Source organism: Chenopodium album, chromosome 27 (genome assembly GCF_948465745.1).
Source record: "Chenopodium album chromosome 27, dcCheAlbu1.1, whole genome shotgun sequence".
Taxonomy (NCBI): domain Eukaryota; kingdom Viridiplantae; phylum Streptophyta; class Magnoliopsida; order Caryophyllales; family Amaranthaceae; genus Chenopodium; species Chenopodium album.
In genome coordinates this window covers 7,989,750-8,054,912 of record NC_137860.1, presented here as the reverse complement: position 1 = coordinate 8,054,912, position 65,163 = coordinate 7,989,750, and the positions used below count along the sequence as shown (strand labels likewise).

The 65,163-nt window shown below is 38.9% G+C and overlaps 1 protein-coding gene across 1 annotated transcript; it reads right to left on the bottom strand.

The window, feature by feature from the left end:
• Positions 1-40,366: 40,366 nt before the first annotated feature.
• On the bottom strand, positions 40,367-64,952 carry LOC145621087 (zinc finger CCCH domain-containing protein 13-like). The gene is made up of 12 exons (XM_081675824.1): positions 64,679-64,952; positions 64,145-64,414; positions 60,668-60,778; positions 60,466-60,496; positions 55,927-56,062; positions 55,764-55,820; positions 50,975-51,072; positions 50,790-50,861; positions 45,845-46,032; positions 42,451-42,605; positions 40,898-41,080; positions 40,367-40,676 (listed from the first exon to the last, which is right to left on the bottom strand). Exons 2-12 carry the CDS (start codon positions 64,269-64,271, stop codon positions 40,608-40,610), a joined length of 1,227 nt encoding a protein of 408 aa, XP_081531950.1. The 5' UTR covers positions 64,272-64,414; positions 64,679-64,952; the 3' UTR covers positions 40,367-40,607.
• Positions 64,953-65,163: the final 211 nt, after the last annotated feature.

The following is a 65,163-nucleotide window of genomic DNA, read 5'->3' as shown; positions in this document are numbered from 1 at the left end:
AAAATAATTATGAATTAATGGGATCACTAGGTTGATGACCTTTTGAATGAAACCCCACAGGTGAACTAAATTCATATATTATTTAAGTTCCTAGTTCGGAATCATTAAACTAGACATAAATGATTTCTTAAATTGGACTAGCATGTTAAGATTGATTGGATAGCGCAGTTTCATAGGCTATAGGAGCGTAGTGATGCTCGGTCAATCACATGGATATGAATGAATGATGCATGATCGAACTATAGACCTACTTTGAAGTTCAAGTATAGAGCTTCCGGATATATTAGTGGATTCCTTTGACATGAGTGGAACACTGATTCTATTCAATGATTGTTTTAACTGTGGTACATTAAAACGTCTAGCCGTAACTGGAGATTATAAAGGATGTTTCCCGGTTACTTCATGAGTTGAGTGGGAGCTTTGGTTGCCACAAGATTGGATAGAGTCTACCTATTTAACTAGGAATGTGTCTTGGCCCCTTCAAGAGGGAGAGTTTAGTAAATGCATGGCCGTGCTCAAATGGATTACATAATAACCATTTGTTTTGTAATTCTAACTCAGATTTCAAGAAGGATTTGTAGATTAATATGATCACGACATGAGATGCAATCATATCATCAAATCGACACACATTGACTTAAGGAATTTGAATGTTGCGCACTTGTCTCAGACAAGTGGGAGATTGAAGGAGTTATGTCTTCGATAAGTGCAATTACTAGATATATCAAGGATCACTATTATGGAGATAATAAGTTCATTCTATAGGGTCGTCAATATCTGTTGCTAGATATGCTAATTGATCTTTGGGTTAATTAAATAGCTCAAAGCCTTATAGAATGGATCCTATGAGGTCACACACAGGGGTATTGGGTTAAGCAAGTAAGAGGCCCATTAATGGGCCTCATGAGCAATTAGCTAATCATGAATTGGATTGGGCTAGCATAGTTGGATTGGAATTAGGTTTTGGGCTATTGACATGGGCTTTTATTTAGAGATGAGATCTATAAATAAGATCCATGCCTAGGGTTGGAAGTAAGCAGTCATAATTCACACACAGTGTATTTTGACATCAAGGCAACCAATCCCAAAACCCTAATCCTCTCTCTAACTCACGGCCCTCATCCCCCCCTCGTCCTCATGGCCGGCCACCCCCTTGGTGGCGCGTGTGGTGGTTCGTGGTGGTTCTTGGTTAGTATGTCGCTCTTCTCCGTAGAAGGTCAATTGAAGGGTTCAATTGCAACTAACTAGCATTAGTGGAGGTTTTAATCTATGCCCGTGGACAAAGTAGAGGAATCACACTTGAGGTTCTTTATCTCCCCTTGTTCTTGTTCGATCGCACGTGGAATCACGCTTCAAAGGTACAATTATGTGTTCTTTATGTGTTATGCAATGATCCTTGGTTTAGGTGCTTTATGAATATGATTCATGTTATTTCCGTTGCGTAGTACCAATAAACTCTTACAGTGGTATGGTCACAAGGCTTGTGACCAACCTTGGGCTTACTCGATATTTGCTTTTTGTACTCCGGTGGGGGATGCCGATTCCGTCTACCTTGACGTCAAGCAACTAAAACAAATTCAATTTTTGGCAAAGCATGACGATGATGAGGTTCTTGAGTGGCTTAGGGAAAACAAGCATCGGTGCTATCTCCCTAACTCTTCCTTGACTTCCCTCCACCGTGAGAATGTGCTCAACATTTGGTTTGTCTCCATGAGTCATCGTCTCCCCTAATTTGATGATGACGAAGATATGGGAGAAGAAGAAGCGCCACAACAACAACAATTTAAACAACAACAACAAGAACCGCAACAACAACAACAAGATCAACAACACCAATATGCCAACTCCGACTTGGATGCTCTTAGTGCCCAAATGAGGGGCATGCAAATCCGTTTGGAGGGCATGTAAGATCAAGACTTTGAGGCCCTCTACACTCAAATGAAGGGCATCTCGGAGATGCAACAAGGTATGTTTCTCCAACAACAACAAATCTATGATGCGGGTGTTAACCGGGGAGACATCACTCCCCCGATTAACTACCCATATTTTCCACCCCCACAAAGTCCAATACCTTCTTATGGGGATGATGGGATACCTACGTACCCATATTGGCAAGGACCTCCGGGGTCCATTACCGAGCCTCGCTCATACCCAGATGAGCATGGTAACTACGATTACCGTGCTCCTGGCGGGAGCGATTATAGGGGTGATCCTAACTACCCCTATGGTAAGGAATATTTCAAGCATTATCCCAAACTTGAACCCCACAATGATCATACACTTAAGTATTGTGGCGTCCAAAGGGAAGGAAGCTAGAGCAAAAGAGTCGCCAACAAGTTTTAGGAACTTGTAAATTCTTCACAGGGTGAAGGTTACACCCTTAATGATCCATGAGATCGTCAACTCCAATAGAGCTGGAACCATGACTGGTGTTCGGTTTTGGGGAGACACATTTGGGTGTCTACAGAAGCCCCCACTTTGACTGAGTTTAGAGAAACTTAGGTTTCGAAAACCAAAGTCAAAGTATCGATAGGGACGGAGAATGATTCCGAACGTTCTGCGATCCTAAATCATTTTTGTAACGTCGATACCTGCAAACTAGCGTTAGTTAAACAAATAAAGAGAGTTAAGAAACGCGTATCTTGCACCATCGAGCACACGTCTCTAGAGGTAACCGATTTTTGTTGCATTATTGTTGTGACGATCTTCCTTAAGCTAGGGGATACTGCCTCCAATTTTTGATGTGATAATCTTCCGCAAGCCAGGAAACACTATCGAAGATTGTTTTTCTTGATACGACCTTCTACCGTTTTGTGACCATCTTCTGCAAGCTAGAAAACATGATCAAAGATATCTTTGCTTGAAGCCACCCTCAGTTTTTTGTGACAACTCTCCACAATCTAGGGAACGCCGTCTATCATTGCTGCTACATCTCGAGCTTTTTCTTGAGTCATGGTGAGAACCTTCCCAATCATAGAGAAAGTCGTTGAATATCGCCTCATCACGAACCGCTCTTCTCAAATCTAGATGACAACCTCCACAATCTTAGCGAATGCTGTCGAAGACCGCCCATATTGTGCCATCTTCTCAAATCTTGGTGACAACCTCCACAATTTTAGCGAACGCTGTCGAAGACCGCCCATCTCGTGCCATCTTCTCAAATCAAGTGATAACTTCCTCAATCATAGGAAAGCTATCAGAGACCGGTTCATCTTGAATCGTTCTTCTCAAATCTAATAATAACCTCCCCAATCATAATGAAAGCTATTGAAGCTTGCTTCATCTCAAACCATCCTTCTCAAATCCAAGCGAGAGACTCTTTTTAATCTTAAAGCCCCCCTTTGAAATCTTCGTCATCTTGAATCTTCAAATCTTTTTGTCCTTACTCCTTAGGAAAAATTGACCTTTCCATCTTTGGAAAATTCTTCTTAAGAACTATATCTATCCAGTGGTCACTTCAAGCTTTTCTCCATTTGGCGTGGTAATCTTCATTGTTTTACGCCATCCCTTTAAAACATCATCAGCTGGGATAATTAACTCAGAGGGGTTGAAATCTTTGCTTGACACGATAGCTTGAATAAGTGTAGAGTTATCATTGTCGATATGCCTACGTTTATTCTTTTCCAGCCCGAACAGAAGATTAATTTCATATCATTAGATACTAGACTAATTGGTTCTTCAGTAGTTGATAAGACATCACTTTTTTCGATGAAATCACAATCCATGAACATCTCGAACCCTGGTTCACGCTTCCCCTTGTAGATGAAAGGCTCGGGAAGTTCATAACATGGGACGTTCTCCCCTTCCTTGACAAATTGGCCATAAAGAGTGAAAGGATAAGGATTCATGGCCATTTCTTTGTTCTCATTGCGAGCTTTATTTCGAGCAACCATCTTAATCACAGCTTCCTTCATGTCTTCTTTTGTTGGATTGAATCCCAAGCCAAAAGTGTCCTTCTTAGGTGCACCTAGGTGGGCCCAAAGTTCAACCATCTTTTTGTTGATATCAAGGTTCATTCTAGGGAAATGCCCTTGCTTCTTCATGATTGCATTAATATTTGAGGTGACATTTCTCCTCTTCTTCAATCATGAGGACATCGTCCAGATAAAACCTTTAGAGATTTTCATCTTCTTCATCATGTTCGACATGGACAATGGGAGTGTCAATAACTTGAATACGCATAGTTGAGGCATCAATGGTGATTGGAACCCCTCCAAATATGGCTTTGACTTTCTGGTGCAACGATGATGAAATCGTCTTTAGCTCATGAAGCCAAGGGCGACCAACAGATTGAAAGAAGCCTTAATGTCCACCGTATGAAATTTGGTGCGACGTTCAATGACTCCAGTAGTGATGTTCAACATGATAGTTCCCACGACTTGACGGCGGGTATTATCATAAGCACGAATCCCTTGACTAGAGGGGATCAATTCTTCATTTTTTATGCCCAACTTCTTTGCAGTGCGCAACGGACATACATTGATTGCTGAGCCATTATCCACTAGGCTGATAGGAACATTCATCTGCCTACTCATCACAGTAAGGTGTAAGGCCTTGTTATGTTGATCCCCTTCCGGGGGAAAATCCTTATCAGAAAAGGAAATCAAGTTGCTGGGATTTGGTAATTCAATATAAACTGACTAGTTTTTGAGGAGTTATATCACTATCAACTCCTATCTTCACAAGAGCGTTCATCACAGCCTTTCGATGTTCGTGGGAAGTAGCCAAAAGCTTCCAAACATTCATTTCCACCTTAGTTTTTTGCAATTGCTTGATCACATCGTTGCTCACAGGGTCGATGGGATCAACTATTGGTTGTGCTTGCGGTGGAGGTGGAGGTGGACTAGGTTGATGTAACCTTCCATTCCTAGTGAGAACCTTGACCTCAAGGTCCCCCAAAACATCTTTGCTATCTTTAAGGTTGACAGCGCCAAGAGATGAACAAACTATATCCTTGAGAGGTTCATCCACAGATTGGATGAGTAATGACGGATCGAAGGAGACTTCATCTCCCGTGATAGCCACAACATCAGAAAGACGACCTGTTTGAATATTAGGCTTCTAGCCTCCTAGAGGAACAGGAAGCTGATTAGAATCAATCAAGTCCATCGCTAGCATGTTACGGTGCTGACTATCGTGACACGGCGCTTTATACCGCAAGACAGTACAAAACGACGAGTCACGGCACTGCACACCGTGGCTTTATTATGTTGTGATTATATAGTGAACTCTAGCGCATCATCAAGCAACATAATAAAATCTAACACGCATAATCTACTAATGCATAAATAAAACATGACATAGTATTACCCCTTAATCCTAAGAAAATTAACAAAGCAAAAAGCTCCCACTTGAACCTTCATAAATCTTTTCCACCTTGCTCCTTTAGGCCTTCACTCCATTGACATCTTGGATCAACTACAACCTGTAATACTATTCTATTCTATCTACTAATTAAATAAAATAAAATAAATTGCAAAAATACTTAACGGTACGCAGACCGTATTTATATTACAAAAATACGTCATGATAAGCAGATTGTATTTATAATCTATGGGCCATACTAGTCTATATATATAGCAATAAAAAATAAAGTGCCATATAATAAATCACTCATCATGCTTTCCTAAACTCCAACATCAAATGTTCACAATTAAGAAAATATGGCTCCTAAATATCACATATTTTAATTAAAAACTGCAATTAGAGAATATCATATATTATTCATGACCAATCATAAAATATCATATATTCTAATTTAGGTATGAGATAGAATTAAATCATATTTTAATTATGGAAGATAAATTATATATATTTCCCTTGATTATCCTAACTAATTTAGGAGATTCTATCCTAATTGCCTATCCAATTACAATATTTTAAATCAAAAAATATCTTAAAATAATTATGGCGTAATCATATTATTTAATTAATTATTATCCAAATAGAATCTTTTGCTCCATAATTATCCAAACTTAACAAAATTAACAACTTTAATTTTGGTAATTATATTTTCAAAATCAAAACTAATCCTTTTAAATTTTGAAATCTGATTTTATCCAAAATAAAAGTACATAATTTTTTTTTTTGAAAAACAATGTGCCAACCACCGTGGTGTGGCCAGCCGAAGCCAGCCACGGTGGCCATACACCATGCGATGTACGCAGCACAGCAGCAACGCAAGGTGAGCAGCAGCACACCAACACTTGCGCGGCACAACTGTGGCTGCTCCTGCTGTTTGACTACCTTGCCCAGCCCCGCCCTTCCTCCTGGACCACCTGGTGCAGCAGTTGCCTTGGCAGCGCCACCCAGCCGCGACTGCCGTAAGCTAAACACCCCTTTTCTTCCTTTTTTTATTTATTTTTAATTAAAACAAAACATTTTGTTAAAATTAAATTAATTTAATGTGGTCCTTTTAATTTTAAAATTAAATCATATTTAATTTCAAAATTAGGGTTCTTCATGAAGTTTAATCCCCAATTAAATTTAAATCTTAAATTAAATAATTTGATCATGAAAAATTCATAATTTATCATGAAATTAAATAGATTAAAATCATTAATTACATAGTAAACGAATTAAATCAAACCAAAAAACAAAATTCATAATTTAGGGTTAGGGTTTAAAAATTAGAGTTTAGGGGGTCGAATTTTCGAGTAAATTAGGGCAAAATTCGAATCTATTTATGGCTAATTTGGAGCAAATTAAACAACTTTTAATGATTCTATATTGTTAAATCATATTTAATATAATAATTGACCCATAATTAAATTATTCTCCCTCCTAATTGAATTAAAATTCTAGATTATCAAAAAATTATTACTCAATATATGTACATGCAAGAGGCTAACTGATACCACTGTAGAAGTTTGTAGGTACTAATTGCGGAATAAACATGAATCATATTCATAAAGCACCTAAACCAAGGATCTCATGCATAACACAAAAAGAATAAGAACTATACCTTTGAAGCGTGATTCCACGTATGATCGAGCAAGAACAAGGGAGACAAAGAACCTCAAATGTGATTCCTCTACTTGGTCAGGGTCACGAATTAAGACCTTCACTAATGCTAGTTAGTTGCAACTGAACCCTTCAATTGACCTTCTACGGAGAAGAGCTAGCAACGAACCAACCACAAACCACCACGAACCACCACACGCGCCACTAGGGATGGCTGGCTGTGAGTCTAAAGGGGGGAGGAGAGAGAGCCGTGAGTTTGAGAGAGAATTAGGGTTTTGGGATTATATTGCATTGTTTCACAATCCACCGTGAGTTGATTGTGACTTCTTACTTGCAACCCTAGGCATGGATATTATTTATATATCTCATCTCTAAATAAGAGCCCATGTCAAAAGCCCAAAACCTAATTCTAATCTATTTATGCTAGCCTAATCCATTTCATGATTAGTTAATTGCTCATGAGGCCCATTAATGGGCCTCTTACTTGCTTAACCCAATACCCTTGTGTGTGACCTCATAAGATCTATTCTAGCTGGCTTTGGACTATTTGACTAGTCCAAGGATCATTGCTCATAGTCTGGCAACAGATAATGATGACCCAAAAGAACGTACTTATTATCTCCATTATAGTGATCCTTCATATATCTAGTAATTGCACTTATCAAAGACACAATTCCTTCAGATAGATTTTAAATCCCCCGGGGCTAAAACGCATGTAGAACACAGACGTTTTTTCTGAAAAATCAAAGGAAGCTGACTGTGAGAAGAGAAATAAAGCCACTGGAAAGATTTCAAAATTGTCGCGACACGACAGAGTGTACCGTGTCACGGTGCTGAACACCGCGTAAAGGTGCTCGTCGTCGTGAAACGACAGTACCTGCCGTGGCGCGACAGTCAGGAATTCTAACTAGTGCCTCTATTTTTTCTTCGTTCGCGATCAGGTTATACAATTTTTCCTACTGGACAGACCATGATAGCGGCGTTAAAATGTCTTATGCAAAATAATTCCAAATTAATCACAGGAATACAATTTAAGAATCTTTCAATTCTCATCCATTTATCTTAGTTAAATATCAAACACTCAAATCGATAAATAACCAAGAATCCTCCCTAGTGGAGTCGCCAAATTGTAGGTGTCGTTTGAAGTACGCCTACGTTAAGCATAGTGGTGAATATGCTTGGCACTCATACGAAGTGGGAATTGACAGTACAATTAGGGACAACGATTAGAGACAAAGTAAAGTAGGGATCCGCTAACATGTTTTTTAGGAACTTGTAAACCGTTCACGGATCATAAAAGGCAACCACGAATAAGGGACAACAATAGGCAATAACGATTGACCCGTGAAGGTTACACCCCATTCATAATCCATGAGATTACTAACTCCATATGGTTCAAAACCACGAAAGGAGGATCGGGGATGATGATACAAAGTGAGTCATTGAGTCACATTCACCCGTATTGGCCTCTACTCGATTCTTATAGTGAAAATTATTCCTGCGATCTCAAAGCCATACAAACAAAATATTCAATTCGCTCCAAACTATTATTAAGATAAATTGGTTCAATATTAATGCACATACAATTCTAAAATATCGTGATCACTTTGATTAAACAATAAGATTAAAGGAACCTAAACTGGTTATCCGAATTATCTTATTAGGCGTGATTTTCAATTACATATTCCCTTTAAACATGCAATATGGTGATCATAATAACAATAGAATGAACATCAATATTGGAAGCAATTCAACAATAATAACGTTAGTCCAACAATTAATATATGACAAACATGATAAAAATCATTAGAAAGATAATAGCAATAAAAGAAACATGATTCCTTACTTTGATTTTGTTTGCTTGCAACTAAAAAATAATACACACGTCAGTAACTTCAAGGAAATTAATAAAAATAATATAATTAAATTAAATAAAGTTGATTTAAGGCCAAACCCTCAAACAGTTCTACCTTTCACGCCGTGGTTTAATAACAGAACCTCGGGTAAAGTATGGACTCCTAGGAGTGCTTAAAGGAGGAATTTTGGAGAGAATAGGGTAGGCTAGCATTTAGGCTAGAGCATAGAAGAGAGAATAGAGTGTTAATTGATGCCCCAAACTGCAAAAATGAGGGGATTATTTATAGGGAAAATAAGCTGAGCGAACACGCGGAACCCTAAAATAATAAAACCCTAATTTTAGGGCACCGTGACACGTCAGCAATTGCCACGATACGGCAATGGGCGCCATGACACAGTAGAAAATGCCATGGTGCGGCAAATAATTCAAACCTTAATTTCTAGAAAATGATAAAACGCGTGAAGTCTGACACACGGGAAAACGCGGAAACTTCCAGTGTCACAGTACGTTTACCGTATCACGACAAAAGCTGACGTGGTGCGGCAAAGGTTACCGTGTCACTGTGCACTGCTTTTCCTAAAATACATCCAAATTCACTTTTAACCTAATTAAACTCGGAATTTTAAAGAGTCGTTTCATAATTTCGAGCTATTTAAGTTTGTTATTTATTAATCGGGCTCAATTAATAAATAATACGAAATGAATAAAAAAGGTTCGGGCCAAAATACAAATTGGATTATGCTTTGACTAAACATTAAGACTGACTTGTTGACTATTTTGTGAGCTGAGTTTGATTGAACATGGGTTTTAAGCACTCCCGGATTAAATACTCGACCTGACCAATAATAGCGGTGAAAAGTTGTTCATCATCGGGTTTGGTTTTGGGGAGACATTTTTAGGTGTCTACAACACCCAAGTTCTATGATATAGTTATGAAGTCAATCATATATTTGACTATGTTTTATTTTTGGATTTGGACTTTATGCTTTCATATGGGGGTTCAGGTTTTATAAATCTATGTGATTTATTTATAAGAAATTTATGTTATCAAAGACCTCATATGAAATTTGGAAGGAGGTTTTATGTCCAAATATTTCGTTCATTGAGAATGTGGGTTCTAGGCGTATTGCTAAGGGCCTTTTATCGGCCGACTTTGTTGTCCAATGTGGGGGAAGTAATAAATAATTAGTGTTGGACTCAAAATCTTGGCTCGGTTTTGCTTAGTAATTCCATTTAGTTCATGACTTTGTTGGCGAATCTCGAAGTAATTTTTTCCTGCGCTTGATTGATCTTTTATATGGATAATTTGTCTTTGAGCATATATGTGTGTTAGCATTATGTATCAAGTGATTAGATATGCACATTGGAATGTCAGGTCTTTATTGGAATGCTAGTTCTTTTTTTCTTCTTTTGTGATGGTGGATTTTTGAATATGGTAAGAATGAGAGGCACTTATATTATTAGATTTTCCCATTGTTTAATGCGAAGCATCAAAATAACTAATTGTGCCAAAGTCGATTTTTAAAGTCATGAGTGATTATTTTCATAGAAGAAGTCTTTGATTATAAATTAAAATATGTCTAACTATGTGTAGAATTTTACAATCTTTTTCTTGGGATTGTAATAGTTGATATTTCATATATAGATTTATTTGTTGCTATTTCACTTATTTTTGTAGGAAGTCCTTAAGGCTAAACTTTTCATTTGGATGAGTCATTGCTATCAGATAAATTTTTTGAATTTATTGATTATGTGGGAGCAATTGATGTCCATTTGGTAGTGTTATGTTTCTTGAGAACTATGCTTAATCTAATATTGCTTATTATATAAATAGATTAAGCAGGTATACTCTTAACTCGAGCAATGATCATTAGATCGTTCTAAAGAGGTTGCATAGGTACTTGAAAAGTACAAAAGATTAAAGTGTGCACTATTGCAAATTTCCATGAATTCTTGAATTTTGACAATGAGTTCAAACTCAAGCGGTTAGGTTTGCACCACTAAGGGGTAGAGCTATGTTTTGGAAATTGTGCAAAGCAACCTTGTATTGCTATATATGTTTTGAAATAATCTAAATTTATTGCTCTTGGCTTGACAGGTTAATTATGAGGCATGATGGTTGAGAGTATATGGCTCTTATTAGAAAATATGCTTGCAAATCTTTCATTGTGGGGAATTTATTATATTGTGATTTGCAAGCCGGGCTACCTATGATCAAACCATGCCTATAATGGTTGTCGTCAAAGATGGTTTGTCGAATGGGGTGATATCACTAGACTACACAAAGTCTATAAGAAATGTTACGGATCCGTTAACTAAAGGCCTTGTACAAAACTAGTTTTGGTAACATCGGAGGGGATGGGACTAATAGCCGAAAATGTGAATCACAAGTAATCAACTCCTACTCATTATGAGTTCAAATAGGAACATTATAAAACAATTCGAAAGCACAAAAATTTTATTTATGTCCATCCCTAGATGTTTGATATATGCTTGCTACAAACTGAAAGAGGATGAGCAAAATGGCTCTTAATGAACCCATATCCATATTTTTGGTGGTGTGATGTAGCTCACACTTGATGGGATTCACCTACTTAGGTGTGGAAGTGTGGCCTCTTTCTATGAGTATTGTGAGGGCTAATACTTTAGAGCACCTATGAGGATCCAGGCTGGACGTATGGCCAGTATAATGTGTCACCTTTATTCTTGGAATTTCAGAATATTATACATGATCAATTGTGTGGCTCAAAATGACGGGTCTCTAACTCCCTATTAAGTTCAAGACAAAGGTCACTTGGTAGGTGAGGGATCATAACTTGATGTCCACTATGTATTAATTCAAGTCGCGAGACATTGACACTTATGCAATTGTTTTGTTTTGCCCAAAACCAATTTTCTCTCTTTCTTTCTTTTCACATCTTCGAACTTGTGAGGGATTGTTGGAAATTCTTGAGTGAAACACAAAGAAAGGAGAGGGAAAATAAATGTGATACAGTCTCACATTGATATCTATCTTTCAGTTATATTTTTCTCTTCTTCGGCTTGATCTTGTATTGAAAAGTTGTGATCAATTATAATAATTATTGATTGTTGTGTTGATTCCCTAATTGTTAGCTATATATATACATATACATATATATATATACATACTTTTTTTTAAAAGGAAAGGGAGATATATTAATACTTAATTAGTCACCAAAAGTTTGTGTAAACCTGCTGTAGCAGTTACACACCACAAGACCAAGAAACAAAGTTGATCCAAATACAAGTCATGGCTCCAAAATAACAAAATAAGCAATAAATATGGGAGCAAGAACATGGTCCCTTTGGTAGAAGATCCAACTGCTGTCATTGCTATCCACCAAATTCTTCTTGTAAGCTAGCCTTGCACAAGGAGGAACAGATTCATGTGTCATGATGTTCCCTTCCAAATGCTGAGCCGATTTTGCCAAGTGATGAGCTACCTCGTTTGCCTCTCTGCGAATGTAGTTAATAGCTATCAGCATACCCCCTTTGATTGCTAGTAGTTCAGCTTCAGCAGAGGTTCTGGCTGTGACTTTCCACGAACATCCACCCAGCCAACCTCCATCACTAGCACGAATAGCAGCTCCAGCACCTGCCACATTGCTGCTGCTCCAAGTTCCATCTACATTCACCTTGACAGAGCCCTTGATGGCGTTGCTGCCAACATTGCCCTGAAAAACATTTATAGTAGCCACCAAGTCGACCATATATTTGTTAAACACAGTGACAGGGTGAATCATAGCAAGCCGAAACACCACTTGATTTCTAATTTTCCAGATATGCCAGATAGCAACTGAAAAAATAGTCTTCCAATTGTTGCTTAGGCTAAGATTGTAGCTAATCCAATCAGTCCAGTTTGTATTATAAAACGAGTGAAAATTGAAGTTATTATCAAGCCTATTACCACCCAAAATTCATGACCAAAGGACCTTGGAGTTAACACAATCCTGAAAAAGATGAATATGAGATTCACTATCAAGTTCACACCTAGTATAGATTGGATTAAAATGGGGGATACACCTTTGAAGAATAGAAGCAGTAGAAAGGATTTGGTGGGAGGCATTCCAAAGAAGCATTTTATATTTAAATGGTTCACCAATATGCCAAAGTTTATTCCAATTTAGAGAAGAAAACGAGGGATGAGAACTGAACTGAGAACAAAGTCTATAAGCACTTTTGATTGTGAACTGACCATTAGCTTCAGGAGCCCAACAAATTGAGTCCTCGACATTGGCAATGGTAGGTAAAGGAATTGACTCGATAAGTTTGCAAATGTGACCAGGAATAATGTGCCTTACTCTCCTTAAATCCCATCCCCCATTTCTAATGATATCACTAATTCTCCAATGGGCTAACCTATCCGAAATAGGAGTATCAATGACCATGTAAAGAGGTTTCTCACCCACCCAATGATGAAACCAAAGACAAATGTCCTCACCATTTCCCACCCTATAAGCAATTCCTTTCAAGAGAAGGTCCTTACCCTTAAGAATGTCCCTCCAAAGAGGTGAATCGGACGGGTTAGGAAGACTATTAAGAAAAGAGGAATTTTTAAAATATCGAGCTTTAAGAATCTTGACCCAAAGTTTATTAGGATTGTTAATAATCCTCCAACCCAATTTAGCCATGAAAGCAAGTTTCCAATTTCTTAATTTACGGATGCCCAAACCTCCCAAACTAATAGGGAGACAAATCTTCTCCCAACTAGTTCTAGCAAGATAGTGAGACCTATCCACCTTATTCCAAAGAAAGCGTCTACAACTCTTTTCGAGATCATAAAGAATAGCACAAGGAATCAAGGTGGTTTGCATGGCATATAACGGATAAGAATTAAGAACCGATTTGATCAACGTAGTTCTACCCGCCATATTGAAAAGTTTAGCTTGCCAACCTTTAATTCTATCTTTTGTTTTAACCAAAAGATCATTGTAATCCGCTTTTCTTAACTTGTTGTGGCTAATAATAATCCCTAAATATTTACCAAAGGTAGGAGCACCTTTAATATTAGAAGCCTCAAGGATAGCAATTTTGAGAGTAAGACACATTTTAGGTGGGAAAATAACTTTGGATTTGGTCGGAGTAATGAAAAGACCCGATTTATTCCCAAAGTCTAAGAGAGTATTCTTGATAATATTCACATTGTCAACCGAGGCTCTCCTGAAAAGAAAGATATCATCCGCATGAAATAGGTGAGAAATATTCACTTCATCCCCTATTTTTATCGGTTTCCATAATCCTTGCCCCATATTTTTTCTATCATAAGAGATAACCTTTCAAGGCATAGAACAAAAATGTAAGAAGAAAGAGGATCCCCTTGTCTAATTCCCCTAGAAGGAGTAAAACTCTCCGTTATTTCTCCATTCCAAAGAATAGAAATAGACGGAGTAGTAATGCAACTCAAAATAAGCTTAACAAGCTTATCCGGGAAATTAAGACCCAAAAGAGTTTCTCTAATAAGATCCCACTCCAAGCTATCATAAGCCTTAGATATGTCAATTTTAAAAGCCATTAATTTCCTTTTACTAGATTTTTTGAAAAGATGAGCCACCTCCTTTATAACTAAAATATTTTCATCAATAGTTCTTCCCACTATGAAACTAGATTGAACGGGATTAACAAGATCTCCCATCAAAGGCTTGACAAGATTGGAAATGATTTTAGTAATTAGTTTATAGATAGAGTTACATCATCCAATTGGTCTAAAATCACACATAGAGGAAGGACAAGGAACCTTAGGAATTAAGGCAATATAGGACTCATTGACTTCAGGGGGAATACTACCCGAATCAAAGCAGGTAGTAATAAGGTTGATAATTGAAGGTCCTACGGTATCCCAATATTTTTTAAAGAACACTAGTTGAATACCGTCGGGACCTGGGCTTGTCATAGATGCCATAGCACTAAGAGCAACCTTTATTTCCAAATTATCCACCCTACTACTAAGCATAGCAAAATCAATCTCACTCACAGTGGCATTAGGGATAAAACTCACGTTTCTTGGCTGTGCAGATTGTTTAAAAGCGAAAATGTTTCTAAAATAATTTACACATATTTTTAGGAACCGAGTTGTCATTCACCCATTCACCATTATCATCTTTTAAGCTCAGAATTTTACCCCTAGAGTTTTTAACTTTAGCTAAAATATGAAAATATTTCGTATTCCAATCTCCATATTTACGCCAATCAACCCCCGCTTTTTGAGCCCATTTGATTCTTTCAATATTGAGAAGGTAATTAAGTTGAGTTATTAATTCGTTTTCAAGATTGATAAGGAATCTGGAATACCTAAGACGAAGGGATTTTTGGATACCCTCTATCCTAGCTATTAAACTTTTTTTATTATTGAGATTTTCGTTAAAAACCCTAGAATTCCATATTTTAACGTCCCTTATAAAATGAATTTTATCCCTAATAAATTGTCATTACCCTTATTCCAAGATTGATCGAAAAATTTTTTAAAGTCAAGATTATGAATCCAGGCTTCCTTACAACGAAAAGGAAAATTACCATGCTCGACTATCACATTCCAATTAACCATTATAGGTTAATGATCGGAGTAGGTACGGGGAAGATGAAATACCTGAGTGTTAGGAAAATCCTCTAACCATTTCGCATTTTCCAAGGCCCTGTCAAGCCATTCTCTAATTAAGTCTAGACCATCTCGACCGTTGTTCCAAGTAAAATTAGGACCATTGAAATTAAGATCAATGAGTCCAACAACATCTATGTAATGAGAGAATTCTTGTCCTTGGTTATTGGCAAAAGGGCGACCTCCAGCCTTCTCTGACTGATCAATTATTTCGTTCATATCACCTACCATTAACCAAGGAATGGTTTGAGGAGGGCTATCCTCTCTGAGGCTCTCCCAAAGATTTGACTTGTCACGAGCAGCAGAGGGGGCGTGCACTCCAGTTAATAGTACTTCATGCTCAGTAGGAGAGAATTTGACGAGAGCACGAAACACATGGGGGGGCTCAGTAGCAAATTCAACCATAGTAGCGGGCTTTCTCCACATAACCCAAATTCCGCCTTTTAAACCATCCGCCGGAATTGCTTTGAAGTCCTCAAAGCCCAATTTTTTGTAAACTCCATTAGCACATTCGTTTGTTGCCTTTGTTTTGAGCACGATTAAAACTTCAGGCCTATGCGAATTCACCACCTCACGAGCGTGAGGAATGAAATCTCTACTCGCTGCTCCTTTAACGTTCCAAAGAATGACCTTCATATCGATAAAGGGGACATTGGACGCGGGAATAATCCCTATTTTTTTTGTCTCTTTCATTCATTGGTACAAGTGCATCCACCTAATCCTTCCATAGGTGCAACTTTTCCATTTCCCATATGTCCTCCATTGATAGTGGAGATGCTATCATGTTGATTTCCGAAATTAGATTTTCTGTTGGTACGTAGTTGAGATTCAAAGCTAATCCCACTACCTCCTTAAATGGCACTAAAGCGATCATAAGGTTTGTTGGTTCTATGAGGTTTGAGAGAATGTTTGCGAATTGCAAGTTGTGAGTCGGGGGATTTTTTGGTGGAGGTTCGAGCGGGAGCAAGGCTATTCCGTAGTCCGATTAGGTGTAAGGGATGCGGTGGGCTAAAATCAGTCGAAGTCCCTCTTCTATTAGATTGATTTTCTCTTGTTTGTATGGGCGAGCAGCTAGGGTCGGCCACAGCGTTGGTGAGGGAAGGGTTGGAAAAAGGTGCAAATTTTGAAATTGTCGTGAGGCCTGGGAGCGAGGTGAGGGGTGGAAAACTGAAAAAAGGTGGTTCGATGGTGGTGAGAGAGAAAGAATTTGCGGAGATGGTGGAGTGGGTGGGGGTGATAGCAGGGTGTTCTGAGAGTGTGGGTGGGATAAGCTCGACAGGGGGTAAGGTGAGACTCAAAGGTGAAGATTGTTTATCGATCTTCTTTGGACTCTGTGTTGATGTGTCTCCATGTTCGATTGAAAATTCTGCAGTGGTTCCATGCTTCTTAGGGATAGGGTTAGGAGTAGTCTGAGCAATAGAGCTGCTACTTTGCTTCTGAGAAGTTTTATTAAGGAGAAGAGCATGCGAAGGGTTTATGTCGATAGCTTCAGAAGAGCTAGGCCTAAAAAATTCACCATCTTCAATGCTTCAAATTCCCAAAGCAGTATCTTTCCTTATTGACCAATGTTGCTGAGTATCAATGTTCCTAGGATAATGTTTTTCAACCGTTGCGCTTCTTTCCATGGCATCTTGCTCTTTTTCCTCTATTGGCAGGACACTCCATTGAGTTTTTTTAGTAAATTGTTGGCGGCTCGGCTGTTCCCCATGCTTCCTTCCTTTAATTTCTTTATTATTCTTTTGAACTTCTTCCCCCTTTCCAGATTTACCCTTTCCATCCTTTCTGTTAATTTTTCTTCTAAATGCCGCCAATATCCAAGGCCCATATTCCTCTTTTTTGATTTGTGGAGTGATTTGTTGCTGGTTGATTTTTCTATTTTGCTCACTCTCTTTACTTGTTTTGATAACTCCATTGCTTACTACCCTTATCTGCATAGCTTCAACATTTGCACCTTTAGTAGCTGCATCCTGATCCATTATTTTACTACTCCCTGTCGCTAAACCTTCAATTTCCAGATTCTCTTTACAATGCTCTTTGCTATGCCCAACTCGACCACAGGAAAAACAGAGGAGATGAATTTTTTCGTACTCAACCCGTTTTAGGGTATTTTGTGAACTCCTTGGATACTGGTCACGTTCTCCTGGCAACGAGACGCGGACACCTGCAAAACAAGGAATATTCCTTTACCGGAATATTCGCCTCCGACGATCAAGTTAGAGATCGGTAATCGGAAAAGCTAGAGAGAGAAAGTAGAGAGAAGTTGGAGCTCTTTAATGCTCGATTTTATGTTATGTCCCAATCCACCCCTCCCATCATAAATGATAGGGGTATTTATAGGGGTGGGAACATGTGCCCCTCTAGGGTTTGTACCCTAGAATTCTGTGACGTGATTGGCTGCGCAATCAGGGGCCGCCACGTACTTGGGGTATTTTTACCCTAAACATTTGCCCCTCAGAGGGGGTGGCTCGTACACTTGTTGGCCGCCTCCTCTGATCCTCCATCTGGACGTCCATGTACTCTGGGTTGGGTTTACCTCCCATCTGCCCTGGACGTCCATATACTTTGGACTCAAAGTTCTTTTTGCTACCTAGACGTCCATATATTTTGCTCTGGACGTCCTCATAGTCTGGAGTGAGCTTGTCTTTTTGCTCATTTGGACGTCCATATTTTGGACTGGACGTCCTCATACCCTGGGAGAGGCTTATCTCCTGGTTCATCTGGACGTCCACATACTTTGGACTGGACGTCAGTAAATGGAGGGACTGGAAACACCGTTTCTACCGCATTAAGACTAAGGACGCGGAGTTCAACTTGCGGATGAATAGGTGCAACCCTGAGCCTATCCAACTCGGACGCGGGGATCACAAGCCCGACAAGCCACCCGTCCATCCAAGCCAGGAGTACCAACTCGAGTACTTCAGAGTCAATAGGGTCAAGCAGGATAACAAGACTGTACGCGTCCCTCGCCACTGAGTTCCTCTATCCAGTTGGCTTAGGGACTCTACTTTTATGTCTGCGTACGGCCTGTACCAGAACTTGCCCCAAGGTGGACGTCTAGATATAACTCTTTGTATGCATATGAATTTTCCTTAGAAAATTATTCTAACACTTTTTCTTCTTCTTTTTGTAGCGGAGGCGTACGCTATGCTTGACCTAGAGCAAAAGGGTGAAGTAGAGATGTATGAGATCGACTTGGCTAGATACAAAGCTCGTCAAAAAATGTACGAGCAAGCCAAGGAGGTAAATACTTGTTTTAATCCTTTAAGTCTTTCTTTTCTCATTGTCCGTCCTGTTGTATTGGGAGGAGCCTGCTTCCTGAGTTTGCACGGACGCATTTCGTCCGTTTAGGCATATTGGAAGGGAGCTCCTTCTCAAATTCACTCGGACGCTGAGGCGTTCTTTGCCTTGTACCGTCTCTCTACAACTTTACTTGTGTATTTGACAGTCCTCTTCCACCCCAAGGGCACGAAGGAAGCAGCCGACTTCTTCAACTCCGGATGCGAACGCATCTAAGAGAAGGAAGACGGTCGCCACCAAGACTCCTTCCAAATCAGCGGCCAAGGCAAAGTCGCAGACTGCTACAACGCAGTCTAAAGGAGAACAGCCCCGGCTGACACAAAGCGGGGTCTCCAAGTCCGCGGATCCTGTAGCTGATCAGGTCCGTGATACGTCTGTCCCGTTGGACGATGGGGGTAAGTCGTCCCCAGTAAAAACGACCGGCCCCATCTCGACTCCGCATGTCGAGATAGTTAAACAATCTGACTGGCTAAATGTCGGTCAGTCGGCCAGTGACACTGCTGGCCGCTCCGAAAACGAGGGGGACGCACCACCGCCGCCCCCTCCCGTCAACCTCTCTCCTCCAAGCTTCTCCACTGGTTAGTTTCTCTTCTTTATTCTTGTACATCTTGATTTACTTGTACTTATTCATTTTAGCTGACTCTTTTTACACGGTTGTCCGCAGATATCTCAGAGGAGTTGCAAATGACGCTGCCCGGCCAGTCACTGACTGGCGCGGACAGAAAGGCCATGCGCGAGGCCATGGTTCGCGCGGTTCCCCAAGCGCAGCGTGACAAGCTGCGGGGAATCAATGAGGGCTTCCTCGGCCCCATGCTCAATTGCAGTGCTGAGGTACATATCCCTTTCGTTACGCTTTCTTTCCAACACTTAGCATATTTTCCTTGTTATTTGACTAATTTTCCTTCTTCTGTCCGTAGCTCTTCCTCCGCTTGAACGCCTTCCTTGATTGGAAGGACAAGGAAAACGAGCGGCTGAAGCAGGCTTGGCTCGAGATCCGGAAGGCCGAGGATGTGGTAACTGGGACGACCGCCGTCCAAAGGGTGCACTTTGAGACCCAGATAACCGCGCTGTCCGACAAGGCGGCGCGGCAAACAGAAGACTTGGTCAAACTGGGCAAGGCACTTCAACAAGAGTCCTTGGCCAGGGAGGCCATGAGGGTTGAAAGGGACGAGGCCGTCCTTGAAAAGGAAAAGTGGAGGCTGGGCTTCGAGGCGTCTGAGGCCTTGAAAAGTGAGCTGAAGTTGGCCCAGACCAACCTTAAGTCTGCTTTGGACGAAGCGGACGCGCTGAAGGCCGAGGTTGAGGCCTTGAAGAAGTCCGTTTCGGACTATGCTGAGCAGCTTAAAGATCCTTGGCCGCCCAGTGCGGAAGAGATTGTCCGCATAGAGCAGAACGCTGAAGATCGGCTTAAGGAGTACTTTTTTGATGCCTTTGAGCTGATGGTAGACGACAGTGAAGCCGCTTACTACGAAGAGCGCTTCAAAAAGTGTCTAAACTACGTCTGCCTCAGAGAAGAGGCAAAGAGGGCCGGCCAGCCTCCTCCAGAGCTGGTAGTTACTTCTCCCGAGTCCGGAGAGGACGAGGAAGAAGAGGATGAGGAGGAGGAGGCGGACGGTGGTGCCGCTCCGGTCAAGGACGCCAAGATTGCGGAGGAGCCTGCCAAGGATAATACGGCTAAATAGAGCTCAGGTCCTCCAGCAACCGTCTGCTCAGCTTCCAAGCTTTTCTTTACCCAGTTTTCCTTCCTTAGCTTTTGTTGTAATTTTTCTTTTTGTTTTTGATTTGAAACCGCCTGTTAGAGCGGTATTGTAAACCTTTCCGGCCGCCTTTGAGCGGCCTTATCAATGACAATTTTGTCCGCCTTTTGAGCGGTTTAGTTCTGTTTCATACTTAGCAATTTTTTGCAATGTTGTGCTTTTTGAATACTTTTCGTACGTCTCAATATTATGCTCTTTCGTACGATCCTAGGGGTATGCCCCTTTATTCGGTGTTCGCCTAGTCCATACTCTAAGAGGTTGGATTAACTTGGTAGTTTTTATGCCTTAAAGGGTATGACGACTAGTAAGTTAATCAAATCATAGTAATGATTGCCCTTGGACTAGGTGAAGCACCGAATCAATTTAATTGGCCGTTCAGCTATCTTTGTACGAGTAGTCCGTTGAAACTATCGCTCGGACGTACCCTAGAAATCCCAAGTATTATCTCAACTTAGAGATTCCTGGCTCGGCCGGGCTAAACGCCTAGGTATGCCCTTGCCCTATTCGTAAGGGACACTTGTTATTAAACAAGTTCAGGATACCTTGCCTCAATCGTCCGCCTTGAATTAAAGCGGACGCGTTGTCTTCTGAGTTAAGTCAGTTTTTTTTTTTTTTTGTGGCCGAGTTGCTTCATTGGAAGCAATCTTGCTACCTTTCCACTTCGGCCACTCAGTGAGTACAGCCTCGGCTCCATAGACCAAAAAGAATGGAGTCTCCCCTGTGGAACTCTTTGCTGTTGTCCGTATGGACCATAGCACATTAACCAACTCATCTGCCCATAGGCCGCCTGCCTTTTCAAGCTTGCGCTTGATTCCATTTGAGATCAACTTGTTATAGGCCTCAACTTGACCATTGGCTTGTGGTCGGCCGACTGAGGCAAAACAATGAGTTATGCCTTGGTCCCCCAACCATTCCTTGAGTTGGCGCGTCTCGAACTGAGGTCCGTTGTCGAATACCATTGACTGAGGCACCCCATACCGAGTGATTATGCTTTTCCAAATGAAGGCTGACACATCCGTCCATTTAATGCCCCGGACGGCCTCGGCTTCAACCCATTTAGTGAAGTAGTCTACTGCCACCAGTACATATCGTCTCTGGCCGGATGCAGGTGTATACGGCCCCAAAATGTCCATGCCCCATTTAGCAAAAGGAAGCGGACTGCTGATGGCTGATAGACTATTTGCTGGACGATGAATAAGGGTTGAAAGCCTCTGGCACTTGTCACATTTTTTCACCATTTGCATGGCGTCCGTCTTCAAGCTCGCCCAGTAATATCCCAAATGTGCCGCTTTTTCAGCTAAAGCTCGTCCTCCAATATGTGAGCCACAATGTCCCTGGTGAAGGTCGTCCAACACATCATGCCCTCTTTCAGGAGTTATGCATTTAAGATAGGGCTTCACAGAAGCTTTTTTGAATAGTTCCACATCCTTCATCTCGAACCAGGCCGCTCTCCTCTTCATTAGTCAACTCTCTTTTAAGTCGTCCGGAAGTATTCCATCCCTCAGATAGGAAATAATTCCATCCATCCAGGTTGAACTTCTATCTATTATCTGAACGGGCTCGGCATCAATACTCCTTTTCTCTTTTACTTCCCAAAACACTGATCTTGGAGTATCACATGATGCCGAGGAAGCCAATTTGGAGAGCGCGTCCACTTGATGATTTTCTGAACGAGGAACTTGTCTGAGAGAGAAATGTTCTAGGAACTCGGCCTCATCCTTCACTAGCTGCATGTACTTCATCATGGCCGGCTCCCTAGCTTCGAAGCCACCATTGACTTGGTGGACTATTAGCCGGGAGTCCGAGCATACTTCAACTTTGGTTGCCCCGGCCGCTTTACACATCCTTAGGCCGGCCAATAATGCTTCGTACTCAGCTTCATTGTTTGACGCTTGGAACTGAAATCTCAATGCGTACTCATACTTGTCTCCTTCAGGAGATTCACATATAATACCAGCACCACACCCGGTCGTTGTTGCACTACCATCCACAAACACTTTCCAAACCTGGTCCCCGGCCGGCTGAAGATCAGGCCGTGTCATTTCAGCCAAGAAGTCCTCAAAAGCTTGCCCCTTGATTGCCTTTCTTGGCTCAAACATAATGTCAAAGCCCCAGAGTTCCAAAGCCCACTTGAGCATGCGGCCACTTGCTTCTAACGTTGAGAACGGCTTCTTCAAGGGTTGGTCTGTATAGACCACAATTGAATGTGTCAAGAAGTACGGCCGCTGCTTCTTCGATGCCATATACAAGGCCAGGCCAAATTTTTCAATTGGGGGGTACTTAAGCTCAGCATTGTGAAGTACATGGCTGATAAAATAGACTGGGATTTGGTGGTCGTCCCTCTCAGCAAGGAGGACGGCACTTAGAGAATGTTCAGAGATGGCGAGATAAATGAATAACTTCTCATTCCTGAACGGACTGACGAGGCGAGGCAATGTATGCAAGTGACTTTTCAACTTTACGAATGCTTCCTCAGCCTCCTCTGTCCACTCGGACATGGCTTTCTTCTTAATGGTTTGGAAAAAGTAACGGCACTTATCCCCTGACCTTGACAAAAATCTTCCAAGGGCTGCTAAACAGCCGGTCAGTCTTTGCACCTCCTTAATTGTTCTTGGGGACTTCATGTCAAGGACGGCTTGAATTTTTTCGGGGTTGGCCTCAATTCCACGTTGATCAATCAAAAATCCGAGAAACTTGCCGGACTCAACACCAAATACACACTTCTTTGGATTTAACATCATCTTATGCCGCCTGAGTTCGGCGAACGTTTCTCGTAAGTCCTTGAGATGGTCGGCCGGCTCTTTTGACTTGACAATCATGTCATCAATGTATGCCTCCATGTTCCGGCCGAGCTGGTCTCTAAAGACTGTGTTAACAAGCCTCTGAAAGGTAGCAGGGGCGTTCTTGAGGCCGAATGGCATAACTTTGTAACAATACAACCCCTGCTCGGTCACAAACGCTATCTTTTCTTGATCTTCTTCCCACAAGGGAATTTGATGGAATCCGGAATATGCGTCCATAAAACTCATTAGGGCGTGCCCGGCCGTAGAATCAACCAAACGGTCGATCTTGGGCAAGGGGAAGCTATCCTTAGGGCACGCCTTGTTTAGATCCGTGTAGTCCACGCACATTCTCCAAGTCCCATTCGGCTTCTTCACAAGAACTACATTAGCCACCCAATCTGGGTAGAAGCATTGCCGAATGAAACCGGCGTCCAGCAGCTTTTTCACCTCTGCTGCGGCCGCCTGATTCCTCTCTTCTCCGTGATTCCTCTTCTTCTAGCGGACAGGCTTTATCAAAGGATTCACGGCCAACTTGTGTACGGCCAGGTCAGGACTTATCCCTGGCATTTCACCAACTTCAAATGCAAACACATCTTTAAATTCTCTTAGCAGCTGAACTAACTCATCCCCAAGCATTCCCAAGGCTATAGTGCAACACTAACCGTCCGTTCTGGGTGGTTGGAGTCAAGCACTATATCCTGGTGGCTGTCGGCCGGCTGGGGCCTCAACTCATATGGCCGGCCGACAGTCATTAATTGCTAGGCTTCTTCTGCCCTAGCCGCCTTACGCTTCTGGCCGACCTAGTACGCTGGGAGTGAGGTTCTTTCTTCCTTTGGCTCGGACAGCCTTGGACCGCGCGCTGTTGGCTTCACGGCCAACTGATTACATTCCTTAGTCATTTTCTGACTTCCTTGAATTGTTCCAATCTTACTGTCCGACCTTTCAAACTTCAACAACATTAAGTGGGGCACTATGACCGCCTTGGCTGCATTCAGAGTGGGACAGCCAAGAATGACATTGTACCCTGTCAACTCTTTGACAACTAGGAAACGGACGACCATGTCTCTCCCTTCTCCCTTCTGCCCAAAATGGATTGGAAGATCTATCCGTCCGACGGGATGAATGACATTCCCCCCAAATCCTACCAAAGGGTGAGTGATGTCCTGGAGAGCATCTTCTGGGAAGCTTAAATTCCTTAGGGCGGACAGGCTGATGATGTCGGCCGAACTGCCCGTATCAATCAATATTCATCCCACCTTCAAATTTGATATCTTCATGACAAAGACCATGGGATCATTGTGCAAAGCCCTGACCTCCCCACGGTCAGCCTCACTGATGATCACTTCAGGAAAAGGCTCGGCCTTAACGGCATCCGTTTGCATCACATTTGATAAATTTCGAGCGTCCTGCTTGATCCATTTCATGGTAGGGCCGCCTGAAGCAAAGCCTCCTGATATCACGGCCACAAAACCTAAATCAGTGTTGTTCCCATCATCTTCTTTGTCATTTTTCTTATCACTTTGTTGCTTTTTCTCGGACGTGCTGTATGTCCGTTTGTAGGTGAATTTGGACTTCGTCACATAGGGTTTCAACAGACCCTTGTCGGCCAACTTATCCAACAACCTCTTCAGATTGATGCAATCGTTCGTGTCATGACCTACATCCTTGTGGTAATGACAATACTTGTTTTTGTTTCCGTACTGGGCCGAGCCTCTCAAAGGCTGAGGCTTCTCAAACTCAAACTTATCTTTTATCTCCATCAAAATGGAGTAGCCATCCTTGTTGAACTCATACTGAGGCTCGTACGTCTTGCTTTTTTTCGACTTGGGTTGCTTGTCATCAGCTACCCAGATTTCTTTTCTTTTGTTTCCTTCTTTCTTTCGACCGACCGAGTCTTGTTGAGAAGATTGCTTCTTCTCAGCCCCCTTAGTCGACTGTTCTGATTTGGTGAGCGAACAAAAGTCTGCGGCCTCAATGTAGGCTTCGGCTTCCTGCAATACACCTGCGTACGACCGAATCTTTTTTCTTACCAAATCAAACTTGAAACCATTATGCCTTAATCTGAGTATGCCATTTCGTCCGGGAGATTATGAATTTGGGCTTTTTCTTGGTTAAATCTTTGGACGTACGAACGTAGTCCTTCATTCTTTCCTTGGACAATTGTTGCCAAATTGAGACTTGTCTTTCTTGGTGGGATGTTGTAAGAGAAATTTCCCACAAACAACAAACTGAGGGTAGTAAAGCAGTTTATGCATCCGGCCGGAAGGCTATTAAACCAATCTTGAGCCACTCCCTTAAGGGTGGCCGGGAAGCATCTGCACTAGGTAGCATCATCTACACTTTGCAAGTACATCAAATTCCTATAGGAGGTAATGTGTTCCTCTGGGTTGCCCGTACCATCATAGGCACCCACTAGTACACTCTTCACTTTTGCTGGTTGAGGGGACGTTAGTATGTCTTGCGAAAACGTAGGCGGCATATCTCCCAAATTCAACAGGCGCATCTGCCAGTCAATGAGCTGAGGCTGCGCGGACGTTCCAGCCAGGTAAGGAGCCTGGCCGAACACCTGGCCATACGACCCATACTGCCCAAAGACCTGGGGAGTTGGCTGTATCAACCCATTGAGAACTTGAGGGGGCTGATATTGTGATGGCTGAACTGGAATGGGAGTAACAGTGTGAGCGGCTTGGCTTCTACTCGAGACGGCCGTGTTGGTATATTGAGAGAAAGATTGGTTGGAGACTTCATCCGGCATGGTTGGGGTAGAGGCCGTGTCAGAATATGCGGCCCTCTCCCTTTGCTTGTGCCGAATGTAATCCCTTGCGTCCTTAAACGCTGTGATGACTCAGTCTCCACTCTTTTTGGCTGTCTGCCCTTCCCCCCAGCCGACTGTGTTTTTGCCAACAGACTAGAGAGATTGGTCCGTGGGACTCGGGGAGACCTTCCATGCAGACGACGGAATGGAGTATTACCAGCATCAGTTGCATTGGTCTTGTTGTGTGTTTTCTTGGAAGTACCTCCTCCCCCTTTTTGTTGGTTTGAGGCCAACTCTTGGCGAAGCTTAGTCAGCTCGGCCATTAGGGTAGCTGGGGTAACAGGAGGTTGCTCGGCCTCTTGAAATGAGGCAATCAAAGGATTGCTAGAATGTATGGTTGTATGTAAGTCTTCTACATATCCGTCCTCGCCTTGACGAGGACCAGTATTAGGTGTCTGACCATCTATTGCCATAACGGACGAGTATCCCCACAGACGGTGCCAAATGTTTCAGGGTATTTTGTGAACTCCTCGGATACTGGTCACGTTCTCCTGGCAACGAGACGCGGACACCTACAAAACAACGAATATTCCTTTACCGGAATATTCACCTCCGACGATCAAGTTAGAGATCGGTAATCGGAAAAGCTAGAGAGAGAAAGTAGAGAGAAGTTGGAGCTCTTTAATGCTCGGATTTATGTTATGTCCCAATCCACCCCTCCCATCATAAATGATTGGGGTATTTATAGGGGTGGGAACATGTGCCCCTCTAGGGTTTGTACCCTAGAATTCCGTGACGTGATTGGCTGCGCAATCAGGGGCCGCCACGTGTCATAGGGGGCGCCGTTTTGCGGCTTTCAAGGTTTTCCTCGGGATTTGGGCCTGATGTAATAAAGGCCTTTTTCTCTTTCTGATGTCGTATTACACGCTTGGGGAAAGCTGACACGTGTCACCCTATCAGGAGGACACGTGTCGCCCTCTCATAGGGCCACGTGTCGCCTTCTTATTGGGCCACGTACTTGGGGTATTTTTACCCTAAACACAACCTTTTGCCATGTTCCTCCTACCCAAACCTTGGTAATAAGAGGTTTATTCAGCTCAATTTCAATGCAAACTCGAGCATACCGACATCTATTAATTTTATCAGTTGAGTAATCAACTCGAATTGGTTTGCCCACCACTTCTGCGATTTTGTATAGTGCTTCAATTTCATAATACTCGACTGCTAGTTCCGGGAACCTTATCGATACTAACATATGAAGAAAGCTCTCCGAAGACGGTCTGAAATTGGGTTTCCATTTAGCTAACATTAGATAATGATCAAGAACGAACCAAGGTCCCCCAAATAGAGCCTTTTCTAGATCATCCTGCAAGCTAAATCGAAAAAGATAAGTTCCTTTCTCCATCTCAATGGTTTCCAGCCCTCCTCTAGGATTCCACATTTGATGCACTCTTTGAGCAATAAACTCAGCTGTAACATTGATCCCAAGGCACTTACCTGTTAGAGTTATCTCCTTAGGCTTACGAAGCTCTCTAATTTTTTCTGGTGAGAACTTGACAACATTGACCATATTCGTAGTATCCACCTCCTCCTCTTACCATTCCAAAGAGTTAATCACTATCTTCCTAGCCTCTGTGAACCATTGTGATGATTTGACCATAGCCTCCCTAAAAGTTCCATTTAATTTAGGCTGTAGTGTTTGATTTTCCTGCTGTGCTGCACTATTATTAACGAGCATATTGTCTTGTATGACGAAAGTTGGAGATTGTGAGTCAACCTCCATTTCCTTACTTTCCTTATCACGCTCAATATTAGTGTGATCTATAGTTGAAACTTCTACCTTATCTCCATCCCCCTGATTCAACTTAATTACTGAGCGATTTATTAAATCTAGTTCCTCAGTGGAAGTAACTTCCATTGCTGATGATGGATCCATAGGCTCAAAAAAGGTGAAAGAACAAACGAAAGAAAGATGGTCTAAAACTTAGCTAGAGAACTAGAATGACAGAGTAATGGCTATTGCTAATGCATAGAGAACCCCTAATGACTTGCTCTCAAGAGGAAGCGAGCTCCCGGAGCCCCGTTCACCAGAGTGACAGGGTTATTCCCCGATGACTACACTTCTAGAGGGAGAAAGTGAGACCATTTAGATGTCCTTTTTATTCAACTTTCTCTTTCTCTATCATACATACATGTACGTATATATATATATATGTACACATATATATATATATATGTACATATATATATATATATGTACATATATATATATATATGTACATACATATATATATATATATGTACATATATATGTGTGTGTGTGTGTGCGCGCGCGCGCGCGCGCGCTTTCACTAGCTTGAAAAAGGTACAAACCAAGAAAACATACAAAATATAAATAGTTCCTCTCTTCTCTTCATAAAATATTCCTTCAGTTTTGGGCAACTATTTGAGTTCCAGTCGGGTTTGTGAGTGCATACAAACTCCGGCGCCGTGCTTATCCTGCGACCGCTTGATGACTACTGCACCGGGGTAGCGCGGAATTGTCTTTAAGGTCAATGTTTATCCACGACGCGGCAATTGTCAATTTGGTCTACACAACTTTGAGATAAGTATTTTCGTTTAATTTGCTTATATATTAACAATATCGTGTTTGGAAAATACTACTACCTCCGTTTTTAAATACTTGCTCCACTTTCCTTTTCCGCCCGTTTTTAAGTACTTGCTCCATTTCCTTATTTGGAGAGCTTTTATAATTTTTAATTAATTTCTCTCACCAAGTGGACCCAACAATATTAATTCCATATCCTCTCTCCTTCAATTCTTTCCACTACTTTTGGTTTTTACAATATTTTATTATTCCACCAACACCACTACTTCCATATTTTATTACTTTATCTAATTTCTCCTAAAACTCCGCGCATGGAGAAATAGAGCAAGTATTTAAAAATGGAGGGAGTAGAAATCAAGTTCAAGAATTTCAAATTTTCAATTCCTATTTAGTGTTTGAGATATAGTATCAAATGAATTAATTTGCTGAAGTTAATTTGTTCTTCATTACCAAAATTAATTTCTTTTCTCTCCTCAGATTGCTCTATGTCGCATCTATCAAGAAGATAACAATGAATGATCGATTTTTAAAATATAATGTGCTCCTTTGAGAATAATGTATATGTTCAGTTTTAATGGAGGATAGAAGAAAGAGAATATCATTCCAATTAAGAGAGAGAAAGGAAAGCCATAGAAGAGAAAAGGAGAAACCAACTAAGCATAATCATCCATGATTAATTGATTAGTGAACTTAGCACTGAAAATTTTAGTGAATTAAAGCTCCCGAGACTCAATTAATGGTGAGTATAATATAGAGAGGACTGTGCTTCAAAAAAAATATAAGAAATATAGAGAGGAGAAGAGATCTAGAAGAAACCAGTAAAAGGAGGCTAGGGCTTTTTATGGATTCCAAATGACACATTTTGGGCTTATATTTCAAATTCCTGTGACTTTACTTATTTTTATAAAAGACATGGATTTGACCAAATACAATTCTGAATTCCTAAATTACCCAAACATGTCATTTAGCCTAATTCCATTATTTCAAATGAATGTCATGTTTCCAAACAAACCATTAAGCCAATTCCTAAGAATTTCATGTCGTAATTAAATTCCCATGTATAACAAATTCCTTTGGGAAATAACTTTCCATTATTGCAACAAATTCCCATGTATAACAAATTCCTTTGGGAAATAACAAATTCCCATGTATATATATATATAGTCCCCTTCACTGTAAAGCAACACATCCAGTCCCACATTAAGAATATCTCTGACGGTGATGGTGAACTCTTGCTACAAATTTAAGAGTCTTCTACACCACCCCTAAGTGTTTCCAAGTTAAGTTTCTTCCGTACATGCATCCTATAAGTCTATCCCTGATACTGAATCCTCAAATCAGCCAGATTTGTCTTGATTTTGAAATGCTGCGGACGGAAACGGTAGCCAGTAACTAATGTATTAGGGCACCTTACATGTTTAATCTGCTTCTGACACCTTACGTCGTCCATGTCTCTGGAATTCATTAACAAAACAAGAAAAAGATAAAAATAGCAGTTTAATAGGCCAGTATCTAAACAAACACTCCAATTTGGCTAGAACAAAACGCCAAAATTTATAATGCAATTTTGTTTTCCTATAAAAGTTTATGGGATAAACAACCTTATTAGCATCATCAGGGAGCTGGGGATTTTATATTACATATACCAGAAAAGAACAAGCATATACTAAGAATTTCATGTAGTAATTAAATTCCCATGTATAACAAATTCCTTTGGGAAATAACTTTTCATTGCAACAAATTCCCATGTACAACAAATTCCACCTAATGGATCTTTTGTAATGGGAGGGAAAAGATAGTAAGATACATATACTTCCACCTAATTTCCGACTCATATGTTTACCTCTTAAGTATTTCATATTATTGGGTCGTTTAGCTTTGGTCATTATCCATAATATTTATCTCTAGGGATAGGTCAAAGAGGATGATAGGATTGAGTCAAAGTACTTATATTGACAAGGTACTGGCTCGATTCAACATGGAAGGAGCCAAGAGAGGGCACCTACCCATGTCACATGGCATAACCTTAAGCAAGAAGCAGTGTCCAAAGGCACCTGATGAGCGAGAAAGGATGAGTCCTACTCCATATGCTTCGCTTATTGGATCGATCATGTATGCAATGATATGTACTAGGCCGGATGTATCGTATGCCTTGAGTGCTACGAGCCGATACCACAGTCTACGGTGTTCGATAATGGACCGTAGTTCGAAATCGCCAACTCAAGGAATGGTTGGGAGACCAGGGCATCACTCATTGTTTTGCTTCGGTCGGCCGACAACAAGCCAATGGCCAGGTTGAGACCTACAACATGTTGATTTCCAATGGAATCAAGCGTAAGCTTGATAAAGCAGGCGACCTGTGGGCGGACGAGCTGGTTAATGTGTTATGGTCCATACGAACAACGGCAAAAAGTTCCACAAAAGAAACCCCATTCTTTTTGGTCTATGGTGATGAAGCAGTCCTCTCGATTGAGATGTACGAGCTCACCCTTTGGGTGATGTTATATGATGAATCAGCCAATTGGGAGGCCATGAAGACCGCCCTTGACTTTCTTCCATAAGCTAGTGGCAATACGGCGCTCAAACATGAAATATATCGTTTGAGAATGACAAGGGCATATAATCGTCGTGTGTCTAAGAGTCCACTGAAGATGGGGGATCTGGTTTTAAGGAAGAAGGAAGCGGTAAGCCGAGCCAACGAAGATGGAAAGTTAACCTCAAATTGGGAAGGGCCCTACCGAATCATAGAAGAAGTGCAAGATGGAACCTACCGTCTTGAAGCCTTAGATGGCCGTCCTATTCTTTGAACATGGAATACGGACAATCTGAAAATATATTTTGTTTAAAGCTTACCAGCCATTTTTTGGATCAGTCTTTATGACCAAGTAGTTTAACTAAGCCTTCATGGCCAAATGATGTAATCAAGCCGAACGGCCACCAGCAATGTACAAATTTTGACAGATATTAATGAAAAGTCAAGCATTGTTGTTGAAATTTTTATTGTTTATTCATAATTATATTGAGCTAAATGCCGAATGAAATTGAAAACATGGTTGCTCACAGATATGCTAAGCGGCCACCATGAAATAATCCCAAAGGCGTCTGAAAAGATAAACCAATATTGCCTCAATATGGCAACTCGGTCTTCTCAAAATGGGGCATACATGAAGTGTGGATCGAGTAGTGTAGACACCTAAAAATGTCTCCCCAAAACCAAACTCGATGATGAACAACCTTTCACCGCCGTTATTGGTCGGGTTGAGTATTTAATCTTTGGAGTGCTTAATCCCATGTTACATCCAATACATTTCATAAACCAATACATTTCCTAGCTCATTTCCCTAAACCATAACCTATTTTCCACTTTTCGTATCGCAAAACCGAGCTGAACTGACTTTATGGCTATATAATTTTGATCCAATTATTATTTGGTTGGATAGGCCTTTCAATAAGCTTTCCAACCATATATCATAAGCCCAATTCCGAGCTATAACGAAAAAGATATGAGCCAAACACTATACTCGGTCCAAAACCGACACCCTTCTACTAAAACGGTCATATCTTAAAATCTACAAATGATTTTGACTGAACTCTAATTGGGTTGAAAAGTAGACTTGATAAGCTTTCTAATGATATATTATATGCCTTATTCTAAGTTACGGATCAAAAGTTATGATGATTTTAAAAATGGGTAAAAACCTGAAATCACCGCGCACAGTGCAAAAGCACCGTGTCACGGGAGTTTGCCCCGTCTGACGGTGGGATTTCCCGTGACACGGTGCCTCTGCTGTGACACGGGGCAATTCCGTGTCTTTTGCGCGTAAACCCTTCACGCGTTTTATCCCCCCGTACCCTAATTATTTCCCGCGTCACACTGTAGTCCACCGTGTCACAGGATTTTTCCCCGTCTGACGATGGGATTCCCCGTGACACGGTGCCTTCTACCGTATCGCGGTAGCCTTTTTTAGGGTTTTTATCTTTTTAGGGTTCCGTGTGTTCCCTTTGCTCATTTTCCCTATAAATAAGACCCTTATTTCTGCAGTTCGAGGCATCAAATCCTTCTGTCTTTCTCTCTTTTCCACCAAAAAATCATTCTCTTCTCTTTCTCTTATAGTCTAAGCTTCAAACCTATATTCCTAATTACATCATTCTTCCCCTAAGCACTCCAAGGAGTCCATACAACACCCGAAGTTTTATACTTAAACCAAGGCGTGGAAGGTATAATTAACTGAGGGTTTGGACCAAATCAATTCTACTTTTAATTTAATTTAATTTCCATTTTATTTATATTTTTTTTATTGAAGTTACTAACAATTTATTCATGATGTAGCAATTTAAAGGAACGCACGGAATGTAAGTAATTAATTTTAATTACTTATTTTATTTTATATTGCTAGTATCATGATTAGGGTTAATTATTATTTGATTTGACTAATGCTATTATATATTGTTGAATTGTTTCCAATATTAATGTTGATTCTATTGTTATTATGATCACCATATTGCATGTTTTAAAGGGAATATGTAATTGAAAATCACGCCTAATAAGATAATTTGGACGACTGGTTTAGGTTCCTTTTTAATCTTGTTGTTTAATCAAGTGATCACAATATATTAGAATTATATGTTGCATTAATATATAACCAATTTAGTATAATAATAGTTTGGAGCAAATTGAATATTTTGTTTGTATGCCTTTGAGATCACAGGAATACTTTTCAGTATAAGAATCGAGTAGAGGCCAATACGGGCGAATGTGACTCCATGACTCACTTCGTACCATCATCCCCAATCCTCCTTTCGTGGTTCCGAACCATATGGAATTAGTAATCTCATGGATTATGAATGGGTTGTAACCTTCACGGGTCAATCGTTGTTTCCTTTCGTTGTCCCTTTTCGTGGTTGCCTTTTATGATCCGTGAACGGTTTACAAGTTCCTTAAAAACTTATTGGCGGCTCCCTACTTTCCTTGTCCCTAATCGTATATGTCAATTCTCACTTCCTATGAGTGCCAAGCATATTCACAACATGCTTAACGTAGGCACATTTCAAACGACGCCTACAAGTAGAACCTCAATGAGAGTCCAACAAAATGGAATGGCTTGGCACACTCAATAAAACAATGATGCACCCAAAAGAAAAAGGGGCAATCTGCGTCAGCCGAGTAATTCCTAACAGAGCTACTCGGCCATCAATATTACTCTGGCCAAGTAGAGTGTTAAGAAGTGGCATCCTTTGCAGAATCACCTCGGTCGCGCTATAACAATGTCAAATTATGCCAACTACTAAGTGTAGCAAAGGCATACTTTGATCAGCCATCCGGCCAAAAAGGGTCAGTCTAAACGTTCGACCCCATCAGGACGAACGAAAGACCAAAAGGGAAATAGAAAAAATTGCCTAAGGCGTAAGTTGTCCATCTAGGGCAAAGATTTCCCTAGGCGGACAAGCCCAACAAACAGAAATTTTACAAGTTGAGATCATACTTGGAATTTCTTAGGTCCTTCCGAGCGATAGCTTAAACGGACGACTCAACCAAAGCCAATAAAAAGGCCGCATCTTTAAAATTGATTCAGCGTTCGCCTAGTCCAGGGCAATCATTATATATGATTTGATTAACTCACTTGTAATCATGCCCTTTAAGGTATAAAATCTACTAAGTTAATCAAACCACTTCGAATTCGGACTAGGCAAACACCGAATAAAGGGGCATACCCCCAATGTACTCGTACGAAAAAGCAGTAAGCATATAAAAAAATGCATGAAATTGCTAAGTACGAATATTGCAGAAAACCGCTCAAAAGGCGGAAAATTGACATAAATTAAAACCGCTCAGATGGCGGTGAAATCATTACAAAGACCGCTCAAAACAAGCGGCCAAATAAAAAAAATTGTTCGAAGGTAGCAGAGATAAACATAAAAAAGTTGAGACATAAAAGCTTAAAGCAAGCTGCAGAAGAGAGCCCCTCACTTGGCAACATCCTCCCCATCATTACCAGCATCGGCCGCTTCACCGTTGGTTGCATTGTCACCCTAGGCAGTTCCCTCATCCTCGACCACCGCTCCTTCATCTTCCTCAGCTTCAACATCGCTGTAGAAAGGAGTCTCGACGAAGGGCGAGTGTGGACGGCCGACGGCCTCACACTCTTCCTTCATGGTGAGGAAGTCTAGCCTTCTGGTGAACCACTAATGATAATAAGCAAGGTCCTCCGGGTCCACCATCATGGCGAAGGCGTCCTCAAACCGGTTTCTGAGGCGAGTAAGGGCCGATTGCTCGATACGAACAACATCGGCTGGAAGAATTAGCCTTGGGGCACATAGCTGATTTCTCAGCTCTTCAACCTCCTTCCTTAGGCGCTTGGCCTCTTGGTTGCTGTCGTCCGCAGCTTGAAGAGATGCGTTCAAGGCTTCCTGGCCGTTCTCCAGCTCAGCCCTTAACTGGTCTGAGGCCTCGGACGCCTCTTGCCAACTAGCCACCAGAGCAACTGCCTCGTCCCTCTCTTTGATGAGAGCCTCATTCGCCAGCCTCTCTTGTTCAAGAGCATCGCCAATCTTGACGATGTCTTCAGTTTGACGGGTGGCCTTCTCAAACAAGGCGTTCATCGCCGTCTCACGGCGAAGTCTTTCCATGGCCAACAAGCCGTTGTTCTCATCCTGCAGATTATGGAGGTCCGTCCAGGCAAACTCGAGCTCGCGTCTTTGCTTCGGACGCTAGTCTTGAAAGGCAAAGAGCCTAAGAAGAAGTTGTGGACGAGCAGAAAGTTAGTAAAGGGAAACAAAACGGAATAAATTGGCTAAGTATTTGCCAAAGAATTGGAAGACTACCTCAACGCAGCTATTGATCATTGGACCAAGGTGCCCATCATGGATACCCCGGTATTTATCCTGAGCCTCGGCCGGGACAGCCTTCTGAATGGCGTCCCGGACAGCCTTGCGTTTGGCCCCAGTCAGAGAAGACCCTAGGAGACGAACGTCCAAATCCTCAGAAGTTTCTAAAAAATAAAAGCAAAGTTAGAATTCTGAAGAAAGAGAAAAATCAGAAAGGAACAAACAAAGTTGTACGAGTACCTTCTGAGAGATTGGCAAAGCGTTGACGCCCCGTGGGAAGAGGCGTCGGTTGCGGCTGCTCGTCCGCCTTTGGCGGAGATGGCAGCTCTCCTTCAACTTGGGAACTCGGAGGCTGAGTTCCCAAGTACTCAACATGCAGATCAGTTGAGTCTCGGCCGGTCGTGTTGTCCAGGGACGGTTCTCCCTCCCCGTCCTTACGGACGGACTCTTTTCGGGCCACCTCGGACGAAGGTGGCTCCGCGGGCTTGGAGTCCACACTAGGTGCCAGCTGGGGTTGTTCTCCTTTAGGTTGCACCAACGCAACCCGCGACCTTGCCCTGGCCGCCGGCGTCCCCGAGGGGGCCTTGGACGCCAAAGTCTTGCGAGATTTGGACGACCCCTCGTCCTTAGAAGCGGACGCCGACGCCGACCGCTTCCTCGTAGGCTTAGGGGTAGCTTTCTGAAAAAAGCAAGGAAAATTCAGATTAGCAAACTTCGTTCGAGTTGCATTGAAGCAAAAAGCATTGAACTCAAATTCACTCGGCAAAAAGCATTTAACCCCTATCCGAGTAGGTTGTAGGAAAGAACCTACATTTCAGTTTCACTCGGCTAGGAGTACCAATCGAACCAGATAGAAATGCAATGTTACTCAAAGTATGGCAGGTCCGACGCAAAAAAAAATAAAAAAAATAAAAAAAATAAAAAAAAATATTCTAAGGCAAAGGGAAAAAGGAAGAAGTTGTCTGTACCCCCTTCATCGACTTGTACTGCTCCCTTAGAAGCCAGTACCTCTCCATATTGAATTCGTTCATGTCCATCTCTCCCCTCTGTACTGGGTCGAGTTTGGCCGCGGCTTCCTTTGAAAACAATAAAGCATTGGAAGTTAGGAAAATTTTCAAAGAAAGAAAAAAAGGACAATGCATATAACGAAGGTCAACCTTGGAAATAATTTCTGAGCAGGCCGAAGGAGGACATGAAGATAAGATCCCTTAGCCAGATCACTCAGGGAATCCACCTTGGAATGACAGATACTCGACAACCCCCCCCCCCCTGATTTCTCGCCTTACTGAGAAGTAGTCAAGCTCAGCAGCATGGTCCGGGTGGATTGGGGGGCGAGTCGGCCAGTGATCCCCTCGTCCAAGTTGGAGGGGAGTGGAGCGTCTTTTCGAAGACGCATCCCATCTACTACACTCATTGCAATATGGGCATCCTTTTTATTTAATTAATGAAGTTTAAAAGGGTAGAGATTTCAATCTTCTTACAATCTCTCTTAGAAGAAGAAACTCAAAACTAATCAAAACTCAAAATGAGTTATTAAAATGAAAAAACAAGGAAAACTAAGAAAATTATATGAAAATAAAAAAGAAAATTGGAGGACCGAACCCACGTATGTGGCAAAATACGGGGATGACTTGTGGCTATAGAAAAATGACCTAAATCTTATTCTTTTGAGTGCCATAAATGACGCTCATCAAGACCAAGCAAAAATTTGCTCCTCTTTGCCACCATCGGCATGCGATTCTTCACCGGCCTTTTCGCCTTTTCTTCTCCCTTCCCGGTTTAAATCTAAAGAAACTTTAAGAAATTTAGCAAGATTTTCAAATCTTTGTCGCCGGACTGCTGATGAGCTGGGGTTCTCATCGCCTCACCGCCTTTGCTTCGTGGACGCCATCAATAATTTCGACAATTAGTTTGCTTGAGCTTCTTTAGCTATACGTTTAAGTTTTTTTAGAGAAGTTTTGTTTAGCTTGTTTTTAACACTGTAAGTCACGGTTAGGAAAAAGACCAAACTACGGGTGTACCGATGTGAAGACAAAAGTTTAAGAGTGTATCATTGGGAAAAGTTAAAACCACGGGTGTACCAATGGGAATTTCCTATTATTTATCATGTAGTATTTTAATTTTTTGTATTTTTATTTTATCTTTCGTCTATTAGTCATGTTCTATGATAGGAGTTTGTTAGATTCTAGTAGGGCTTCTAATAGAGTACCCTTTGCAATAAAAAAAAAAAAAAAATTTCTCATTTTAAAGGGTATGTGAAAATAGTTTTTTAATTCTAATTTTCATATCCAACTTGTTGCAACAGCTAACACTTATTCATTTTAGTTTCAGAATTTTAACGGTATCCTGTGTTGCTCACTCCTACAAGGAACATCATATCAACCTCTAATTCATTTTTATTTTATTTTTTTTACAAAAGATACTATTAAAGAAAAATAGAATTACAACCTAAACACTAACTAAAACAAGAACACATAACAACCTACACACTTTAAGTACCATTACAGAAATATCGAAGAGAACCAAACACTAAAAAAGGTCATGCAGCAAACCAATAGCTGCAAAGCCCGGACAACCAAAAAAACCGAACCACATCCAAAATGTGGACCAAGAGAAGCCATATGAACTGAAACAATCGAGATGGATCAAGAGTGCAAATCACTAACATTGAAGAGAACCCGAATTGGCATTGAAAGCGAAGGGAACTCGTGATGGAAATTGTTAGGAGACGGAAGAACCCAAAATATGCACCCTATCGCTGAAGAACGGACCGTTACACCATTCCACTCCTAGGGATTGAAAAACATAACTACATAGTCTACATCCTAGGAGTCTAAGAACAAATCCTATAGAGTCATATACTTCAATGACTCTATGAGAAATCGTGCATCCACATGCAGGTTCTCCTCTTGCAATTCTACCAACGGAGAATGCAAGAAAATGGAAGATTTTGCTTAACCCAAACATTAAAGATGGGTAGCCTCTTACAAGATATTGATTAATAGCGATGACTGACATTGTCATCACCCAAACTAACAAAGGGAGGATAGCAATTGTCTGAATGCCCATATCATCCCACAAACGAGCAACAAGACCCACAAACAAAATTCCTCCCTCAAAACCACCCTCCTCCTGCAAACTCCATGTGCAGGGAAAACCATCCAACTGCGCAAATAACTTCCCCCCTGGAGAACTATTTCAACTATCAGGGGAGCACATTCACACCCCGACAGGACTATTAGTAGGACCACCCACCCAACATAAAAGGGATTGTTTAATCTTACAACCCTCAAAACCCACCAACAAGTAGAGATGGCAATGGATCGGATTTGGATCAGATGCAGATTCATCTGCATCCATCCATTACTCTAATCGCTCCATCTACATCCATCCGTCATCCGCTTCACCCATCATTCATATCCGTCCGTCCAATATCCGCAGATGAAACGGGTGGAGCGTATGACTAATGGATGAGTATTAAAGTGAAAAAGAAACTCACATATGCTCTAATTTTCGGTTATTTGTACAATAATTTTTTTTTATTTTTATTAATAAAAACTGAAATAATAACAATATATTGTTTGAAAAATTAATTTGCAACAAAAAAATAAGTAATTTTCTTCACATTCATATTTTATTATTAAAATTCTTAGATTAAAAAATCTAATGTATGTATGTTAAACGGGTAGGTGGATGGTTAGTGGGTGAAATAAGTATCATCCACATCCGATTCGATCCATCATCCACTTCATCCGTCACCCGCTTCTCATACATTTAATTCAGGTTTCGTCCATTTATCTATAGCGGGTGGAGCCGGTTAGTGGATATACACTTAATATTGTCATCCCTACCAACAAGGCTCCAAAGACCACGACGACACTTCGATAACTTCCAAAACTAAAACTACTCTATGGTACTCTAACTCAAGACTAAGTAGAGAAAGAGAATTATTAAGCAACAAAACATACAATTTATACAAAAACAACATAATTAAACTAAAGCAAAACTAATAACTAAGGGCTTGTTTGGCATCATTTTTGGTTTTCAGTTTTCTGTTTTTTTGAAAACCAAAAACCAAAAACAGGAAACAGGAAACAAGAAAAAGGTGTTTCCACTTTTCTGTTGTCAGTTTTCAAAATTATCATGATTCTAATAAGTCTATATAACTTTTGTTTCATTATGTGACATATATAATACACTTTTAAAAAACAAAAAACCAAAAAACAGAAAACCACAACGATGCCAAACGGACCCTAAAAGAAACAAGCATACAAACTAGCGAAAGAACAGAGGAGAAGACCATGGAAACCTGATAAACCTCAACGGCAGCAACCCAACCCAACACCAAGAACAACCGTCCAGTCGTCCACGGCAATACAAAGAACCCCTCACTGAACCTAACCTTGGATACACGAGGAAACCCTAACCTTAACCTCACCTTTACCATCGGATTAATTAATTAACGAAATTCCTTTCAACTGCAACGTTAAGACTAACCTTTGGTTCTTGATTTGTAGAAACAAGCCGCAAAACACTCGGCGATGAACCACTTAAACGCAACCACGACCGAAGAAGAACCCCTGATTCTACACCAACTGACCAAAAAACGAAAATTAAAAGCATGGAACGGAAATTTAAAGCAAGAAGTGATAAAGACGACAGGGTAAGGCTCGTCGGCGACGGCTAGGCGGAGCGCACCAGTCGCCAGCGAGCAGGGGCTGAGAAATAGGAGGGCGGTGGAGGATGGGGGTTAGAGAGAGAAAGGGTCGAAACTCGAGAGCAAGAGTTACATCAATTTTATTTAAGCGATTACCTCTAATTCATTTAATCTTATGAAAAACAACACGACTTGGGACTAGCAGGGCATCGTAGGGAATGTCAATCTTTAATTCTTTATACTACAAGGCACAAAGCAAGTGCATTAGTAATAGTAAAAAATGAACTTATCAACACCATGAAGCAGACTCAAATTGCGAGCTTAACATACTTCATGTACCAAACTGAGTGCAATGGATACATTACAACTACACTAAATCACTTTGATAATGCCCTATTCAAAAACGATCACGGTTGTGCAATATCAAAAACTAGCGGTTACCAAAAACTGAAAACTAGCTACATTAATTGATAAATCTCGTCACCTAGCATTTACACTATATCCACTTCCTCAAGTTCTTCAAGTCCGTCCACATCAACGTTCTCGTCATCACCCTCGTACTGCATTCAAGCAGATTAATCATCAAAATAAGTACAAATGTTATCAATTTACAATAAATTTCAGTATAAGGAGCTCCAAACATTTGACATTGGTAGAAACAGAATTATACACAACCAGTGCTATATTTATTTATCAGATGATAAAAGAAATCCAAGCATGCAATTATAAAAGCTCCAATTAGAAGTTCAAGACTCAAATTAAGAAAACTCATTAAACAAACCTGAATATAATTATTTTGTGATACAGTAGGAAGGGGAGGAAGTAGAAATGGCAAGCTATTCTCAACACATTTCGGAGTTCCTAGCATCTCAGGATTTTCTTCTGCCTCCATTAGCTCAATAAAATCATTAACTGCATGAGCAGCCATGCTGGTTGGTGGCACCACAACATTTGACTCTTTCACCTGTTAATCATCAAAAGGTAAGGAAGAAAACTAATGGTTTAAAAAGGTGAAACTTTTCTGAACAAGTGATAGTACCAATAAAATCTTGTTTCCATTATATACAGTGAAAGCAGCCTAGCACTTTTCTTTGCACGATTTAAAATGATCCAGCCATAATTGATAATTACCCAAATTTTATCAAACCCTAACTCAAAATACAGTACCTTGATGGAATTAACCCTATCCTAATAAAATTTCCCCGGTATATTGATTAATATTCATTATATGCCACTATCCTAAAAAATTTCCCAGGTATATTGATTAATATTCATAATATACCAATTGAAAATAGACTTAAATAGAAATTGAACTTTCCCTCAAAAAAAAAAAAAAAAAAAAAAAAAAAAAAAGAAATTAAACTGAAACAATTTTAACCACTAAAACATAATTGCATGATCTTAACTTATTTAACCTACATTAACATCAACTCATTATGCAAATACACGAAAGTTTCATTATGTTAAAGTTATCTCAATTACGCAATTCTCCAAGCTCTGATTTTGGCAATATGGATTTGTTCTCTTACCTTATTAAGGTATTCTGATCAAGAACTTTTAAGTTTTGGTATGGTCTGATTTGGCTTATAGCCTAATCATTGTATTAATAATATTAAGTTTTTGGTTTGATCTTGTCTAGTCTGAATCTTTTCTAACCTAGTCTAATCTGATCTGTTTTAACAAGATTAGTAAAAATTGATAATAATAATAAGGTGAAGAGAACAAAGTCTAAGTGTCCGCATGCAAAAAAGCTGTGCGCAACCTTCTATTGCTCATTCCACAGAAAAGCTATAGCAGGGAAAATGTCACACACAGAGGATTTTGGAAGCACTTACAGTCAACAAAAATAAAACAACTGAATTTTTTTTCTACAGCTAAAATCTTATTGATAAGACTACTTTGGAGGGTTTGAACATGCCATAGTACTAAAATAAATAATTAAATTAAATTAAAGAAAGGTAAATCCAGTGTTTGAAAAAGCGCGCCTAGGCGCTGAGGCGCAAGGCATTAGAGGTCATGCGCTTTTTATGGTCTGGGCGAGGCAACTTCAATGAGGCGCACCAAGGCGCAGCCTGAGGCGCATAATGAGTTTGTTTTTCCAGATTTTTTTGTTTCTTATTATATGCGCCTCACTTCAATGAGGCGCAAGGTACACCAAAACGCCTTGGTGCACCTTAAGCCTTTTTATACATTGGGTAAATCTGAACAAGTCTCTATGAAAAAACATAATATCTCATTATCTCTTTCCACAAAAGTCAAAAGCATGGGAAAGAAAAATGCTTCTTAAAATCCAAAAGGATGAAAAAACAAGGGAAGAAAGGGAAAATGGATTACCTTATCATAAGGATCAAAGTGCTTAGAAGCAATATTTTGCAGCTGGAGGTTCTCTTCAGATAGTCCTGCCACAGCTTCTCGATGACCACCAAAGGACACAAGTGGATTTCTCCGAGAACCCAAAACTCTGGCTCCATGTCCTCTTGCTGTAGTTGCTGTATTTGTAATATATAAGCATATTTGTTAATAAGTTAACATGATAAAACTTAATTTTGTGTGGCATCCATAGTGCATACGCCCCCCCCCCCCCCCCCCCCAGTAGCCAACGTATTGCTTGTAATGAAGTTGAAGCCATAAGGGAAAATATTTTAGAAATATCAGATACTTATACAGGGGCATATTAATTTGTGAAAATTAAGCAATTGTCATATTTTGATTACAGTCAAAGTATTATATTTCGTTGAAAACAATTGTAAGTTATCAAGTAAAAGATATACGATTTGCAAATCCTATTTGATCATAATGTACTCCCTTGATTTTAAAATACAAGGCAATTTAATTGGTAAGCTTTTGAACCAATACATAACTCATTATACAGTAGCAGTAGAAAATGAAATATCACTTTAAACATCAATTTAAGATTGTGGGTTATTTTATTACTATAATACACAAGTGTCCGGTTACATTACCAGTGTACTTTTTACTTAAGTAGACTAAATTTTAACTAGTGCTGACATGGTTCAACCTTCCCTGAAGTTGATCTTATATAGGGTCTAATTTTCCCTTAAATCGGAAGTCAGATAAATAGACAAAAAAAGAACCCAAAAATCTAATTAATCCAATTGCCCACTTCCTCTCAACAAGCAACCTTTCCACCTCTTTCTCTCTTCTCTCTCTAATCTACGTGTTTCTTCCTCAGCCCCTTTTCTCTCTAGACCTCTTGCCTTTAATATTTACTTATTCGTATGTTGATATACTAGAGAAATTTTACATCCCGTATCCTCTTGCAAGAGAATATTATGGTAGGGGTCACGGTACAGATGATATAATGGGAATCCAATAATTCATAATAACTGGCAACTGCTCTTCACCTCTACTAAAAAATATGGATAGTACTTGTTCTTTTTTAAGTTGTTCAATTCTCTTTCAATTTTTCTCCTTCCATCCAGTCTCCAGATTTACTTTGTCTTCTGTTACAACTTAAATGAATTTTAATCCAGATATGAATTTTAGTAAATCCACTTATATTGGAATATAATTGGTAGCAATATTTTATATACTCAATTACATATCTTACATATATGCTAGGTAGCATGGAAATGGAAACAGGGACAAAAAACAGAGACGAGTACAGGGCCAGAAAACAGCAAAATAATAATTTTAAGAAATGGGAGTGGGAGGATACAACAAAAAATATAAGCTGAAATAAGAAAATTGCATATTAAAAAAATAACAAATAAAAAATTAAAAAAACCACATAAATTCAAATTATAAGTGAATCACGGTCAGGTCAGTCAGAACTCACGAAGATTCAGCCACATAAATTAACAAAATAAATAAGCCAAAATAATTTCACTAAAGGCAGCATCTAAATGAAAAGACAACTACACCATATGGCAACGGACCCTTTGATGAACCTTTTTGTACTCCGTACATGAGATAACTTCAAAAAAAAAAAAAAAAAAAAAAAAAATCCAAACAAGAACTTCCTATGTTCTCTTCACTTAAAATAATATAATCTATTGAGAATTTTCTTATGTCTGGACTGGTTAAATTTTCATGCTTGCTCTGGTCTAACGGCCGTTTTTGTATGTTACTTCCTTTGGTTTTTTTTTTTTTTAAATTTCATGACGTGTTGATTTTTTACACTATTTACACATTCTCCTTTGACAATATATTGTAATGTACACACAAGGAAAAATAAAGTCATGTGGAATCTTGTTACATTTGTCTCCGGATATATATTCAAATAATTAACTTTTTATCGATTTTACTAAGGTAAAATTGGTATAAACCACCTTTTTTGTCCAAAAACCACCTTTTATGTTTATTTTTTCACTGAACCACCTTTGAAGTACCTAAGTTTTTTATTGCACCACCCCTATTTCAAATATAACGGATTGCATCTCAACCATCCACTTCTAAATCATCAACCACAGCAAAACCTTCCCTTCCATCCCAACCATCCACTTCAATTACCTCAATTTAGGGTTTGAGAAGGAACAAAGACTACAATTTAATTTTTGCAGCAAAATTAGGTTTGGTTTTTTACAGCTTAACTCAATTTAGTCATGCATTTATGTAGAGGGAAGGGTCGAATGTTTTTGGGAGTGAAAAAATAAATGATTTAGGAGGGAAAAGCACAAGTTGTGGGCCCCTTTGATGTCTCAGTTAAATTTTTAGTCAAAATTCGAAATAGGGGTGGTGCAATAAAAAACTTAGGTACTTAAAAGGTGGTTTAGTAAAAAAAAATAAAAACATAAAAGGTAGTTTTATCAAAAAAGTTGGTGAAGGTGGTTTATACCAATTTTGCCTTTTACTAATAGATAATTTATGATATTAATGGTTGACATTATGCATTTACAAACGTGAAATAGAAGGAAACATGTTAACAAATAAAACATATAAACTCGTATACAAGAACATTATCAAGTAAGATCTTGTTAAGTTTCCCCCTTTGGCTGCCACCACCATTAAAGATTTCTAGTTTACATACCCGTATAAAACTTACATGCCAGGGAAAAAGGGTATCCAAGTGCTTAACGAGCCAGTCAGCCACTAAAGACCCTTGGTAACCCATGCCTAGCTTCTCCTGCCCTCCCTTCCACCCTTTCCCCACATACGCCTTGCACTCATTCAACAACCAGGAAAGGGGGCCAATGATTTCAAACAGTAGCGCGGTGCGGAGGTTCATTGGCAGAGACCATATTTGAGGCTGGTAGCATGAAGATGGAACAGCAATGGAAGGAGCAAGGTTCATGTTGCAACTACCAAATTTCTCTCGCTCATAAATATACGGTCAACTTTGCTAATGTCGAGTCTTTGATAAAGCACTCACAGAAGGATTTATTACAACAATGTCCCAAATTTCAAAAACTCAAGTAACACAGGCATAAAATAAATTGCATACTGTAAAAGATCTGTCAAAGGTACAGGGCTACCGCATAGAATTTCCAAAAAACCAATAGGATGTCAATCCCAAACTACTCACACACAATTCATACAAGCCACCTTTCAAACTCAACATTTAAGAATCTTGCAACTTGGAAACAGCCATGTACTTTTTTCCTTTTCTTATTATGTTCTACCCACTTCTACTTTTCTCTATTTTTAGCAGATATTTTATACCATCTTAACCCCCACAATGTCACCTATCTACTATCTCTGTTACATCATCTATTAAGTATTTGATCTCAAAGGAAGCACAGACAACTACTGAAAGGATGTACACTACCTGACTTTCCCCCTTGTGAGGCTTCCATGCTATCGTGTACCTGCTTCTTTGCAGGAGAAGCAGAGTCTTTTAATTCTAGAAATTCTTCATTACTAATAACGTTAACATCCAGATTTTCACTAACACCAACAATCGGCATAGCATCTGTACCAAGCTCCCCAACTAGCTGCTCAAGTTGAATCTGAGACCTAAAATCACATGTTAAGACGTCCATAAGAGCAATAAACCTAAAAAATAGCAAGACCTTGTAAAGAAAAAAAAAAACCACAACAGCTATCACCACTAGCAAAATCTAGAAGAACGAAGTGTACAAAACTACAAACCGTTGCATCAAACAAGCATTGAGGCTATTTTCCAAACAGCAATGAGAGGAAAACTAAAACTAAAAATATCTTGATACATACGTACAAATACTAAAAGTGGGTATTTAGTTTTTGCTGTTTTAGGTAGTATTTTATATTAGCTTTATCGCTTTGTTTTGCCCTCTTCTAGCATTTACATAGTTTGATTTTTTGTTTTTAGTATCTTCATAGATTTGTAGGATTTTCCTTTTTGGTGTTGTTTCAATTGTCCTTGCGTTTGCTCCATAATTGCAAGCTTACTAATGATAAAAAAAGATGGTGGATTAGCAGGGCTGGCTATAAGGGAGAGCACCTCGAGTGATGGCTTGGGGCCCACCTCTTTGAATAAAATTTAAATAAATATATATGAGAAGTATTTATCTATAGAGTTTCCTATATCTCTTTCTAATTATGCGCACAAGGCTACAACCATGTTGTAGACACTAATTTGTGTCTCCCCAAAACCAAACCCAGTGATGAATACCTTTCGCGTCGAACCATAATCGAATGAGGTGAAAGTGTGAAAAGTCTAGTGTTGCGGTTAGTTTTTATTAAAATCCTTCTTTCTGTTTTCGAAAACCTGCTCTATTTTATTAAAAAAGTCCAATCCAGTTTAGTTTGGTCCATGATAAGGGTCCAATAATAGTGTAGTTGGATGGGGCTTGAAAAGACCTTTCCAACGATATATTATAAGCCCAATTCCGATGAATAATGAGGAAGTTATGGCCAAAATACTAAACTGGACCCAAACCGGATTTTACCTACGACCCAATGATCATCAGGAGGGTCCAAAGGTTTAATCCTATTCCTAAACTAATTAGGATTGATTAGAATCTTCTATAAGTTTCTAAAAGATCTTAATTATCCTTTTTTAAAAAGATAAGATTAAGGAATTTGATTTTAAATATAAACTTTCCTTCTTTAAAAACTTTCTTTTTTATAAAAACTTTCCTTTTTTAAGTCCTAATTCCATTCGAATTTAAACATGTTAAAATACAGTCATACATTATTTTCGTGCCTCATATTTTTTATCCAAATTTTATATGGTTGTATAGATCTTTAAATTATCTTTCCAATAATATATTATAATATTAAATCCGAGCTATAACAAAAAAGATATGAAAGAAATACGAAACTCTACCCCTTCCACTATTTCGGCCATATCTTTTTATCTACAAAAGATTTTAATCTGATTCCAATTGCATTGGAAAGTAGACTTCAAGAGCTTTCCAACGACATATTATATGACTTATTTGGACTTCTAGATCAAAAGATATGATAAAAACAAAATCTGCAAAAACTATCTTTGTCGCCAAACGACGAGCTTGTCGCCACGCGACAAGGCTTGTCGCCTGGCGACAAGATGAATTTCTGGCGACAAGGTCGGTTTGTTGGCGACAGCGTGGAGTTTTATTCCTTATCAAATTCTATACTTTCCCGGACTGTTTTCTTGTAAATAGGGTCATCGACCTCCGTTTTCAATCACTCATTAACAATCATTAATTCTCTCTCTAAGCATTAGCTTATTCTTTCTCTCTTGATTTCTAAACTAGCTTTTCAAAACACAATACCGCACTCATTAGTTCTAGACACATCTAGCCAAGTTCGAAATTGCCTTCGCTCTAGACGTGAAAGGTTTATACTTTTCTGAGGGTTTGGTCCCAAATCCAGTCTAAACTTTTTAACTCTTTCTTTCAATTATTTAATTTAATTCTTTAATTTTATTATTTTCATTGAAGTTTATTAACGCGTGTATTTTGTGATTAGAAAGAGGTACGAGGCATCAAAGTATGTAATCTTATTGCTCTATTCCTGTAGAAAGCATGTTTATTATTTATTAATTCCTAGTATCATGTTAGGATGTTATTTTTAATGCTTTCGAGTATCATGTTTAGGATGCCTCTTATTATTTCTAATATCATGTTAGCATGTTAGTACCATGTTAGGTTAAAAGCTTTGATCTTTATTGTTTAGTGACATGCTAGGATTTGTTATTAATCTTGTTAGTATCATGCCTAGGATCTTGCTATTATATTTAAGCTTTATTATTAACATGATTTTTATTATTATTGTTATTATTATTATGTTGCTTGATTTATTATTGTTATTGGCTTATTGCTTTATCACGCCTTTTATGCATGTTTAAAGGGAACTTGTACTTGAAATCACGCTTGATAAGATAATTACTAATTTGGTTTAGGTTAATGTGATTTTAATTCAAGTGATCGCCAATAATAGCTTTATTTGTGCATAAATATTCAACCAACATAGATAAACAGGTTTAGGATTAATCTAATGTTTGAATGTTAGTCAAAAAGCGCACATGAATACGAGCAGAATAAAGTAGAGGCCTATTTTATAGGGCAGGTCCTTTCTTTTGTAGATTGGATTCGTACCCTCATCCCCGAACCCTATTTGGTTCAAGACCTTATGGAGTTGACAATCTCCTGAATCGTTAAAGGGTGTAACCTTCACCTCGTGATTGGTTTACAAGTTCCTAAAACTTGTTGGCGACTCTTTTGCTCCCTTTTCTTTCCCTTTGGACGCCACCATACTTTAATGTATGATCACAGTGGGGTTCAAGCTTGGGGTTATAGTGCTTGAAATATTCCCTACACATGTCAATAATTGTTCTCTTGCCCACTTCTCTCTATCATCTAAATCTTGTGATGCATGACAAAATTTCGATACCATGGCCAAAACTAATCAATTAATTCGAATTAATAATCCAACAAAAATTTAAGGGGTAAATTATATATGAAATATGTTTTCGTTGTTTAGAGGCCCCTTTTTAGCTTTCGTTATGGCCCCCAATAATGTCCAAGACGGCATTGTGGATTAATCCAGTATTTGACTAAAAAAATATTCATTTTGGAATAATAACTAGACAGCAATGGCGTGGCCTCTCCAACAGGCATTGAAACATTCTACCATGTAGCTGAAATAAGCAGGCGTGGGCTCTCAATATTCTGAATTGCTGCCGTTCACCAGAGGTATGGCCTTACCTTGTGTAAGAAGCGGTCTCAACTCAATCGAGGTGTGGCCTTTTCCACATTCTGCAGAGTTCCCCACCCTTCCCTTCTAGTCTAGGATATCTTTATAGGAGCGACCTCTCCGCACTTGTGGAGCAGCCCCACCTATTCTCTACTGAAGATGCTACCCAAATGTTCGGCGCGGAGGCACCTTTGTTCTCCTGCGGTTATTTTGACTAAGCCTCCTAAATAATATGGGGAGATATAAATGGCCCCTTTTGGTTCATTTTGTAGGGGCAGTTGGTTTTTTATGGGATAGTAGTTCCTAGTAATATTCCTTTTCTCAATCTTTCTTTCTATCTCTCAGCTAATTGTTAGTTGTTCGTTGTCTTTATTAGTTCCTTACTATTTCAATTTATTAAATAATTATATCTATCCATGCTCATGATTTGCTTAAACTTGTTGATTGTGGCAATTTCCATGGAATGTGAGCTATTAAATATTAATGCGTAAAACCGTAAATGTAATCACAAACACTTAATTGCATGTGGGTATTTAGCTCATGGGGTTGCTAATTAGTTGAGCTGGTATTTTTATTATTAGTTCTTATGATTGATCACCATTTGAATTTGATTCTAAGTCTTCCCAGCCAAGGATCGAAAGATGAAATTGAATAGTAGGCTCCCATATGGTTATTTAATTAAACAAACTGAGAATTTTCTAGTCAAAGGGAATGCTATTCTTAGTTTTAAAAGGTACAAGGCGCACCAAGGCGCAAATGGTCCTTGCAGCCTAGGCGCGAGGCGCGAGGCGCAGGCGCGCGCCTTTTGTATGCAAGGCGCATGTATTTATATATTTATCTCAAATTATATTTTACTTTGATTGTACTTGATACCAATTAAAAAGATTCATAATAAATTAAATAATGATAGATGTATATCTAAGGTAGTCTGAATTTGAAAAAATGTCCACCATTCTTCAAATTATAACTTAAACCTTAGTTATTTTCCTTGAGGCGCAAAGGCGCACCTTACCGAAGGCGCTTTGAGGCGCACGAGGCGCGCGCCTTCCGTAGGTGTCTAAGCCTCGACTAGCTAAAGCCCATTTCCCGAAGCCTAAGCCCGAAGCGCGCTTTTTAAAACCAAGATGCTATTATCAACATGATTAAGTTTTATTGCGTGGAATTGTGCTTTGTAACCATGAATATAAGTTGTAATTCATAATTAAGGCTTCCAACTAGCTTGATAGAGTAGTTTGGGTGATTTAGATGACTATCCCCAATCTATCCCCTAAAGTCCTATTTCCCTCGTGTTCAATTGCAATTTCGCGATCATGTTGAATGGTGCAGCCCTTACTTTAAACCTTGTTGCCATTATAATCCCCATTTTTAATTTAATATGCTTAGATAAGTAGTTGAGTAGTTCGTAAAAAATCTCCTTTTAACACACTGCTTAACTAAGCTAATCAGAACAATAGCGTTTGTTGGTTGATTCAACATTTCTCATAGATTCAACCCACTCTTTACCTTATTGCTAATTAGTTAGACCTAGTTAGGTTATTCTTTGGTAGGTTGGTGAGGCTCTATCAAATACCCAAAATATTACACAACAGCACATTGCAAAATAGACTTGCCTCTTCAGTTCATCTTGCAGCTGAGAGCGATGAACATGTGCCCTAATGAGCTTCTTAATTTTTGAATTAACTCTGAAAAAATCATCACCAAACAGACAAGAGTGATGCTCATTATTATAAATCAACCATTCAGAAGCATAACAGGAATTTAAATTAGGATTAGAAAGATTCAGATAAAAAGTTACCTTTTAGATTTTTCCTTTTCATCACACAATTGAGCCTCGAGATTTCTAATCCTAGAAGACAAATTATCTGCTTCTTGTACCCTCTCCTGGAATGCAATCTGCATGCAAAGGCTTAATGCTTAGCATCTTTTTAAATTTTTTTTTTTTTTTTTTTCTTTTGAACAACTTAGCATCTATTAGATTGCGTGAATTAATCACGGCACTAAAAATAAATAACAGTAGTAGTAGAGCAACAAGATTTCTAATCCTAGAAGAGAAGCTGTTTGCTTCTCTCACCCAGCTCTCCCAGAAGCTCAGAAACAGATTTTTCCTTTGACGATGATGGGGGTATCCTGCTGCTTCTCAACGTAGTAGGCCAATTGAATTTCTAAGAGCTTATTTTCAAAGCAAGATGCTTGAAATTTAGGCACCTCTCCAAGTAAGAGTCGTTAAAGGCACCTTTATTTGGGAACAAAGTAAATAGCAATTGCAGTTCTTAGTACCATATGAAGTATACACAAACCCAATGTAACATTTATTTCTAACACAACATAGAGATTTACTTATATCACGGACTGCTAAATTAAAAGTTCAAGCCACGAGCTTGTTATAATACAACAATACAAAGTAGATTTAGTAACTGGCAGCCATGTAGCAGCAGAATAGTTTGGTTTTTGTAAACTTGCAAGATAGGCAATGTCTACATCGAAGTGAGTCACAAAGCCTAGCACCATTTCTAGGGAGTAAATAGCGACCCAATGAACCATGTATTTATTCTATTGAAATTTGACTTATATTAGTTGCCTAATCCAATTAAACCAACATGAATTAGCACTCAAAAGTTGAATAAAATCCGAAAATTAACATGCTATCAACAAACACGAGAAATTATCCCATAAAATCACAAACCATGAATTACAAACCATAATTAAAAAATAAAAACATTATTGAATCTTACACTAAAAAGAGGCCCATCCTATATGTCATTAAAAGCAGTGGCAGCTTTTCATGAATGAAACCGTTTAAAAGAAGAATTTGTAAATCCTGACACTTGTTTATGACATTCAATCTAGGACGTGAGATTTCAAGATTTCTACTCTTCCAAACAACATAGTATGATTACCCTAGAAATTAATTCTAGATATGCTCAATAGTTTCAGTGATTTACAATCAATTAACTCAACAAATTCTATAAAACTTACCCTTTTTAGGTGTATACTCACAGAGTAATATACTATATACCCAAACATGACAAAATCTATAAAAGTAGATTAGCACTTATTAAATGACAGCGTTATCAAGATACAAATAAATTATACAACTAAAATCAAATATGTCAATAATATCAATTAAAAAAATCAATATGTCAAGAATATAAAGTAAAATTATTTAAATTTGTGACTACAGACTTCAATTATTTCCATTTGAAATGAGGATAAAGATCGATCATAAATCTTCTATATAGTTGGAAAAACATGAATTGAAAATAATTTTACTGATAATTTAGGTACTTAATCTGTGAAATAACTTCCATTTCATATCTTTGCATATTATTATAATATTTATGCACAATTTATTCCCCATCATATACAAATAATGAAATCTACGGTCACAAATTTTATAATTTTAATTGATACTTTTTATATAAATTCTATTTTCTTTTCATTGATATTATTAAAATATTTGATATTATTTGTAGAATCTCTTTCTATCTTGATAATGTTGTTATATGATGCCCTAGCCTATTTTTACAAATTTTTTATCATAGATGGGTGCAATCATATGCCTCAAAAGGGCGTAACACTCTAAAAAGGGCAAGTTTTATGGAATTTATTGAGTTTATTAATTGGAATATACTGTATTAAAACTAGTGAGCATTTCCAGAATTAATTTCTAGGGTTTACTTCCAATAAGTTAATCATACTATGTTGTTTGGAAAGGTAGAAATCCTGGAATCTACATCTCCTAGAATGAATGTCATTAACAAGTGTCGGGATTTAAAAACTCTTCATTTCAAGAGTTTGCCAATGCTATTTTGAATGACATTGGATTTAATCATTTCAAGGGGACATGCCTCTTTCTAATCAATGTAAGATTTAAAATTTTTGGTTTTTTATTTTTATTTGTGATTTTGTGAAATGATTGCTTGTGTTTGTTGATAGCATGTTAATTTTCGAACTTTATTTTCAACTTTTGAATGCTACTTCGTGTTTGATTTAATTGGATTGGACCAAGAAGACCAGTAGAAAGAATAATGGGAATTTGACAGGTAAGATAAGTCATATTTCGATAGAAAAAAATAAAATAAAATGATTCGCTTGGTTGCTATATATTCCCTAGAAATGGTGCTAGGCTTTGTCACACTTTGACCACCTATCATTACAAGTAGAGCTATCAATTCGAGTAAACGGGTCAGGTTTGGTTCGGATAAATGTGGATCGGGTCAACTCGAGCGGGGTCGATTTGGGTTAATGTCGTAACTTATGCAGGTCGGGTTTGGGTTGGGTCATGCTTGAATCGGTCATGTCGGGTCATACATCTTTTCGGGTTTGGATCGGGTTTAGGTCAGGTTACATTAGGGTCAGGTGAATAATAGGTCAGGTTTTATTCGGGTTAAAACGGGTTAAGGTCATTTTCGGATTCGAGTCGGGTTCGGTTTAAGTCAATAATTTGCAAGTTATAATCAAGTCGGGTCATTCTCGAGTTTAAGTCAGGTTATGTTCAAGTCCTTAAATTGCGGATTATATTCAGGTCGGGTCATTTTCAAGTCTGGTCATTCTTGAGTTCAAGTCGGGTTCGGTTTTTGGAGGGTTCGGTTCAAGTAAAGACAAGATTCAATATTAACATAGAGTAATTTTAGCCTTACAAAGTTATACTTTACAAGTAGATTACTATATACTCCCTCAGTTTCTTATATCTTGCAACATTTGTCATTTTGAGGTGGTTCACATTTCTTGAAACAAACTTATATTTTTCCTTATATGGAAACTTTTTCTGGTCAAAATGACCAATATACCCTTCCTTAAAATTTTTTAACACATAATGCTACACATAATTACAAACCCATTATAACCCTAATCTAAATAAATTATCTATGAAATCACACCCAAATAATCAGACTCATTATCTTTCTCTCTCATCCTCCTCTCATTTCATCTTCTTCATCTCTCATCTCTCATAATCAAATCAGTGCTTCGTCTTCAAATCTAATTGTTAGTGGCTTTGGTGGGTCGTCGGTGGTGGTGTGTTTGGTGGGTCGTCGGTGGTGTCGGGTTTGGTGGTTTCGTAGGGGGGATTTGGTGGTGTCAGTGGTTTCATTGGGTGGGTTTGTGGGTCTAGATGTGGTGGTGTTTGTGGTTTCGGTAGTGTTGGTCGTGTCGGTGGTTTCGCAAGAATGGAGGAGGGGTTTTGGTGGTTTCGTGGCGTGGATCCGGGTGTTTTTGGTGGTTTCGGGGGTACTAGATCTAGTAGTTTAGTTGATGTTGGTGGTGTCGGTGGGTCTCGATCTGGTGGTGTCGGTGGTTTCGCGGTGGAGGGGTGGTTAAGATGGTTTTGTGGGTTTGGTGGCACGGGTCCGATGGTGGACTAGTGGTTCTGGGTGATGGCTGTCGGTGGCATGCATTCGTCGGTGGTGGTGCTGGACTTTTGTTGTTTAATTGCTTTTTTAGTTGGATTAATTATTCACCCTCTCCCCTCCCTAATTACATCATTTACATGCCCTTATTTTTCATTAAGTACGCTTAAAAAGTTTTGACTTGGGAACCGCGCTACCCCCCTTTGTTGCAAGAAATAAGAAACGGAGGGAGTACTAGTATATAGCATATATTTTAGCTAGTCAATTTCTACGATAATAAAGATGTGTAAAATAAAAAGTCGAGTTGATTTCGGGTAGGGTCAATAACAAGTCGTGTTGATTTCGGGTCGGGTTTATAACCGATCGGGTTGAATTTCGAGTCGGGTCAATAACATGTCAGGTAAAATTCGGGTCGAGTTAGGAACACGTCGGGTTGAATTCAGGTTGGGTTAAATTCGGGTTTTGACGGGTTAAAACGTGTTTGGGTCAATTTCGGTTACAGGTCGGGTTCGGTTCAGGTCAATAATTTATGGGTTATATTCGTGTCAGGTCATCTCCAAGTCAGTTCATGTTCGGGTTCGGGTCTCAAATACTCGGGTCTAGAGTTGGTTTTAGGTCGGGTCAGATTGAGTTCAGGTCACCATTTTTCGGGTTTAGATGGGTCGGTTAATAATTGGGTTCAGGTCGATATTTAGGATCGGGTCAGCTTTTGACAGCTCTAAACAAGTAGTCATTGCCTATCTTACAAGTTCACAAAAACTAATCTATTCACTACATGGCTGATGTGTCCTATGTTGTTCTTTTGTTTTGAAGTTGCATCTCCATTTAACTTTTAATCTAGCCTCACAGTTTGTTGTTTGGTTACTACTACCTTTTTTATTCGGCTTGCTCAATTTTGGAACCACCGCATGCTTCAATTCACTTGCATGGTTTCTAATGGATTGGCAAATTATATTATGGACCACGGGACTTGAAATTGTAATTCCTCACAATCCTCTCCCAAACTAAACAACTAAGACTACCAACTTCCCCTTTACCCCAAGGTCACTACCACCATAGCTACTGCCTTTGATTTTCAATAATGATTAAACTTATTTTTTACAATCTTAACATAAATAAATATCATATATGATCCTCACAAGAGCATATGCTATTGCAATATTCAGACTAAAGATATAACAAACCCAACAATGAGTTAAACATTTACCAAATAAAGTTAATAGAGATAACACTAACCTCCATCTGACTTTTTTGGTTAAATAGCACATCAACTTCATACTCAAGTTGTGTAAGCTGCAAGACATTCGAGAACATGCCATATGAGTACAATACTCAACTTGGAAAATGAAATGCATGAGCAACAAGAAAGAAGACACAGTGCAAGCAAAGCCCTTCATACCTCATCCTCAATCACGTTTCTGGAATTAGATAAAATATGAAGTTTGTCCTTCTCACTTTCTGCTGACCCATTTTGACATTTAAAACCCCCAGAAATTTTATTTCGACCATCCTCATGCTCATGTGTCCTTAATTTTCTATCATTATAAAATCAAAATATTAAATAAGCTTTATTGACCATCATGTAAATACTTGAAAACTGATATGAGATATCAACATCACTATTTTATTAATCTGAAAGACAAAATGCAATAAAATAAGGGAAAAAAATACAAGGTCTTTGAACAATACGCAATTGTCAAACAGTTTAATTAAGAAAACAAAGAATTAGTAATTAGGACTATAAGCCTGCAATGCATAACAAAATCTCTTACTAATTTACTAGGACTACAGCATGTTGTTGATCAACTGCAAAATTTGGGCAGAGATAAGCTAGTCTTATACAAAGCAGCAGCAGAATGGCATAAGCCCAGAACCTCATAAACTGACTACTCTCCATGTACCACGTCAAGCAACAACCCAGCTAGTAATTTTAAGGTAAATGACGGAGAATCCAAGTCAACTGTGACATGAGACTAATGAATATAGTTTCCAATTCTTGGACAGGAGTAGAATGATAACCTTTAGATTTTTGCTTCTGAATATCTATACAGCTCAAAACTATAATTTTCCATTCGTGAGATATTAAGACTAAATAAGAAGAAGCTGCAGATCAAGAATACAACATTCTATAAAATCGATACTCCCTTTCCTGAAAAGAAACATGATAATGTAGTCATATGAGTTAAAGTTTAGGAAATATTCACAAAACGCTAAGGTCATGCGATTTATTGCATTGATCATATAGATTAGTTTACCATCTACTCGGACTCTACATTTTACCTTAAGTACCCGTGTCGGACTCTCGACACTCAGACATGGTTATGACACTTGGACACTTCATTTTAGTTCAAAATCATATAATTTTTTTTTTACAAAATAACCGAGTTGGACACTTGAACACGTGTGGTTGTGTCGGACATGGGCACCCAAGTCAGAGTAACATGTTGACCTTATGCAAATTTTTCAAAAAGAAATTAAAGTAAAAATAAAAATAAAAGAGAAGGATAACTCTAAAAAGGTTTAACAAGCACAAAATAAAAGACTTTGCGCTGTGCAAGTACTCTTCTCCAATCCTCATTGCCTATAAGTTCATTTGTTATTCCTATTTTTAATTCCTCATTTCCCCTTATATCTTACACTTTCTTTCCAAAAATTTGAACTTGCTCTTCAAAATAAAACAAAAAAAAATTTGCAATGACACCCAATAGTAGATGTTAGTCGACACTTCAGCTATATGCAGGGGGAGGGGGGTTAGCTAGCCATGATTGAACCCAGAATGGACCGATTTTAGGCCTTAATGAGGCCTTTTTTTCTTTTTCCTCGAAGGCTTTGCAAGGAATCAATATTTGAGGTAAGGGCACATTAGTCATAGTCTATTAGTAGTAACTTGGGGAATAAGCTAGAGGGTGTACTTTCTACATATAGGCCTCATTAGGAGGAATAAGGACATGTTGAATATTGTGAGGATTATTATTGGGAGAGAGTGAGCCTCTCAAAAGCTCATACTTGGGAGAGCATTCACCTCTCAAAAGTGGAATTATCATCCAAACTAGTGTAATTCTCATCTAATCAATATAATCACCCTTTTTCTTCTGTTTTTCTGTCATTATTAGTGTCGTAATCAAGCTAATTCCTAGCAGATTTTCGCCGCATTATACCAAAAACCTAAAGAAGTCTACACCCACTCAAACTAAAGAGGGTAGCAAAATATTTGAGAAGTTTGGTTCATTAAAATAGCAATTTAGGATTTGAAACAATGTCATGCTCCCCATCAATGGACAGCAGGGGTGATTGTATAATTCTATCAATAAAAACTATTTCACATACATTATTGTATGTAATTTCTCTTGATTCCTCAGAAATTGAAGAAAATTGTAGATATAGGATTGCATAATTTACAAAAAGAACCTTTATAAGATATGAAAAGAATTAGGAATGGGAGTACTTCACTGGAGGATTGATTATCGAATTACACAAAGTTTTATATGCGGCTGGCCGCACGCCACATTTTTTTAAATATTTTTTATATTTTCTCTCTCCTCTCTCTCTCTCCTCTACCTTCCTCCATTTTCTCTTCCTAACTTTCCCTCTCTAACCATCAATGGCCGAGCTAGGTCTTCCGCCACCGTCAGGTTTGTCTCCGTCCAGATCTCCTCGAAGCTCCAAGCCAGATCGTCGTCACCGTCTTCATTTCGTCGTCGTCGAAGCTCCTCGAACTCCAAACCAACCCAAACGTTCGTCGTCGCCTTCATATTTGTCGGCGAAATCAGCCAAAGACCTCCACCTCCATCGTCGTCCTGTTAATTGATTGCTGGTGGAGTCGAGCAACTGTAAAATCTCAGTTAATTGCTCTTATCCAGTGTAAATTGATTCATTCTACTGTATTTTGTTAATTGATTTTGATCCGGTAATTTTTTATTGATCTTATCTACTGTGCTCGTTTTGTTGAAGAATTCTGATGCTTATTTTTCCAGAATTTTCATTCTTGGCTGCTTTTCGTATTAGATCTTCGAATTTGAGTCATAAAGGCAGGTGGCGTGGGTTAGGGGCTCGATGTATTTGGCGATGCCGTAGGGGCTCGATCCTCCCTTTTCATTCAGACCAACGATTGCTTCCTTTATCATCTGCAACATTACATATATAAATTTGTTTTATGCAAATTTGATTTAAATTGATACTTGAAAGTTTCGTTATTTTGGTTTGATTTGGATGAATTTGTGGTCCCTATTTTGTTGTTGTGGATGTTTACTTCAGGGGTTATTAAGGGTTACTAGGTCGGTTAGGGGTTACTTGGGGTTACTAGGTCGGTTAGGGGTTACTTGGGGTTACTAGGTTAGGGGTTACTAGGTCGGTTAGGGGTTACTTGGGGTTACTAGGTTAGGGGTTACTAAGTCGGTTAGGGGTTACTTGGGGTTACTAGGTTAGGGGTTACTAGGTCGGGGGTTATTAGGGGTTACTAAGTCAGTCTTTGGAGTTACTAGAAGGGTTACTTAAATGGGGTTACTAGAAGGGTTACTGATATGGCACCTTGCCACACCGAGCAATCCTAGGCCTTACCGAGCCAATTTTTTCTTGGAAGACTTATGCTGCATTACACTAAAAACCTACAGAAGTTTTCACCCACCCACTCAGAGGGTAGAAAAATATTTGTGAAGTTTAATTCATTGAAATAGCAATTTAGGATTTGAAAAAATTTCATGTTCCCCGTCAATGGATAGCAGGGTTAATTAAACAATGCTAACAATAAAGCTATTCAACATACATTATTGTATGTACTTTATCTTGATTCCTAGGTCATTGAGGAAAATTGTAAATATGTTTGCATAGAATACGAAAATAACCTTATAATGATATGAAAAGAATTGGATATGGGAATACTTTAGTCTAGAGAGGATATGAGAGGAATTAGGTGTGGCGTTATTTGTTAGTTTGGGATGGACAAAATGTAGGATAAGAAGGGATTAATTGTGCCAATTTAATATAATCATTAAACATTCATCTCATCAATCAAAGTCATCCATGACTGCATATTGAGTGTCAAGCTGTTAGAAAAAAAGTTAAAATTGCTAATCCATTTAATCAAGAAATGACTAAACAATCACAGCTGCTTCCTCCACAAAACTCCTTGATATTTGCAATTCTTATTAAGTTGTTGAACCATGTTAGCCTATGTCTGGTAGCATGATTCTTGAACAATGAGAAAATGAGCCATTTCAATTTGTTTGGAAGAATGGATGAAGCAAAGAACATTATCATATGTTAATAATGATATAACATTGCTTTAACAATCACCTAGGCAAGTAAATGCTGGCCATTCTGATAAGATTGCTGACTCATTTCAGAGGTATTGCACCAGAAAATAAAGAGGGGGAAAGGGGGCCAATAAATTTTTAAAAAAATAAATAAATAAATAAAAATAAAAAAGGTCGCCCATTTTTGTATGCAAGCAAGACTATGAAGCAAAACAAAGGGTGAAAAAAAATAAAAGCAAACTAAACACATTAGCATCAGTTCTCTGACCCACCAAAAGGTTGCACATATATTGACCAACACAGACCCACAAATGGTGAGATCCACATTGTGTGGTGTTTTAGTTGTAGCAATAATACCCCTAGAGGCAATATGAAACCAATAAACACAATATAAGAAATTTCAAATATTCTCAGGATAACCATGTCTCAGGACTTGCATATCAGACAAGAAAAGGAGTGATAATGTGCCTTGAAGTATTCATAACTTGTGAGGTTCAAAAGATTTTTCTACAACAGCTTTTCAAACTTAGAGATATTCCCCCCAATTGTAAAGCAAATGCATACTATGGGTATAGACCATATTAATATAATAAAATCATTGCCAAAATAAATTGAGGTGTTAAGACACATAATAAAGGCAGCTCACACCCAAACCAGATAAGGAGCAAAGAATTGTTAGAAATTACCTCCTTTTACTCGGTTGTGATGGACTAAACCCTGCAATAGATTTGACATTGGAAATATAAACCTATAAGTAAACAGAAAGCATGGCACTGCCCATTAATATTAAGCACCGTGATAAACCATCAAAACATACTAATTGATATATGTGTAAACCAAATATAACAATATTGAAGATACTGAACAAAGTCATACACTCATACTTACTTTTATACAACTGTGATCCTTTTGCATCTCTTCTAGGGGAAGACTTATGAAAAGGAGAACGCTTCCTGTCAAGCTTACTCCTTAGGTCATTGTCCTTGTTGATTGACCTATCTGGAATTGCAAAAGTAGAACTCTCAGAGTGCAGTGAAGATTTTGTCAATTTAGATCTCCCTTTTGAATAAGAGTGTCATGAACCGTTGCAAAGCTAACCGTACCCGACCACAATGATAAGTAACACAATAATAAAAGAGATAGTGTGTTCTTGCATTGTCAATGGTGTTACAGATATATCACCAGCATAAAATATATACATACAATGATCCTGAGTTTGTGCATACAGCCTTATACGAAGCAAACATGTAATGCATCAAGGATGTAATATAAAGGACAGCTGGATGCCCATATCTGGAGAAGATTTCTCCCAGGTGCCATCCATTAAGGCAATAACAATAAAGATATCGAGCAACTTTCACAAATCTTGCTCCTTTTCAGAAAATAAATAAATAAATAAATAAATAAATAAAAACTACTTTAGGAGCTCAATCCAGCTCACTAGAAAGTCAGAGCCGCTGGAATAATTACCATCAACTTCCATGACAATAAATGACATACTAATTAAAGAAGCATTCTGAAAACTTTCCGTTTGAAGAATAAAATACATATACTGGCCCTTCAAACATCACTCAGTTAAGATTCATGACCAGGGGCAAATAAAACCCAAAACTATCCAGAAATCAAATACATTCAGCCTTAGAAATGTAAAACCTAAAAATAGTTGAGTGTAAAGAACCGACCTAAGGGGAGGGGCATAACAAGATTGGTTAGGCTTAGCTTGGAGTCTTGGGGAGAAAGCTAGCAGTAAAACTAAACTATAATAAGTGATGATTAGGGATAGATGGTGAGGCTTAACATTGTTAAAGAGTGGAAACACCTAAGGGAGAGAACAAGCCACAAGAAACCTTGTACTATCTTTCGCACTTTCAAAGTGTAATGCAAATTCCATCTTCCTTTGTATTGCTGCTCAAATTTCCAGTTCATAAGCTTTAATAGTCAATATCATCATTTTCATCTCTTTAGAATCATCTATACATGCCAATTCATTTCATTGAACCTAAAACCATCAGCTGAAGCAAATGATTTTACCAACAGCAGTTCCTGCTAATGTAACATGGCAAGCCTTACGAAAGCAAATTTAAGATTACTTCCATAACCAGACTCGATTAAAGCAGGGCCCTTTGGATATGCTGAATATCCTATGTCAGCTATACTGATGCAGCAGATTATGAAAGGAAAGTACTCATAATATTATATTCAATTCATTCAAAGCCAAGAATAATACAAGCAATTCACTAGTATAATACTTCCTCCATCCCATGATAAGTGCCATCTTTTTTGTAAGACAATAATTTAAACTTTAGCCATATTGCCATAATAATCATCATATATAAGAAAAACCATAGATATAATAAAAAATTAAAAAAATTACGCAGATATATCAGATCTTGTTAGATTCATTCCAGTGTAATTTGTTAAGATATCAAGTTCATATAATTTTTTCAATACGCATTCATTGATATCTATGCTCAAAGTTGTATCTTGTAGTAAAGACAAGTGGTAATTAATATGGGTTGGAAGTTGCATCTTATAAAGGATCCACAAGAGGAGTCACTAGCAAGAGCCCAAAAATCGTGTCTCCGCGTAGTACAGTTCACTACACATAGAAGTAAAAAATAAATTAAAAAAAAATATTGACATCACAAAAAAGCTGGACCAGCATTAAGCTAATGAGAGTAATTTCCATTACAATGATTTAGATACGAGTACACAAGTAACACAACAAACAGAAACCCAAGTTCCGCAATCAACTCCCTTCATTTCCCCACCATATCCTTGCAAAAAAACTGAAGTTGGAAAACTAAATATGGAAGCTGATATAGGTCCTCAAGTTCCTAAATTTTTGGATAATAATTCATTAAAACCAAGTGCTTAGCATATTGAAGGCTTGACCTTTATTTCTTATAGTAAGTTGGCGATTCGGATCAAGGCCTCATAACAGTTATAGGGTCAAGGCTATGAAACCTAATAGAAACCTTTCAACAACAGCTATGTAAATTTACCTACCCTAATTCCACCTTATGCACTACCCACAACTAAGCATCAACACAAGGGGAGGGTACTTTAGGGAATAGAAATATAATGAACTTGTTAGTAGCTTGAAGAATAAATTAGGCAATTTGTTCGAGGAAATGCTCTATATACTTAGTATATTAGAGAGAATTCTGGTGAATATTGATGAGTATAATCTTACAGTTTTATTTTGTATTTTAGGAGAGTGCAAGCATCTTGAATGCTTGTGATTATCTGTTACTCATTAATATTTCCAGTTTATCAATCATAATCACCGTACTTTCTGTACTCGATCAATATCACTAAACTGTCCATCTAGGGATGACAGTGGAGTGGGTCAAATAGGAGACCCACCCACTAGCAGAAATAGGTCCCAGTTTGACGAGTGGTGGGGCAAGGGTGGGGATAATAATCATAACCGCCATGGGTGATGGGACGGGGGTGGATTTAAAATTGTACCTACTCCATCCCGCTCTGCCCCACCTCATAGGCTCATACGAGTCATAACCGCCCTATACTCACATCCATATATTAAGTAAAATACGGTCATAAATATAATAATAGACTAATAGTACAATAAAGGTAAACAATGTCTAATATTAATCGACTATTTTTATTAATTTATTATAGCATTTAGTAATATCGTTTTACTATAGTATGTAGTAAGGTTGCTTTATGCAGGCAAGTCTGAGATGGGGATTGGGAGGAAATGGTGGGGTGGGGAAGGTGGGGATTCAGTAGGTATAAATATCCAAGTAGGGGTGGGCAGGAATGGTTTTAGATTTGTACATTTGTACCCGCATGGGTGGGGAAGGGTATGGAATTAGGACCTGCCATGGGGATGGGGTGAGAATGTTAGGCGGGGACAGAGATGGGAAAGATAACATCCGCCTTGCCCATCCCATTTAGATCCCTGTGTCCATCTATGCATATCACCGACATTACAAAGCATACGGATAGTAGCCTCTGAGTCTTCGGCATAGAATTAAACAAAATCAGTGAGCGTCTATGTTATATAACAGCCTTCACCGAAATGTACATATTCATATTATTCGTGTTAAGTAAACTAGTTACCAATAACAAAAGTTCTTAAATATAAGCACTATTGCTGCCTTTACTGGCTAAGTAATTGCCTGCTAAATCCACACTGTTGAAAAAATCATGTAAATCAAGCAGAAACCACCATAAATACATCAAACCCTAAACAATGCTAAGCCAATAATTTCATAATCAGTAGCAAAATCGCACGAATACACACAAAAACCAAAATTAAAATCAACCACCACATAACACAAAATTCACCAAATAACCCAAATAAAATGAATACAGCATCAGAGACAATGAAATTACCCGTAAAAGAACCCGAAAATCGTCTAAGCTCGGAATCACCATGAGCAAATGTACATGTATCACGTCCACAACGACCCTTCTCATAAAGTACACATAATTTTGTCTTGAAAGGCCTCGTCTCCACCATGATTAAGCAAAAACTGCCTCCCTATTTACTTTACCCGAAAAATCTCTCGAACGAATCGCAAATTCACAATACGATGATAAAATCACATTGAAACTGAAATTGAAAAAATGTGATTCTTTTGTGATAGCAAGCAAAAAAAATACCTGCAATTTGAAAAACAAAAACAAAATACAAATTTACACATGGAAATAAAAATTTAAATTCTGCAAAACAGGTAAACCCAGAATAAAAAATTCGATTACCATCAAAATCCCCATCATTAAGCAATTACTGCTATACTTTTGAAAACGAAATTATACATGCTAATGCGTGTCTTAAATTACGCAACATACGAAAAATCAAATAAAATGCAGAACTTATTGCCAAAAAATTAAGGTTAAAAATACGGGTAATTTACATTAGATTACCTGAGAATTGTTAGCGAAGAGCTGATCAGAGTCCAGAGGTTTAAAAATGGAGGAGAGTGGAACAAGGAAGAACTTTTACAAACTTGGTGGTGTTATAAACATCCTCATATAGTCACAAGGTCATGTTGTTTTTTACATGGTACGAAACCAAATTGACAATTGCTGCGACGTGGTGAACTGCTGTTGTAAAATATGATTATGTGTTACCTAATGTGCATTAGGTATCAAACGGTGGCGCTTCCAAAAAAACGTATCAAAAGGTGGCCTTCTATATTAGAGGAGGGGAGATGTTTTTATGTTTTTGTTGTGTGTTTTTTGATGTTTTAAAGAATGGCTTAAATAGCAAAGGAATGAGAGGTGTAACAGCCAACCATTAAAAATGTGTAATGGTTAAAGGTTAATCAAATCCCCGACGGTTACAAAAATAAATGTTGTAACAGTTAAATACTTGATAGATGCTACACATATGAGTTAAGTATAACGAT

Coding starts and splice junctions, on each gene's coding strand:
- LOC145621087 (XM_081675824.1), bottom strand. CDS start 64,271: ATGGTGGAGACGAGGCCTTTCAAGACAAAATTATGTGTACTTTATGAG. Junction 50,862..50,974: donor GAAAAGGAAAAATCTAAAAG/GTAACTTTTTAT, acceptor TGATTTTTTCAG/AGTTAATTCAAAAATTAAGA. Junction 41,081..42,450: donor ACTTTGATCCTTATGATAAG/GTAATCCATTTT, acceptor GATGATTAACAG/GTGAAAGAGTCAAATGTTGT.